Here is a 53135-nt window from a genome sequence, read left to right on the forward strand (position 1 = left end):
ATTTTAAAGTTCACAAGATTGCACAATATTCTTCTAAAGGCTCCAGAGAAACCTTTTTGCATAATGAATGTTTGAAGCACTGATGGAATGGAGCTTTGGATAAATTATTTGGTCACTGAAGGGAGTCAGATGGGGTTTGGGGAATATTCAGTTTGAGAGTCCCCCATGGACCAAAAGGAGTGCCAACAAGACTGAAACTGTCTTGTGTCATTTCCTAACAGGTCACTGTGTTGGTTTCCTTATCACCACTTAAAATAGATCCCAGAGAAGCTTTCTGGGGTTCTCCACACTTCCCCTCAGCCTGGGACAGCAAGGCAGGGAAAAGCTCTCAGTGAGAGCAAAGATCTCTCTCAGATCACATCATCACACAAGATTCCCCACTTCTGTCCTGATTAACTTGTCAGGAGGAGCATGCAGCCTTGTGAGAAACCCTGGAGCTCCCTGCAGCTGGTTTGGGGTGAGCCTGAGGCTTCTGAGGTGCACCAGGCTCATGACATTGATCCCCCAGCTGTTTGGAGCACAGTGGGAGCTCCCAGTGGGCACTGAGCTGCCCAGAGCTGCTGCTGTGCCATGGAGTGTCCCCAGCCCCAGACACCTCCTGGAGCACTCTGGCCAAGTACAGAAAAGTCTCTGATAACACCCAGGGCTCTGACAGGCAAAGGATAAAAGGGGAAGAAAAGACACATCTAGGAGAACTCAGACATACAGTGATTTTAAGTGGAACTCACATGACTTATATCACTAAAAATCACAGTTCTGCTGGGTCAGAGCTTCCCTGCAAACTCAAGCATCTCCATTTGGCTGCCTTGGAGAATTTGCATTTGTTATTGTCGCACAGCAAACAACGAGGCTGCAGATAAAAACCTGCTTATCAGGTCATCAGCCACAGCAGGGCCAAACAGAACTCTGATTTGTGTTCCTCAGGTCTCAAGCACTCAAGCTCAGCCACAATGACAGCACCTGGCTGCCCAGGCTGGTTTGAATACATTTATATATATATATTTGCTGGTTTGCAAGCTCAAACAGGATATTTATGCATGGAGTCCAGCGTGGTGCAGCACAGGATGTCACACAGCAGTGATCACAGCTCAGTTCCCTGCCTGCTGCCCAACAGCAAATCAATTCTGTGTTCTCATCTCTTGTCATCAATCACTCCTGGAGTGGCTGCCAAATGAGTGAGAGGGAATGCTAGAAAACACACAGGAGCTCTAAACAAATCTTCATTATAATCAGACTGAATTCCCTCAGCAGGGCTGCTCTTCCCATGCAAAGCAGTTTTCAAACCAAGGATTTCTTTAGATAGGGCAGCCCCAAAAAATTTAGCTCCTCCCAAAAAGAGTAAAGTTCCTAGGTTCTTGAATTGCTCTGGTATTTCACAACATTGGCAATTATTTAAAGAGCTCTTCCTGCCTCTGACACTAAATGTGGTCTTTCTCCCTTTCTGTCCCAAGTCAGCTTTTCCTGCTCCTGTATTTTCCAGGAAGAAGCCTCTGGAAAGAAACTCCTGCAGCTCTCCTTTTAAGCCTTGCCTTTGGCCCAAACACTCAGTTCTGATAATATTTAAATGGCATTGTTTGCTCAACACCAGTGTGATGCTCAGAGCTTACAAAGTCTGTGTCAGAGCAGCTCTTCATGGCTCTGGGAAAAAAAAAAAAAAAAGGAAAAAACTTGCTACCAAAAAAAAAATCAAATCTCTCAAAAATGTAAAATGAAATGATGCATTTAGGAATATATACACAAATCTTCTAACAGTTAAAGTGAAATTACTCCTCAAGCTCCAAGGTGAAAACAGATGGCAGATCCAGCACAGAGCTACAACTGCTTGTAAAGTGCTTGTAAACCCTGCTGGGGATGCTCCTCTCAGCAGCCCTGCAGACTGAAAACTCTCCCAGCTCAACCTCCTCAAGTTCTCATCACTCCTTTTCCCTGCTATTTCCTGGTCACGTTGAGGGTTTGTTTTCTTCCAGGACAGACATTCCCTGCTGTGCTTTTCCCGGTTTCAGACTATTTTTAATATTTATTTGAAGTTGCTGCAGCAACAGGGAATAACAGATGGTAAGAGTTAAAATTCTGCCACAGGAGACATTTATCATCGTGGCTCTGCATAATGTGAGCTCTTGTTCTCTGGGTTTTTCCCCAAGCTGGACACTCCCCTGGTTGTTTTATGATGGTTACACTAATGAATTCATGTGCCTAATGAATGGTGTAAACCTCTCAAATTGATCAGCACGTGTTTGATGGGGTTTGGTGATTGCATTAATGAGAAAGTGGCAATGTTTATTTCTTGCCATTTCTCACCACTGCTGAAGGAGCCAGACTGCTGAGAGCAGATTTCATGCTTACCTTGGTCCACAAATAAATCACAATTAATTTCTGTGGTGTCAAGTTTAAAAAGAAAAAAATATTTAATAAGTATTTAGTACCATTAAGGTAACTGAAATCCAGAATTGCTTCCAGAAGATACAGAAGAGCTCTTTATACAGCTCTGGTCCTTCAGGGGATCACAAACATCTCCAGTTATCTACTCACTCTAGGAAGAATTCAACAAAATATAAATATAACTACCACTAAATTAGAAAATGTGACCTGTGGGACCTGAATGTGGAAGGTGAGAAGCACTGAATTTGGGTTCCACACCTCAGACCATCAGGACAACTTTAATACTGACTCCAGAAAATATTTGCAAGTTTTATTCTGTTTTTCATGAGGCTTAGGCCAGCTGAACCAGTTGTACTTGTAGGAATGCTTGCCTAGCAATAACCCAGATATCTTCTCCCTATAAGTTTTAAAAATCTTCTTCTAATGGCAAGAATTTAGAAATCAATTTTCAGAGACTAAACAGCCAGGCAAGGTGGGGTTTGTCCCACTCTGCTCTGCACTGGGGTAACCTCACCTTGAATATTGAACACAGTTTTGGGTGTCAAAAGGTTGCTCTCCAAAATGTACACTAATGGCTCACAGTTCCTGAGCTAGAATGATACCCAATTGAGTATCAAATGCAGATTAAACTCTTTATAATCATGCTAAAATCCAGGGTGTGGGGATCAGTCCAGGCTGTGATTACTCTATGTACTGTTTTTCTTCAAGTTTGAATTCCTTTTCATAAAAGCTTTTCATTGCAAAGCTGGAAACAAATGATCTGGAACAGCAGGAATTGTTGTTCAAAGGTGATAGATATAGAATTAAAAAAAAAAAAAAAAAATCATCTCATACCCACAGAAAGGTAGTGCATCAACCACAGGCTGATTTCCAAAATAGATCATGATGGGCAATACCCACACTGCCTGCTGGGACCAGCCAGGGACAAGGGGAGGAAAGAAACATGTTGGGATCATTTAAAAAAAAAAAATTATTTTAATAAAGACGTGCTGTGTAATTTTTACTGCTGCAGATCCACAAAACAGAAAAAAAAAGTAACGTTGGTTTCCAAATTAAATGTTTGGTGTGTAAGATCAGTAAAGAAGTTTCTCTGTACAGTTAAAGCCACTAAAAAAGGAATTGCCATTTAAAAACTTGGGCACTCCTCAAAGTGGACCTGAGCAGCCTCTGTGTGTCAAGAGCAAAAACAGCTTTGGACCAAAAAGAGGAAACAAGTTTCACCCAGAGGAATTTCCCCCTTGCTGGTTTAGCTCCAAACCTGCTGTAGGACACTGAAAGGATCACACAGACTGTCACAGAACTGCAGTGGATCTCAGATCCTTTCAGATGATTTCCCAAAATCCAATTTATTCCTTCCCAAAGGGTTTCTATTTCTCTGGCTGTTCCTCTCCTGTGCCAACCTCCACAGAATCAAAGGAGTTAACTCAGGTTCTGCACCCAACAAGACTTTTGCCAACATTCATTCTGTTGCTTCATTCCTGCCCAGCCTACTGTGAGCATTTCCCTGACTTCCAATTCTCCAACAAAAATACAACCATCTGACTGTGGCAAAAGCACAGAAAATGCTGGGCAGGAGCTGATTTGGTGATTTTTGTGCAGAGGTATCTGTTGGGTCATGGCTCAGCCTGGGCATTCAGGCATTGGAGCAGCATGAGGTAATCCTCTGCTGAATGGTTTAATTGAGGCTTTCAAAAAGCCTTTCAGTCTGGCCAAAATCAGAAATGTGAGATGCTGGGCTGATTTTAAAACACAGTGATGTAAACCATGCGTGGTGTCCCTCTGTGGTTTATATTTACATAAATGTTTCATTCATGCATCTTTCCTGACCTTCCTCCTGCATTTATTTGTCACTGAGAATCTCAGCACAGGATGAGTGTTCCCACTTGCCAGCCATGTAAAAAATTAATTTTTAGGAAAAATTCAGCCTGTCTTGCCATATTTCTGTGAAACAGGAAAATACATTGATTACAGAGTTTACCAGCCCTGAATAGACAAAGAAAAAATGGGAATTTTGGCAGTCCATAGGCAACCTGAAGGATTTGGGTTTTCCTTTGGTTGCCATTCATCTCTTGAGAATTAAGAAGCCACTCCAAGCTTCCCAAGGCATTCCTTGCAGAAAAAGGGAGTGGAAGGAAGCTCATCTAGGATCTGCTTTTTGGAAGAAGTCAGCCAAGCAGGAGTGATGTTTTTCACACAGTTTGCTCCAAGTCTGCACACTGACAGATCCAACCCCAGCGTGTTCCCCTCTGCCAATCCCCTGGCAATTAACAGCTGGCAGAGCTAATTGCACTGCAGCTCTGCTGTGTCACAAGGGCTGCAGCCAGCTGAGGAACAGCTTCACCCCTCAGCAGGGAGGTGACAGAGATCATCCATCCCGGGCAGAGTGGGACCCAAGGAATTCATCCTAATGATCCTGCAGGAGCTCAGTCAGCCTGGCAGCCTGGAGACACTAAACCCTGTGCTGTGTTTATCCCAAACTCACAGAGATTGTCCTGAACAACAGCCAGAGCAATCCGGGATTTTAATTCACAAAGCTCTCCTCCTGAGAGGATTCTGTTAACACATCCACTTTGGGATATTTTCCCAGTTCAAGCAGGATGCTCACACTAGGAAGGAGCCAACAGGAACCAGCAGGCTGAAAATCCAGCCTGTGAGGCAATGATCCCCAAAAATCCCTCCATCCCAGGTATCCACAGGGATTCTGTGAGCCAGGCAGAGCCTTCAGCCTCAGCAGGTTCCATGGAAGAGCATCAATAACATCATTAATGAGTTTAATTTTATCATCACTGTCAGCCCTCTGACAGTGCTGCAGAAAATGAGTGAGACCACAATGGGGAACAAACACATCTCACAGAATGTTATTTAAAATAAATTAGTCCCTCTGCTACCCAAGGATTTCAAGGCAGTTCATACAGATTATCTCTTCCTCCAGGCAACAAGAATATTCATTTTACCTGAAGGACGCAGTGAGGAGGAATGATCTTTTGTGTTTTGTTGCACATGCCTAGTTTTGAGATTAAAAGTTCCAATTCCCTATCCACATGGACACCACGTGTGTAAGGAAATGCTTTAATTAAATTCATTGAACTCCAATGTGAGCCGTGATTTAAATAATAGAAAAATGAGGTATTGGATTTCCAAGGGTATTTTGTAATTGGAATGAGAGCAGCTGCCAAAAGACAAAAAAGCTGGAGGGCAAACAGTCTATGGGTTTGGGCAGCAGCAGGTAAGCAGAGCACTGAATCTGAGATTGATTACATGGGTTTGTCTAGTTGAAAAGAAAGAGAATGAAGAATTAGCAAAGTCCTCTGAAATAAAACTCATGTGTAAAAAGAATACCAGACCCTGAACACACTCTGTGCTAAACAAAAAATTTAAATATTCTTTTCTGCCCGAAGCCAAATCTCAAAATTAGGACAATACAATCAGGTATCAAACCTAACCCATCTCAGCTCTGCAGCAACTGCTTGCTCAGTAAGAACATAAATAGATGTATGAAATAAAAAATGTCTGAATGAAACTTTCAAACCCAAATCCCACAGGCTGCCCTAACATTCACTATAAATATTTTAACAGGTCCATTGTTCTAGCCTGAAGTCAGAAGGACTAATAACATTTTACTTCAAGTTTTTCAATAATTGGCAATATTTTGAGAGCACCTGGAGACAAAAGCTCCTGGGGGAATTACAGGGTTCATTGGAAACTGTGGTCTTACTGCTGCAGAGGGGAAAAACTGATAACTCAGTATTTCTCTAAGTCCCATTAATTTATATAAAATACAGAATTTGGGAGGAGTGTGACTCATGAGACTGGAATGATCAGTGCTGTCAATATTGACTAAACTCAGTGTCACACCTACCTGGACAGCAGAAGCAAGCACAGATGTAGATTTGGATTTTGAACCCAGAAATCCATCAATTATCAGATTTAATCATGTCACCCATGCAGTTATGAACCACCTCCAATGAAGAATGAAATCACCTTCATAAGTAAGCAACTACTGCAAAACCCATTACACACAGCATAAAGGATCCAATTGTTTTCATTTCAAATTAACCAGGTTTGTTTCAAGCCCAAACCATTGCCAAAATAAACCAGAATGCCTATAATTGCCTCACAGCACAAAAGGCAACCTAAATATCCCTTTCCAACAATGGCATCTCATCAATTTAAGTTCACATTATTAGTTGTGCAGCAATGGTAGAAGGAGAATATTGGGACATTAAATATTGAATGTCCTTACACAGCTTTGGAAATTCCCCACAGATGCCTCAAGACCAAACTCACAACCAAGGGCCAGAACAGAAAATGTGAAGCCACATATTTCTTATCTAGGCACACAGATATTTAAAATAAACCTCAGTTTAAACAAATGGGTTTTTTCTCAAGCCTCTTTCAGAGCTCTTCCCCTTCATTTTCCAGCTACAGCCAGACCTCTGTTTATGCAAATGGAGAGAAATTCCATTTCCCATTCAGCCAACGCCACAAAAATGACCTTCTTAATTAACTTCAGCTTCTTTTCCAGAAGGTTTACTGAGGGTCACAGGAGCAGTGAAGCCACAGAAGAAAAACTGTAGGAACAGCTTGGTCCTCAAAGCCATAACTCCACATGAGCAGCTCAGCCTTGCTGCATTGCCCTTTTCAAAAAGGTGTTTTCAGAGAAGCTTGCATTGCCTGCACACCTAGAGAGACTGCAGCACAGCTCATCTGGTGCTGCTGGAGCTTTGAGGCAGCTGAGAGCCCCATGCCATGTAAAATTAGATATTATATTATATTTATTATATTATAGCCATCCAATCAGCCACTAACTGTGGCACAAACAAAGGCAGAAGTGCAGATATTCTGTGTGCAAGAAGGAAACAGCAAACATCTTCAAAACACCATAAACATTAAACTATAGAGGAGGGGAAAAAAATCAAATCAGGCTCTGCTGATTCTATCATTAGCAGGTTAGTTTCAAGCTTATATTTTCAATTTAATAGCTAGACATTCTCCTCTTACCTTCAGCAGGCACTTGGGCAGAGCAGTGGATGCAGCAGCAGGTCAAACAGCCCCACAGGGCACAGAGCAGCACCAGGCACAGCAAACTGCAAACCAACCCCAAAATCCATCCAGGAATCCTCTGGGAGCAGCAGAAAACAGAGCCAAAAGGCTGGGAATGCACAGTGCACCCCAAAACCACCCAGGGAGCAGCAGTGCAGGAGGAGAAACAAGAGCAAGGCTGGAGATAACTCTCCATCAGTGCCTGAGGAGGGACAGCTGGGCTGAGCTGGAATGGAGCTCAGGTGAGCTGAGCAGGGACATCATTAGAGCTCACAAGGGACAGCTGCTGTCACCTTTCTGGAGCTTCATCTGTGTAAGCAGTATGGTAAAAAAAATATTTTTTTTTAAAAAAAAGGGAGCAATCACTATAATGCAATTCATTTGGAAGGAAATTGGAAGGAAATTCACTTGTTCTGAACAGTGAAGACACAGCTTTAGGATTTTCACTTTAAAGAAGAAAGAGGTGTTCACCTCCACGTCTTAGCCATGTTTTTTGTTCTGAGAGCCTTGTAATAAATATGGGATATCACACTTTTATAGCACTGATGTACAGATTTATTGCCAAATAAAGCATGTCAGGATATTTACTAAACAGATGAAATTAAGTCACACACATATCCTATCACAGCCAGGTCCTGCAGGATGATATAAGAGATTTCAAAGTGAGACTAGTGTGGCCATTTGGTGCAAATTCTGGAGGAAAGCTTTAACTGGGATCTCTCCTCAGCTGAGCCATCCTGACATTTGTCACTCTTTGCCAGTCTGGGCCAGGGAGTGTGACAGGAAGACAATCCAGTGAGAGGTTGGACCATGAGAACCTAAGGCAGAGAAAGTCCTAACAAGGTCAATTAAAGAAGAAAATGAAAGATTTCCCAACCAAGTCATTGGGATTTTGCATTTTAACTGAGCTGTCAGGCTGCAGTTTGAATTGTGCATTTCCTTGGTGCAAAGCAGAGTTCCAACCCAGCTGAGGCACAGGGTGAGGAGGCAGAGCTCTGAGCCTGGAACCCTCAGAGCTGCAGTGCTGACTGACCTCAGGCAGCTCACAAACAGCATTTTCTCTAGCTGGGAACTTCTCCAGCACTGCCAGCTCTGCTGCAGCTCCTGACCTTTTCCTGGATGTCAGATGGCAATGATTTTTGGTCTATCCGGTCTGGACTGAATTTGATCCCAAGCACAGGGCAAGGGAAGGGAAAAAAAAAAAAAAAGTTGATTCTCTAAAAGCTTTACATACTGCATGTTTAAAATTGAAACTCTCAGCCCCTCAGAGCTACATTCCCAGCTCAGGGCTGGTAAGAAGCAACATGTTTTTTGCTTTAATCCTTTCCAAAGACACATTCCATACATGGTTAGCATCCCTGCCAACCCCTCAGCCTCTCCGAGAGCACACATACCAGCTTTAAAGTAAGCTCTGCTAAAACCAGTGCAACAGTCCTGTGGGTTAAGTTTATATTATTTCCAGATCCATGTAGCTGCAGGCTCCTTTTTAAAGTTGCAAATGATAAGTCATCTCTTTGTTGCCAGTACTTTTTCTTTTTTTTTTTTTTTTTCTGTTTAACTTTGTTTAAACTGTTCACTGATGCACTTAGTGGAAAACAGACTGCTCTGGCTGTAACTTAGCAGTAAATGCTGTAGCAACAGCAACACAGCATGGATTTTGCAGCAGGAGGGGTGAAGAATCCCTGTTTGGACAATTTAGTATATTAATAACTCCAGTGCAGATATCAGCACTTAAAAACAAATTCAAGCAATAAAATAATTCAAGGAACATATTGCAGTGACACAGCACCTTCCACCTCAAAAGGCACCAGGGGCAAACTCTCAACAGCAGAACAGCGAGCTGAAAAAGAAACTACCCTAGAAAAATACCCTAAAAAATACAAGGGTGTTGGGGACTTCCCTGTAGTTTCATAGCAGCTAAGCACAGGAGAATAGAAACAGTCATAATCCAGTCACTTGGTCTTCTGGCCCACTGGGGTTGGGTGAATTCCTGATTTCTTGCTGATGCCTCCACGGCTGCCTGTCCTGTCAGCACAGAAAGCAGAGAACCAAGCACCAAACCCTTGGAGAACACTGCAGTGCTTGGTTGTTCTCTGTTTCCTGAGAGAACATGGAAAATTATGGAAAATTATCGTGAAAATGACACCACTCCCCAGCTAGACTTTAGAAACATAATGGTGTGAAATTCTCCCCTTTTCACCTTTTACTCTTTTTGCCCAGTTTTGTCTCCCACTGTTCCCTCAGTGAATCCTGCCAGGGCTCACCAAAACTCAAGCTGCAGTTGAGAAAGAATTTGCTTCACAGAGGAGTTAATTTCCTCCTCTATTTCCCCAGGGTTTGAGCACCAGGACCTTGCTGTGGTTTGTCTCAGGAGGCTGATGGCAGAGCAGAAGCACAGAGGAGAGAAAGCAGAGAGCTCCAGGGTGATGCTGCTCTGTCCCTTCAGCCCTCATTCCATGGATCTCTTCTGCTCAGCCAGAGCTGCTCCTTGGTAATTATCTCTGTTTGCCTAAAGCAGAATCTGCTTGGAGCTCCCAGCTGCCCGTGGATGTGCAGAGATGTGCAGTGCTGCCCAGGGAAGTCTGAAATGGCTTTTAAATTGCACATCCTGCAAACTCAGCAGCATCCAAGTTCACTTTGATAAACAACTGGGAATTGGTACTGAACACTCCAGTCAGGAGTGAGGCTAGCTGGATTTTTCTGTAAATACACTGCATTTATCAGGATACTGAGTTTGACCCTTTTTATGGATCAGCTGGGGAAGCAAAGCTCCCATGCCTGCCTGTGAACTCACACTCTGGTTCTGCAAACATTTATATAAACAACCTAATCCCACATACTTGACTGGGATCCTAATTGAATATTTGCAAGGCTCTGCCTTTGGTGTAAACTGATTTCACAGGAGACCATGCAGCATTTTCTATACTTTAAAAGCAAGACTGGCATTAAAATTGATTCTAAAAAAAAAATGGAATGCTTTTAGGATCAACCTTGGGCTGGAGCTGAGCTATTCCCCTGTCATTTCCCTTACATGGTGTGTCTGACACTATTTGGGGGACATGCCTTGGTCACTCCCTGCCTGTTTATCTAAATTCTAACCATGTGATGAAAATAACTGCTTTTTATCTCCCAAATCACAAGGATCCACATCCTGGGATCTCTGTGCTCATTCAAACCCTGAGGTTCAGCCCTGAGCTGCAGTGCAGAGAGCACAGGAAAGCCTGGGATGGCTTTGGGCTTCCAAGGGGAGCTTTTGGGCTACCAAGAGGATGAAAAGGTGGTCCTGTGAAGCTGAAGGAAAAACAGGCTCAGCCCTTTGTCCAAGCAGAACTCAGCAGGATGGTGCAGAAAACCCACCAGGACTCTCTCTGCTCCATTCCTCCAAGGGCAGAAGGTTGGAGACAAACAGAGATGAGCTGAGGTGTGTTTTCCTTGCCCTGCCCTGGCAGGCTGTGGTTTTCCCCATCAGCACCAATTTCCCTGCTGGGTCAGAAACCCAGAGGAGCTTTTTGCTGCAAGAACCATCCAAGTGTTGGCAGCCCTGGTGGCAGTGATGCCCCAGCCTGGGTGGATCAAGAGTCCAAAGAGCTTTTTACAGCTGAGAGATTGGGTTTCCCACAGCAGATAAAAGATGAGCTGAGGTCCATGAAAAGCTGCCCTTGGGAATTTTGCCACCAGAGGAATCTCTGTCCCAATTCCCATTCCCCAGGCTGACTCCAATCAGCACATCCAAACTAGTTCAAGGGAAATGAATGTCCTCCAACATAAAACTTCCAGAGATCTGAAAAACTCATCAGAGGGTTGGTTCGTTTGTACTCAGGAAACGATGGGATGTTTAAAAAGCTCAACAGTCTCTCTTGTCTTTGATAAATTACACACATTAGCCACCCCAAAATCTGCTCAGAGCTGCCACCCTGCTAGAACATCTTGCTTTCTCCTCCAGGGGAACTCTATAAATTCACTGTCCTGTCCTTGCAATCCATCTTCCTCATTTCTTCTGTCAAGGAACCACTTGAGCTTCTTTAACTCAACCCCATTTTCCCAGGAGCAGCTAAAAGCCTTTGCTTGTGCTCATGGCAGGAAATGCCTGGTTATCTGCTAGGTAAACTGATTAATTAAATGCAAAAGCTTCCAGGACAGTTTTTAGGTCTTTTAAAAGCAGTTCTCAGTCCAGTCCTGCTGTCCCATTTCCTTCACAGGGGATCTTTGCTTTGTCTGAACCCCACAGCAATATTTCAAGACCCAAGCAGGGCAGCAGTGATTCAGAGCAGCACAGATCTTCACAGGGTATCAACCAACTCCTGCACTTCATCAGAGGCCTCTGAGCTCAGATATTTCGGTTTCAAGGCTTCTCCTAGCTTTTTTTTTTTCACTGAAATGCATCCATTCCTCATCCATGGTGTAAAAACATCAGCACTCAGTCACTTTGTTTTATGCTGCCTTTTGCCCTTTGAATGCATTTAGCATTGCCCTAGAGGAAAAATAATCCTGGTTTGTCAGATTTCTACAATTTCCCCCTTCTGTATTCTTTCCCTGTGCCTGATCCAGTTGGAAAGAGCACTTTTCTTCCATATAGAAGTAAAGAAGTAACAGATGCAGTTAAACTGCTTAAACCAACCTTTTTTCATTTTATCTCTGCCCACCCCCAATTCTATTCACATAACAAGCAAATCCACCCACTGAATATAAACATAAATAGATTTCCATGGGAAAGTTCATTAAAAAAACCCCTCGAGTCTTTTTGAAAAAGAATTTAATAGATATGTCAATGAGCAGCTGTAAGCTAAAATCATTGTCATCCTTACTCCTCTCAGCAAATCAAACCTGGAATCTTCCTGGGTAATTCCCATCTTTGCATAGGTCAAACACATCAGTTAGGTTATTTTTCCCCAGGCCTCCTCCACAGCCAAAAGTGAGGCAGGATGAGCAATAAATTCACTCACTAGATGGAGCAAGAGTGTGTAGATAATAGAAGTTATTCCCAAGTGCTCTGATGGGAATCTCAGCGCTGGGAGAGCTCTGCTCAAGTTCTGAAAAATCAGAAAACCACAGAGCTCTTGTCTTTGAGACCCAGTGCTGAGCAATGCTCAGCAATCAGGGGGATTTATTCATTTAAATTTATGGCAAAGGTTTTCAGATGGAGAGCAATGCTGTTCTGAGCATCCTGAGCCTCCAGCTGCCTGGGGGGAGCTGCAGTTTGACAGAGATTTGCAGTTTTACAGAGATTTGCAGTTTGATAGAGAGATTTGCAGTTTGACATAGAGATTTGCAGTTTGACAGAGATTTGCAGTTTTACAGAGATTTGCAGTTTGATAGAGAGATTTGCAGTTTGACATAGAGATTTGCAGTTTGACAGAGATTTGCAGTTTGACACAGATTTGCAGTTTGACATAGATATTTGCAGTTTGACACAGAAGTTTGCAGTTTGACCAGAGATTTGCAGTTTGACAGAGATTTGAAGTTTGACCAGAGATTTGCAGTTTGACAGAGATTTGAAGTTTGACAGATTTGCAGTTTGACAGAGATTTGCAGTTTAACACAGAGATTTACAGTTTGACAGAGATTTGCAGTTTGACACAGATTTGCAGTTTGACACAGAAGTTTGCAGTTTGACACAGAGATTTGCAGTTTGACAGAGATTTGAAGTTTGACCCAGAGATTTGCAGTTTGACCAGAGATTTGCAGTTTGACACAGAGATTTGCAGTTTGACCCAGAGATTTGCAGTTTGACAGAGATTTGAAGTTTGACCCAGAGATTTGCAGTTTGACCAGAGATTTACAATTTCTCAGCACAGGGAGTGATGGATGTGAGAACAACCATTTGGCAAAATGACATCTCTGCTGTGCTTCTAAGCAAACTCCCAGCAGACATTCCTGCTGGGGTGAAATTCTTCTCCAGCACATTGATCTGCCCTGCAGGGAGCTGAACTGTGATTTTTCCCCCCAGGAATTCTGTCTTGAGACAGGAAATGTCCTTTTTGCCACCTTCCTCTGAGAGTGTGACGTGTTTCACAGAATGCCTGGGTAAATAATATTGCATCTTCAGAAGGCTAAATTACGACAAATAATAGGCAGAGCAAGCTGCAAACAAAGGCATAGAAATGTTTTTTAAAATGTCAACTATTTCTGTAGCAGATTACAATAGCTTTTTTCCCCCACTCCATTTTTTTTTTTTGTCCTCACAAAATATTTTCCTGTTGGACGAAGAAGCAAAGACTAAAAACTGTGTTTTCTCCTGTTTTCTTCGACTATTTTCTATTAAAAAGGAATCTTGAAGAATAAAAGGAAAAAAAAACCCACTTCCCAAAATAATTTCCAGTTTTTATAAACAAAATATTTGTCCCCCAAAGTTGTGGTTTCTCATTTCATTTTTTTGCAATACATAAAAAAAAAGAAAAAACCCCAAACTTTTGTCTTCTGAAATTTTTGTCTTTTTTTCCTCTAAGGAGAAAAAAAAACTCCATAACCAGCTCTTCTCAAAGCCCTATCCAGGCTGCCCAGAGGACACAACATCCACAGCTTCTCTGGGCACCCTATTCCAGCATCTCTGGGGTCACCATTCAGCTCTTAATTAATTATTAAATGCATCCAATTAAACTGACTGCAAGGTAATGACTGGATGCTGGCATGAGTACTGTAAAATATGCTTTACAGTTACAATTGCATCAGTGAAAACTGCAATACACTTATTTCCTGAGGCTGTTTTATTTACTTCAAGTGGTTTGAGCTTGAGAAATGTAACTGGGAAAGCGAAGCAAATTGATATTTCTTGGTGGTTTGCCTGGATTTGTTCTGAAGCTGAAATCTAGACTTTGGTCAAATGGTTCTTTATAGGTCTTTTCCTTTTTGCTTTAATTTCCTGTCACATTTCTATTTAGAATTTGAAATTGTCTGTCCTGAGAATTTCCCTTGTGGTTGCTCCACTTCAGTCAGAGAAATTCATGTGGGCATTTTCTGAAAGCTCAGAATGCAGCTCTGAACTTTAGCTCTGAACTTTAGCTCTGAACTTTAGCTCTGAACTTTTTCTCAACCGTTCGGATTGCAGCTTTCAACAGCAGAATTGTGCAAAATATTTAACACTCCAGTAATGAGAAAAGAGCTCAGCTCCCTCCAGCTTGACCCATCTCCCCAGCAGGACCTGCTGGAGACTACAGAAAATGAAAATTGAAGATCTGTGAAGCATTTGACTTTCTAAGAAAGAATGGGGATGTTTTTCTCTCCTGAGTCACACTGGATTGACCCTGATGGGATCAAAGCTTCTTGTTGTGCAATGCTGGCCTGGAAGCAGGAGGGGCTTTGGGTTTGGATATCCCCAGGATGGACCAGGAGGGGCTTTGGGTTTGGATATCCCCAGGATGGACCAGGAGGGGCTTTGGGTTTGGATATCCCCAGGATGAACCAGGAGGGTACTTGGCTCTGGATGTCCCCAGGATGCCTTTGCACACTGGATTTGGCTGTGCTGCAGCTGAGCAGCAAAGCCATCAGTGTCAGACATCCCCCAGGGTGGCTTTGGGCAGCAGGTGACACTCAAGGTGTGCCACAAGCTGCCCCATGGCCCTGGGTGGGCTGGGAGAGGAGCTGAGCTCATGCATGACACCAAGTTTGCTTGGGAATTTCATAGACAGCAAAATCCAGTTCTGGGGCAATGGCAAAATGGGTATAAACACAGCCAGCCATGGTTCTGTTGGCATGTGTTGTGTGTCATCTGTCAAAATCAGCTCTGCAGGTCAGACACCAATCCAGTCAGGTGTGGTGGTGTCTCTGGGCAGAGAGGCTGCTGTAAAACACATCCTGAATCACAGCTAGGCACACTGCAGAAAGGAGAAAATCCTGGAAGGCCACTGTTAATCTCACCTAAATGAAATGACTAAAATAGGTCTGGTGATTCACATCCTGAAAAGGACTGTTAGTCCTGCTGGTCAGTGAAGAGCCAAGGGAGAGCTTTGCTCAGGTGGGGATGTTTATCTTGCAGAGATGTTGAGGAGGTGAGGTGAAGTCTGTCCCACCAACCCCTCAGTAAAGAAATCAGAGTTATCAGAACATGCCTTGAGGTGCTTCATCAGCAGGGCAGCAACTCTTCCTCCACTGCTAACTCAGCTTCATGGTTGTTAAATGGAACTTGGAAAACTTCCTGGCCTTTGCAACAGCATTCCAGATTTGTGAGAATGATCTCTGTGCCTTTGCAGAGCTGGAGGTGATGGGAATGGTTTGGATGTTGATTTCCTTGCATGAATGAACTCCTGCAGAGATGTCCATGGCATGATTCTACCAGTGCAACGTGAATTGCCACTGAAGATTTCTCAGCTCTACTCTCTCTACAGTTTTTACATCATAAATGATTATTACAGTTCTTGTAGCATCAGTGAAGAGGCAGAGAAACTCCATTTTAAAAACAAAGGAACCTTTTAAGCAATGAACATTGCAAAGATAAAATGCACAAAGCTGTTGTAAACAGAAGGTAAGGTAGAAACCTCCAGCTTTCCCAGAACCCTCATTTTGTTACTCAGAGCTCCAAAAGGTTGATGACCAGGCTAGAATTGAGGATTATTCATGCTTTGCAATGTCTAATCCTCTTCCTGTCTGTCCACTGAGGCTGCTGTCCTTAAGGGCTCTCCCTGGAACCTCACAGGAAATAAGCTGACAAGATACAAAGGTTGCATTTCAAAGTCTCCTCTTTATTTCTGTGGGAAAAAAATAAAAGGAGGGAAATTGAGGGGGAAAAAAGGAGTTTGTAGGGAGTCTGGCCCTCTCCCTGTGCAGTCAGCAGGAGTACAGGCAAATCCCATATAGCACCCCCAGTATTTCTGTGATCCATTTTTCCATTCGTTTACTCAACTAATTCTTCTTCATTCCTTCCACACTACCCTTTGGACACTGCAGGAATTACCAACAAGCAGTCAATATGATTTTTTTGAGGGATATCATTGAAACTGCTCAGCATCCACTGCTGCTGGGGGCAGAGAGCCTCACTGGAGGAACAGAGAGAACAGAACAAGCAGATAAAAACCATTAAGAGGAAAACAGGTCACTTCACGTTTCCCTCACGTGGGTGGCTTTTTCCAGCTCAAATAGAAAAACCCTCATTTTCCCCTGTGTGTCGTAGGAATGCAGACAGGACTGTGAAACATCAAATGTGATCCAGCTGGAAATCCATCCCTCAGCACAGCAGCTCTGAGGCTTTTCAGATGGATCTGAAACAGCAAAAAAAGGATCATCCAGAGCCAAGAGATAACTAACTCTTCTCCCCAAACCAACGTGAAGAACCATGTGAGTTTTCAGCCAAATGGGATTTAATTCCTTGTTGTGTAGACAGCAGCTTTCTATGGAAACCACTTTGGCACTTGCCAGAGTTCACTGCTTTTCATTGTTCTGAATAAAGATGTCAGTTTTGCTGGTGGATTCTGACCAAATCTGATTCATGCTTTCCAAGCTGAGAAAACAGAACCAAAACCTGAGCTCCTGGGGAATTTGGGTTCTCAGGTATCAGAAGGGAAGGGCAGAGAAGCTAAATGAGGAACTAGAGGACAATAGGATATAAAGTTCTAATACTAGTTAAAAGGAGCTATTCCTGGCTGAGGAAAACCCTCGAGCCAAACACACAGAAGGGAAAGCACAGAATGTAAGATTTCCAGTACTGAAACAAAGTACTTTTCATTTCAGGAGGGTCTCCTAAAGTTTTCATCTGAGAAAATGAGGCCTGGGAAAATTTATTCTGCTTTGTTACTGCCCAACAGAAATTGAGTACCAGTTCCCACACTGTTTCATACAAATGAAATGTGCATGTGCACGTATTTAAAAAAAAATTTGGATTTTTTGGTGAAGTATACACCAAGTGCAGAAATTTCTCACATGAATGTGTTAGGGAAGGTTGCAGAACAAGACTGAGAATTGGCTTTGCAGGGATCTTTCTCTGTCAGCTACACCTACAGATTCACTTGGGTAACTCACATCAATCTGTATATTTCAAGATAGCTGTAAGCAGGGTCTGAATTGTCTTTCTCAAAGCTCAATTTGAAAGCATGCAAAATGCTTATAAATAACCACAAATTCTGATAGAGGAGATAAGAATAAGAGTCCTCGGGAAAAAATAGTACAAGAATATCAGAAATCAGGTCCCTGAAACCCAAGGCCAAGACCCTTCCAATTTATGTTCTTTTTTAATCTGGCACGTGCTGATCATGCCAAATCACTAGTCTGGGGATGCTGCTGATGCAAGACAAAAGCAGGACTGATCTGTCCAAGAGACCCTCGATGAGGATTGCAGTTTATTCCACAGCAGAATGACTCTGACAGCACTTGTGAAACCCCAGGGCAGTGCTGGCAGAGCTGCTGAGCACACCTGGCTGTCCCCATGGGCACCAGGAGGGTGGAACTGATCCTTTTGCTGCTCACACTTTACCAACAAGCCACTTGCTCCACCTGTTGTCCACTTGCTTTCCTACAAGTCCTTCTGCAGCTGGAATTGGTACAATTGCTTTGCCTTTAGGGATCTTTCTGCTTTCTCACTCCTGACACAGCCACTGTCACTGCCTCTCATACACACCCTGGGAAAACCAACCTGCAGCTCAGGAACAGCTGAAGAGCCACAGATGTGACTTAGAGATCCAACTCAGCTTTAATCACAGTTACTGAGAGCCTGACAAGTGCCTGTCAGGAAAGCAGAGTGCAGCAGGTAATGAATTCCTCAGCAAAGCATCCTCAATTTAGGTCATGGGATTAATAGCTCAAGCACATTGCTATTTTCCAGCACTTCTACTAGATTATCACCAGGAACAAGGAGAAATAAATTAATTTTTTTTAAATAAAAGTCGTCTATTGAAAGAAACAGGCACTTCCACTAATGAGCTCTGGCAGCAGAGTGCTCCATGTTGTGCTATTTGTTCCTAATGGCTAGAAATGACCAACCTGAAGGATAGCAGCAAAGCACAGCCTGGCTCCTCTGAGGCCAAAATGCAAGCATTTGCTGTGGTTGGATTCACACTGCTTTCCTAGGAGTGAGAGAGAGAGAGAGAGAATTTCTTTACCAAATTAATATCTCCTAACACGTTCGTGCAAGTGCCAGACAGAGGTGAGGAAATACTCACTGTGCTGAGGGGGAGCTGGAAGAGACCTGAGGAAAAGCAGTGCTGAATTGATGAGACATTAATGCCTGCAGACAGTGCTGGGAGTGCTTTGGGACCTCTTAGGGCCACAACTGCTTTCTGAAGCCTGGTAAGAGCAATTGCAGCATCACAGCAACAAGCAGAGAACAATCCGAGTTGGGAGGAACCCCCAAGGATCATCTGCATTGCCATCTGCAGCTGAGCTGTGGGTCAGTGTCCCTCCTGTCAAAAGAGCCATCAGAAGTCACCTCCAGGCACAGGGAGGGACAGCACAGCACAGCACCATCACAGTGTGGTATCTGCTGCCCTCCCCTGCTCTGTCAGCACAGGACAGCCAGCAGGGACTCTTCCCTGCAGCCTGGCTGGAAACTCTGCTGGAATAGCCCCAGAGGGTCTGGGTGCTGTCTGACAAGGAATAAGGCATCGAGAGAGAGGAATTCTATCAGGATGTTCATTGTTTAGGGCTTTTATCCTGCCTCCCATTATCCCAGCACACCCACCTTCCTGTGTGAGGGTCAGCAGTAACCCCTCAGCATTGCAGCTCCATGTGCTTTTGGCATTGGAGTCACAACCCTGCCTGGCATCACAGCACTCTGCAGGGTGAAGGGGTTGCCTTTGTCTCCAGAAGCCACAGTTTCAAACACCATCAAAAAGTAATGCTTCTTATTCAAAATAAAAGCCAGCATGGGAATCAGTCAGCATTTGTTTCGATTCAGTGCTCTGGAACTGAAGTTCATTTTTCCTAACAGCCCCCATAGATTTGAAGGGGATGTATTCCCTCCAACCCAATTTCTTTGCATGTAAACATGAGAAAGTGCTGGCACTAACACTGTTTTCACTCAACTGACTGCAGGATGTGTGATAAACAACTGCCTGAGGAGGTTTGGAATGCTGAAGGTCAGTTTTGTTTACTTATCAGCACCAAAAAGGAAACAAGGGATGTGGGAGTAGAAGGAGGAAAAAAACCAGACTGAAGCCAAATTAAATTCTACTTCAGGTGAATTTATTGAGTTACAAAGAACCTGCCAGCTCCACCATATTTACAAAGGTTGTCAAGAGGATCTAGAGCTAAAACTGCTAGTGAACCACAAGTTAAAAATGCTTAAACAAACCAAATCAACCACATCATTATGTGAACTGTAAAAACACCAGTTACCTTATAGGACTTTGAGGCACACTCAAACACAGGGAAAAGTGCTCCCAACCACTGATCTCTAAGGCAAGATTTTAATTTCTGCCTCTGATGTAGCTATGCCTGAAGATCAGGAATCCTCACGCCACTGTTGATGGAAGTTGGCTTCTGTTCTTCCATATCCATGGTTTATAAATCAGGATTTGAATTAAAAGGCTCCTCAGAACTGCAAGGTGTTAAAGTAACCTTAAAGAGCAATGAAATCCCCAGCTGGTTCCACTTGATACTTTTGCAAGGTGCTCATCTAAAATCCTGTCAGCACTCTGCAGTCAATCCAAGCAAACCAAGTCCAACTCCACAGGGCACTGTCACTATTCACACCTCCAGCAGCACTGTAGAAACAGTGAAAACATCACAGTGGTGTTCTCTTCTTCCTGTCCATGACTCTGAAAATATTATTGCAGTCAATTCCATCCACTCAGCTGCAAGAATAAATACCAATACTCCCAAAATTCCCTCATGCACCTTTCCATTCCCCTCTCCACCTGCAGAAGGGATCAGGGATTCTCTAAGACAAGGGAGGAGAGAGTCTATCTCCAAGTTCAGCTGGGCTTAATTCCAAGAATATTCCAGCTGTGTGTCAAGTCCTGGAGAAGTTCAACCTGGCAATTCCTGACAATTCCCCAGTGCCACAGGGACAGAGATGGCCTGTGGTGTCACACAGCTCCCACTGCCAGCAGCTGGCTCTGCTAGCCTTGCTTACAAGTCTGCATAACACTGACTTGGTACTAAACTTGACACATTAAATAATGTTTGGGGAAGAATTGATTCACTGGAGTGCCAGTGGCTCTTCTCAGGCTAGCACAGGTGAACCTTTGCTCATCAGCACTCTAATGCTGTAACACTCACTTGTAAACTAACTAAGATTCAGAGTTACTCTAAGCACAGAAAACTAAAACCCCAGAAACTAAGTCAGTATCAAATCAAACAGCAGAGGAGCTGATAGTAGCATTTCAGAGAAAAAAAAAAAAACTAAACAAACCAAACAAAAACACTGAAATATTTCTTGTACGAAGAAAGGGGAATCCTACCAGCTTGATGATTAAAAGAGAAACATGTAGTTTTGTTCCTACTGAACACATTGATCAAGACACCTTTGCAACTCAGGAGAGCTTAGAGGGGTTTTTCCTATATCTGAGGTGAGCAGGAATTATTCTAACTTCAATAAGAGATGATCAATACACATCACTGAAGTGTTGCAGAGGCATTCAGGTCCCTCACTAAGAGCTACATGGTAATTTAAATATTGAGCAAAAAAACCTTTGTGCTTTTGTGGACTAAAGTCTGACTTAAATCCTATTACTGCAAGCCAGCAAAATGCAGTCATGCTAGGCTTTGCAAAGATGGTGGAGGAAAAGGGATTCCATCTAGATTCCTTAAAAAGGGAACAGAGTGTAACAAAAGACAACTGTGATAACTCTAGTAGTCAGAACATCTCTACAAAATTCTCTGGACCACGAACTGTCCACAGAAGACTCAAAATAAAGGCAGAGAGCTGTCCAGCTGGAAGTGTTCTGAGAGACTGAAGGAAATCCATCCAGAACAAACTGGCTATTGACACAGAAGAATCGTAGCTGATAACAGAGTTGTTATTGCATTTTATCAGTGAGTTTTAGTGCCTCTAACAAGCTGGACTGCATTAGCCCAGTGAGCTGTGCTGTACTCCTTGACAGATCAGGACTGAGGCTTGGCAGATACCAATACCACATTGATTTCCCTCCTGGCCATCCTGGATGGTGCCTCTGGGCCAAACTGCCCTGCAAGCTCCCATTACCTGAATCACCTCTTCATCCTATTTCCAGTATCCATGACCTCGTGCTGCAATCTAAATTCCAGTTTTTGAGAAGGCAGAGGGTTAAACTACCAACCTGAGACTCAGCAATTGTCCCTTGCAATTATTTAGTGCTTGAAATTGAGACATTCACACAGTGCAACCTAGCAGTCAGACACACATCATCCCTTGTACCACCCTGAACAAGCTCTGCTGCACAGTGCCACTTCACTTCTCAGCAGATTTGACTTTCCCTTGATCTTCCACTTTTTTGATGGCAGCTTGGATGGCTTCTTGATCCCCCAGGAACTGGTGAGGGCCCAGAGGGTGCAAATCCTCATCCAGTTCAAGCAGGATGGGCACACCAGTGGGGAGGGTCAGGTTGATGATGTCCTCATCCGAGATACCTGCCAAGGAAAAATCAAAGAATTACACTAAAGCTTCCTCACTGCCTTATTTCTGAGATTATCTGGTCTGAAAACAGCCCAGGACACCTTCAGCCTCCATCAGCACCACCAGCTACTCCAGGGTCAATGCCCAGTGAGGCCACAGCTTGCTAAGTGCTTTAGGAACAGCCAAAGTCAGAATTCCCATTTCCTATCAAGGTACAGACAGCTCCTTCACTTTTTCAGCCCCACCTGCAATAAACAGGAAGAGATTGCCCTGGAGACAATGCCATTCCTTCAGCACAGGACATGGAGTACAATAGGTTCCCCTCCTTAACTCCCCAACTCACACATCACAAAGAGTCCACATGTGCTGCTCCAGCATGGAACAACCTCTGCTAAGCAGCTGGGTAAGCTTAGATAAGAAATGTAGGTAAGAAGTGAAAACACAACAGACTCTTTAAAAAGGCAGGGTAACAAGGGGAAGTTTTCCTCTTAATTTTTCTATGCAACTCTTCTCATACAAACAGCTTTAAAAAAAAAAAAATCAGTATTTAATTTTTCCAGTGTGAGAATGGCTCTTGGCCCACAGCTGATGTCTCATAAGCAAGTTTATAGCAGTGTCCACAGTACTGTTCTCAGAATAAAAATGTACAGGAAAATTACTACATCCACTTTCAAATGAGGGGAAGAAAAGGCAGGGAGAAGGTGAACTGATACAACTTAGAGCATTTTTCTTTTTTCCACTTCACTTAAGGAATGTTTACCTGAAAAAAAGTTTATTTTATGCAGATGTGTAATTAAAATATTCTGTGGCTCTCATTATCTATTAAATTATGGCTATTTTTCTATCAAACACACATCCCAAGCCTCCAAGTGAATTTCAAGACCAAACAGCCTAGTGGAGTTTCCACACAGGGTCTAAATAGCTGCATTAAAAGCAGTGACTGCAAAGATCTTATCCCTCAAAAAAGTCAGGCAAAAGAAAGCCAATGTCATTGGGAATCTCAAGATTTCTTTTTTCCTCCCCTTTTTAGAAGCGCTGAGATAGAGCAGCAGCCTGAAAATTTCCTGCCACTTGGAAAATGCCCACAAGGAAGGTTCTGGAGTGATGACACCACAAACTGGACCAAGGTGCACCAGGCAAACATCCTCCCGAGCAGCTGACAACACAGATGGGCCTCAGAGCACGTGGGTGTGAATTTGCCAGGGATTTTCACATTAAGGAGAAAAGCAGAGCCAACAGATTAACAGGAAAACACACACGAGTCGAGCAACTCAGCAACAGTGGGATGGCAACAGGTCAGAAAAAACAGAGCTGTTGGTGAGGTGAGGATCACCCAGCCCTGCCCAGAGACCACAGCAGCACCAGCAACCTGGTGTAGGAAACAATCAGAAAAAAAAACCTCAAAGAACATCTAAAATTTAAAAACAGCCCAGAAGTGAATAGGAAAAATACTGCAGCCATTCACCAGGCATAAGCAATGTTCTCAAGGATTTGGCAAAACAAGCAGCCAAGCTGCCTGAGCTCTTATTTAAAGGATTCCTAAACATTAGATTTTAACAACATCCACATCTCCATCTAAACCCCCAGAGAATCTGTGCCTAGGAAGTATTCTGCCCTCCTCCCAAATTCAGTCTCCCAGACTAAACCACTCAGATATACACAAAGCAGATGAAGTCATGCAGGAGGGTTTAGGCAAACCACAGAATGTGGTCAGGAGACATGATATTTAAAGGTTTCCTCTGGAGGTGGATTACACAAATCTAGCTGTAGCTACATGGATTCAGCAATGCATTTCGCTGGTTTTACACAACACAAAGTGACCACAATGTCAACTAGTATTGATTTACAAAGCAAAACACTGCAGTCTGGGATAAACACAGCAGCAAACACGATGGGTTTTCTCCTCAGGACTTCTCCTCATGCAGAAGTGTTGAAGCAGAAGTCAGGAAAAGCAAGCTGAAGTCAGATGAAAATCCTCAAGTGTCCTATTGCTCTGTATGATATTTCTGCTCTCCAGGAAGCAAGGGGCTGAGCAGGCTGGTCACAGCAGCTCTCCAGAGCTCACCAGGACACTGCCCAGCCAGGGGACAGCAGAGGGATCCCACCTTAGAGTGAGCTAACTGCTATCCAGTTACTCCATGTGCTGTAACCAGAGCCAGCTGACCTTTTCCTCCATTGCCAGCCCATCTCACGGGAAAGAAAAGTGAAATCAGGGCAAGGTCCCTGCTGCTGGCTGCAGGGTGCAATGGTAAATAAAACCTGAAGAAGCAACACTTCCCTCCAGTTTAACAGCACAGCTGAAGCAGTCTGTACCCCAAGAAGGTTTAAAACCCAAGTCCCACCTCCTCACAGCCATGAGAAGCCAGAGACATCACTGACACACTCAGCATGACTTCTCAGCACCCCAGATGTAATGCTGGCAGCCCCATTGCCAAAGGGGACATCTGCCATGCTCCCTGGGAACATTGTGCCTTAGCTGCACAGCAGGAAGCAGTTAGGTACATGGACACTAGAATAATTTGGGACAGCACTTAGTATAAAAAAGACCTTTCTAAATCACATTCAAAATTCTTCCCCAGCTCACTTATCCTCTGTTTAACTGAACTGGGCAATCCAGCAGACAAACTGGAAATACCTCCAGGCATGGTTAAGAATTCACCTTTACATGGTAGCCTATGGAGTATTTTGAAATATTTGCACCTTGCAAAGTCCTACAGAGACAAACCCCAGTGATTCTGAGCACTCTACAGGGGCTGAGCTCAGCTTCCCCTTCCCTCTCACCTACTCTTACCAACTTCCTCCCATCTATTTCCATGGTCAGAGGAACCCAAAACCCACAGGAGATATTGGGAGTAACTACAGCCCTCCTCCCCTGCATGCCAACTGCACTTGAGGCCAGGTGATTCACCCAATAAAACACACAAGATTATATGCATCAATTCAGCCACAATGGGCTTGTTTAGTTCTGGTGCTTTGTAATTGAGTTCCAAACCAGGTCAGAGCATCCTTCCCACGTGCTTGAGGGAAATACTAAAGCTTTAGCTTAGTAAGTTAATTATTCAGAGCTGCTTTCCTGAGACACATTCCTGATGCTGGGGGAGCACTGATCAGCAGTGGCCTAAACAAAGGCCAAGGTAATTTGTAATAAGGTCCAACAAGCTCACAAGAAATAAGCAACAGTTTAGTTTTAAACTAATGTTTTTAAACTAAGATGCTTTTAAACTAACTACTTAATAAAGTATTACCTGGGTGATCCACCACAGTTAACAGTCAAGAACATCTTCCACAAGTCAAGCTGTATTATTATTATTCTGCTGTGTTACAGCAATGCTTGTTTAATGATTATGATTATTTCAAACCTGACAAAGCAGCTGAAAAAAAAAAAACCCAAAAATAATTTGAGCCTGCAGAGCTTTTGTCTACCTAGACCAACCACCAAGTTAGTTTGACTACAGTAGTTTTAAATGAACAATGAGAAATAAGATGAAAGCATCAGGCCTTTTTCTTAACTACATTAACCTAGTTCTCTCCCCTTTTCACATCTCCCAGTTTGATTCCTGAGCAGCTTTTTACTTTCTGCTTGGAGACCACAGACATTATTACCTTTCCCAGGTAAGTAATATACACTACAGAAGTTACCCAGGTAAGTAATATACACTGCAGAAGTTACAAAGCTCTAAGCTGTTGAGTGAGGAGGAAGGGGAAAGCTAAAACAAAGCTAAAACAGAAACCCTTACCTTCCAAATGCTTCAGCAACGCCCTGCTGCTGTTGCCATGAGCAGAGATGAGAATCATTTTGCCACTTTTCAGTTCTGGCACTATCTTTTCATTCCAATAGGGAAGCAGCCTGTCCAGCACATCCTTGAGGCTTTCAGCCTTGGGGAGGTTATCCTGAGGGACATCACTGCACTTGTAGCGGCGATCATTGTAGATCTCCTCGTAGTAGGGGTGAGACTGGGAGATGGGCGGTGGGGTAACATCGTAGCTTCTCCTCCAGATCTTCACCTGCTCCTCGCCGTGGTTCAGAGCCATCTCTGCCCTGTTGAGGCCGATCAGAGCTCCGTAGTGGCGCTCGTTGAGGCGCCAGGAGCTCTGGATGGGCACCCACTCCTGCCCCATCTCCTCCAGGATCAGCCAGGCCGTCTGGATGGAGCGGCTCAGCACCGAGGTGAACACCAGGTCAAACTCGAAGCCCAGAGCTTTGAGGTGCTTGCCGCAGTTCTGAGCTTCCTTGATGCCATCACTGCTGAGCTTCTGGTCCACCCAGCTGCAGAAGCGGTTCTCCTTGGTCCAGGCTCCCTCCCCGTGTCTCAGCAGGACCAGCCTGTACTTTGCCATCGTGGTTGCAGCTCGGCACAGATGGCAGCAGGTCTGGCATCTAATAGTGACACATCTGGGCAGAGACACGAGACAGACACATCAAACACCCCACAGATAATGCAGCACAAGCAGCAGTGTGGCAGTGAAAAGTAAGTAACTATCAGAATCAAAACAACCCAAGCAACAAGTGTGTGCTGAGGATGATTTTACAATTGAGAGTGGGAGGAACTCCAAACCAGGAGACCTCATGTGGGAAGGGAAGCACCATCCTTCAGCCAGCTTGTTGTAACTAGCCCACTTCAAGGATTGATTAGGAGCAGATTTGTACAAGCTGTTCCAGCCTACAGGTTTCCCTCTGTGCTGAACCAGAGCCTCACTCACAGAGGCTCCCAGAGAACATCTCCCTCTCACTGGGGAATTTTGGGGTGCCACATGTATTCTGAGGTCCCACAAGGGCTGCCCAGAGCCTCACTGCTGCCAGGAATTCAGGCACAGACAGCAGCTGGGACCCCCAGACTGCAGAGTGGGACCACAGAGCTGGAACAGGAACACACAGAACCTTATCAGCTTTGCTCCAAGGAGGTGTCAACACAGTCATGCTCTGCATAATTTGTTTCCTCCCATGCCCATCCTGTCCTGCTAATTATGCCAGTCTGTGCTTGATTGTTTTTGCCCAGGCCACCTCCTCCATGCTCCAGTGTGACAACACAGATACTCTGGGATGCAATGCACAGCTAGTGAGTCCTTGTTTCACTGATCCCACAAGTGACCCCACAGATTATCCCATTCTGCTGTACATCAGCTGAACATGAAGTGCTCTCAAAAGCATGGACAGCAGGAGGCTGAGGGCTGAATTCTGCACACCCAACCTTGGGCTGGATTTTCATAACACACTTAAGGGAGCTCCCATCATCTCCAATCAGTTGGAGCTGCTTCAATCACACTCCCAGCATCTCAAATTCAGCCACACTGTGACCCTGAGCTAGGTCAGCAGGATGGGATAGGCCCATGCATTGTGGGTTTTGGGAAACACCCAGCATAATATCAGCATTCATTTGTCCAGACTTCCAAAAAAACAGTGTCTAGAAAAGTTGAATTCATTAACAGACTCAGTAATCTGATCAGACTTGCAACAGCAGCTTAGTTCCCCTCTAATCTCACGCTAAGGGAGTCTACCCCACACAAGGGCACTGTGCAAACCTCCCCAGCTCTAACTTCTGCCTAATGGCACAGCTCAGGATTGAAAAGCCTTTGAGCACTGAGATTTTTACAGAATGTCAAGAAGCATTGTTTGGCACACAATAGACAGTTGATAAATACAAAGGAGTCTTCTCAGTCATACACAGGCTGAAGTTTGTGTATGGCAAGGAATTTCTCAGACAAAATCCCCTGCATGATCCACTTTCTGCACTCCCAATGATCAGCTGCACATCATGCAAAGAAATCAGCTATTGCTAGGATTCAGGTGTCATGTCACATCGGATACAACACTCAACTACACCCTTTAAGATCCTAAGTTTATAACAAAAATAAGTATTTAATAGCATTTCCACCTACAGCAACTGATACCAACATACCACAGATACAATTTAAAAAATTGCAGTGTGTTCACAGCATGAACTGGTACACAAAAAATAGCTCCACGGAAAGGTCTATCTCTGCAGACACCTCATTATTTGGATTAATTGATTCTATTATCCACATGAATAGATTACATAATTTACAAAACAAAATTAAGGCCCAACAATAGGGGAGATACACCTCTTTGCAAAAGTATCATTGCTACTTTTAGCTAAAAACAATAAAAAAATTAGCTAGTATAAAAAATACACTTAGACAAAGACCAAATATCATCTGGGTGCCATAAACTCCAGTTTGGTTATAAAGAACATTAGGCAGAAGCACAATTCTCAAAGAAATTCAGAAAGAACTAGCAGTCATGGGGTCGTTTAAACATCAGTCCACTTCTGGAAGCATTTAAACCAGAAAGCCTTAGAGCAACACATGGAAATAATCCTAACTCACCTTTCCTATGGCAAAGGAACAACACAAATCCCAGCACAGCCTCAAGAGCTGCTCTACAGCGAGGCCACCACCACCCCTGGCTGGTTACCTGCAGGGAAAGAATAAACACCGAGTGCTCACAGGAAAAACCCACAAGTGCAAAAGGCTGTGCCAACCATTATTTTCTCTCAGAGCTGTTAAAAAACAGCACACACCCCTTGTCAGGGCTGGGAAAGAGACCAAATTCCTGCTCCCAAAAAGAGATGCCAACGCACAGCTCTGCGCTTCCAACAAGGGCAGTTTCTGGTCTCGCACACAGCCCGGGGTTTGCTCCTACGGTTTGTTTAGGCTGCGATTACCATAGCTCTGGGGGGCAGAAATCTACCAGAAAGAGCTCTGGGACACCATGGAGGGTACAGAGCAGAGCCGGGCTCAGCAGAGGCACCGAACAGGCTGTGCAGAGCTGGGGATGCCCCTTGGCAGAGGGGAGCGAGGCCAGGCTGGCTGGAATCCCCTGGTTTAGTGAAGCTGTCCCTGCCCACGCCATGGGGTGGGACTGAATGGTCTTTAAGGTCCTTTCCAGCCCAAACCGTTCTGTGCTTCACTCTATGACAGAGCAGAAACCCAGGGCCCAGCACGGTGCTCAGGGCAACATCCCACACCGGCAGAGCTCTCGGCCAAGCAGTGCTACGGTCTAACCCCAGCGGCGGTCACCGCAGGGCTCCGGCCGCAGCCAGGCCAGCTCCCCGCCTGGACAGGGCATTGTGCGCGGAGCAACGGCGGAGCGAGGACACAGCGAGGGCACGGCTAGGGCAGCGCCGGCGGACAGGCGCAAACACCGCGGATAAACACCGACACCGCCACACGCCGTGCCCCGCAGCCATCGCCCGCCCGGGAACAACACCACCATCCCTCCGGGGGAACTCCCCCCGAGCCCAGCGCCGCTCCACCCCTCCGCCGCCGCCTCGGCCCGCGCCAGTCCCCGTGCCGCGGCAATTCCCGGGCTGCAGCAATTACCGGGCTGCAGAATCCCCGTGCCGCGGCAATCACCGCGCTGCCGGCGCAGTCCCGCGGAGCCGGGCCGGGCCCAGCGCTCACCGCGCGTCTTATTGCGGCCGCGGCGCCTCCGCGCCAGCCAGAGCGGCACGCTCCGATTGGGCGGGCAGCGCGATGGGCGGCGGCGGCAGCCAATGGGCGCGGCGCGGGGCGGTGACGGGGCGGTGACGGGGCGGTGACGCACGCCGGGCGCTCCGCGGCCGTGCGGGAGCGACGATGGTGCGGCTGTGCGGCCCTGCTCCCGGCCAGCCCGGCCAGCCCGGCAATCCCGGTAATCCTGGCCTCCCGCAGCAATCCCGGCAATCCCGGCAATCCCGGCCTCCCGGGACACGCCGGCTGTCGCCAGGGATGGCGGCAGAGATGCTGGCAGGGATGCTGGCTCCTCCCGCGGGTCAGGGCGTTCTGTGTGGAACGGAGAAGCGCGGTCACAGAACGCGAGCGGAGCCATCCGAACCCCGGGCTTCTCCCCAGAGCACCCCGCACCGCCTGACTCGGATGGAGTTCCTCTCCTCCCGAGCCTCCGGCCGGCCCCGGAGCACCTCCTGCTCCTTGCCCCGCTGGTGGGCACTGCGGCGGCCGCAGGGATGGAGAGAGGGATGGAAGGATGGAGGGAAGGAGGGATGGATAGAAGGATCGCCCCTCGCCGCCTCCGGGAGGAGGAGAAGGAAGGCGCTGCCCGCAATAGTCAAAGCGATACTCAAGTTCACTGTATAGAAAAGTTTGATTTGCCGCCCATCAGCTCGAATGGGTGAAGAGAAATGCTCCGACACCCCACTGCCTGATCGCACAGCTGCAGTCACCCTGCCTCCAGGCAAACGGGCCAGTTGACTTTGTAAGGAAAAGAAGCAAAGTTCCTAGAGATAGAAGGAAGAATATCTATTCTTGAATATCAGCACTATGGGCATTGGCTGTATGCCAATCATTAAGAATACAATTAACAGAAAGAAATATTCTAGGTCAATATGCAGTCATAAATATAAGTGAGTGAGCAGACAGAATCCCGTGCCACAATCCAGGACCTCCATGGCCATCAAATACAGATTTTTGTCTCCTTCAGTCTTTAAGCAAGACCTATCAATAGCATAGCAAAAACAGCCTAATGACTTTGATTCACATTTCAAACTGTCCAAGGGCAGAAGAGGCAAAGCCACATCCCTGTGCGTGACTTCTTGCAGCCAGCTAGGCTCACTTGGCAGCTATTATCTCTCAGACCAGCTGGGCTGTGTTTTGCAGGGTCTCTGCTCTGGAGCCCTTCCAGGCTGCTGCATTTAGCTGGAATGTTTGTGGCAGAATTAGTCCAGGAAACTCCATTTCTCAACACATAAACTTCAGCTGGGGCACCACAACTGCACCACAGTGAATAAAGGCCTGGAGCCGAGCAAGGCAGGAACAGAAGGAAACAGAACAGGAATGAAGAAAGGCTGATTAATGATTGATTAAAACTGTGGCAAACAGGAGCGTTCTTCACTGACTATGCCCTTGGTACTCTTTCATAGAATAGTTACTTTGTTCCAAGGCAGATCCAGTGTTTGCCACAGAGCACTGGAGACATACCCAGTGTCATTTCCAGAAAACCCTGAGCTCTTTGTTTAGAACTATTTGATATATGATCTGTCTTCATTAACAATTTCATATTCAAAATAAAGTTCTGTAATCAAGTCCTTGCACTCTTCAGTCACTCTGAAACCCTCTCACTAAAACATCTCCTGTGTGTTTTCCTACTGCATGAATTTTTGTCTCTTTTTCTAGACTCTCCTCCTTTCCGTGCTGTTGCTGCCAGCAGCATAGCATGCCTGTTCTCCCTGCCAGCCAGATGAGTGCCCAGGGAATCCTCCCTCACCTTTCCCTTGGATGCAGGCCCAGTCAGGCTATTTTCAACACTTCACTTTGGTTTTGCCTACAAAAGACCTAGATCCTGTCCTTTCTCTGTCTGCTATCCACGCTATTGTCTCCCATTCCTCTGCAGTTATTCTGATGGCTCGTTTTCACCTGCAGACAAATTTGTGTGGAGAAATGTCTGGGAGAGCAACACACCATGCAGAGAAAAACATCCTTACTTCCTCCAGAGGATTCAGAACTACAGCATCCTAAAATGGCTCTGGCTAAATCCATCTCTTCATGTGTGTCTATCCACCTAAGCTTGGTCTGTAATGGAAAGGGAAATGATCTCTTTTCCACAGAGCCCAGGGAGCACAGAGCAGGCAAGGACGTGCCAGGCTCTCTCCTCTCTCAGAGCCACTCACCACGTCTTGCAGTGCCACACAAGTGGTTCTCAGCATCTCCTTGGCTCGAGCACACCCCTGCGTGGGTAATTTTCATCACACACCTACCCCTGCCTGTCAGCATATCACAGCAGCACATCTTAAACCAAGCCTGTCATTACCTGAAACTGGGGGTGCACCTGACAGAGCAGCGAGGCACACCTTGCACACCAGGCAGTCACCCAGATGGGATTTCAGCTCCTCAGCAAAGGGCCTTTTTCACCTTTTGGTTTACTGGTTTAGGCATTGTGCTCAATACAATGCTGTTTTCATGTGTTAATACAGTGGGGCTTTCACCCTGTTTGGGTATGGAGGCAATGTACAACTTCAGTATCTCAGTAGATTCTCTTTATATCAAAACCAGAAGTGTAAGTCCATGCAAAGAAAAAATAAAGTACTCTCCTTTTCTTTTTTTTCCCCCTCTCTCTCTAACTGCACTCTCTAACTGCATCACTTGGATAGAAAATCTGTTTAAAAAAATGAGTGTGCAAGCACTTAAACTAAGCCTGCATATGTCACCAGAATCAGAGCTTTAGTCTTTAAATAAATGCAGAAGTTTTTCTGAATCATTAATACCGAGAAAGAGGAAGAAAATACATAAAAGCCTTCATTATATGCAAAACAGATGGGGGGAAGTTGCTTTGTGAGGCACTGTATTCTAAACCTGAAATGGGAACTGAATTTTTTATGTAATCCCAATGGCTAGGCACTGGTAATGTTATTCTGAAGTAAAACAGGTGACTTCTGTCTGTTGTTCTGAAATCTTAACTAAAAAAAAAAAGTATTTTATTTCTACATATCCCAAGCTAAGAATATACACATGAGAAAAAAGCTTATATTCTCTATGCCCTCAAAACCATTACATTGTCATCTTCAAATAAACACCTTACCCACAACAGGTGCCTGGAAGATACAGAAGAGTGTTTGGAACACAATGCTCTAAAGGAATCCTCATGGATACAGTTCTAATCTCAAAAAATACCTATAAAAGAAATTTTACAAGGTGTCAATGGCTGGGAAAACAAAATTCTTTCTCACAATCAAAATTTTTCCCATTTCTAGAGCCAGAGACACAATTTGAAGATTTACAAGGTTCATTTTTAAATTTTGTAGGTTTGGAGGGGTTTACATTTCAGGTTCTGGTTTGGAGCATTTCACAGTTTTCTAGTCACAATATTGTACAAATTAACTTCTTGCAGCAGTACCAAAAGCAAAGAAAATCCCATGATGAATCTGCCTGTTTTCCCCCATGATAAACAAAGTGCTCTAGACAGCAGACGTCAGTAAGGAACTGTCTGGGAAGAGATGATTTAAAAGGGCCTTTGAAAAAAAGAAAGCAGCAGGGTGGTGTCTAGCCACGATAAGTTATTTTGAAAACAGACTGGATAGTGCTGATACTGGAGCATGATGACAGCACATAGCAATCTGGGCAAATACAGCCCAAAGGGTAAAATGGGAACTTCAGTGTCATTGCAGAGAATGGTGAGAGCAACAAACACAAACCACACATACCCAGTTCATGTGGATTCATGTCTTTCTACGAAAAATTAATGCTTCACCTCAAAAAAAAATAATAAAGCTGCTTTAAAGTTTTTTACTTCTGTGTTACAAAGAACCCTGGGCTAAGCAAGACCTTGTGGATGTGAGTGCAGAGTGATCTCTGCTGTGTTTATGAGGTTTGTTTTCTCACAAACGCTCTACAAATCACAAAGACATTTCTGGTGACTCTTCTGTTTCTGTCCATGGTATGTGGCTCTCTTGCATCATAGTAATTTACAAAACAAGACGGGCTGAGGTTCAGTTTGGTTTTGAATGGAGCACAAAAATGAGTTTCCTATATAAAAAGCCTGTCCTATGTGTCATGATTAGATAATATCAAGAGAAGGACTGAGTCACACTGTTCTTCTACTTTGCTGTAACTTCTCAGAATTCAGTGGGGTTGCTCCTGACCTTAAAAAGTAACAAAATCAGGCCTCTCTTTTACAGGATTGTTTCCCAGGAAACTTTAGGGATTAGATTGCTAAATAAATAGCTGTGTATCACAAGTTAATTCATGCTTCCTGCCCCTCCACCCTGCCTCATTTCTTTAACAAAAAAGGAGCATGAGTGGAAAGACAGACAGGACTAATAAATCATGCATGATGGGGAGTCAGAACATCCAACTTCCCAGAGTTTTTCAACACAAATTTTCATCTGTTTTACTTACATGGAAAACCATTCCCTTAAATAATTTTGTGCTTGACTTCCACTGTTTTTTATTCAGTCTATTCCTCTATTTTGTCATCAGATCCAGCTATCAACAGAAAGGCCTGGAAAAAAACATTTTGCCTGTAATTCAGTATCTCCTTTTAAACTTACAAAGAAGAGATTTTTCTGCATCTCAGAGACACAAGGCACTATCCAACATTCAGCATTTTGGATAGGTCAAGTACTTGTTTAAAATTCAGTATTGCTGTCCTTATTCTTCTCTGCACAACTCTGCATCTGTAATGTATCAAAGAAGAGACTGAGCCAAGATCAATTCAACATTTTTATGTGAGAAAAAAATTGGGCAGTATGGTCCTGCCCTTCTTAAGAAGGCATTTGCAGAAGTAGATATATCTAGTAACAAACTACCTCTCTTCTTTTTGGGGAAGTGTACAGAATGTCTAGAAAGGCACCACAAATAAGGCTCATGCTATTGGACTAAGGCCTCTTGCCCTTCTAAACATACAGAAGCTTTAGAAATTAAGAAGCCACTTTCTCTGGTCTTTATCTGGAAAATACTTTCAACACTTCTCAAAACTTTTGTTATTTTAAAAAAAGGAAAATGTATCTCTTCCTCCACTCTTAGGACATTCAAAGCATCCCTTCCCTTGTTAAAACTAGACATGGCTAACTGCTGAAACTTGAAAGGGAGCATGAAAATGTTTTTCCACAAGAACAACAGCCTCCACTTGGCAAGAAAAATAGTTGACTGTTTTCTAAAGTGATGAGCTTTGGAAAACCTGCAGTCTGCATAGATGAGAAAGGAAAATCTCATTCTTGAGATAACCATGCCTACCAGCAGAACTGGACAGGAATGTAGGTCTGGGATGGGCAAATTTTCCTTTTATAGATGAGATGGGTTTGGATGCTGGCCACAGTGCTCTTCCTATTGAACTGAAGTCACTTATCCCTCATTACAAAGCCCATTCTCCCACAGAAACAACGGAGAAGGTTTGGTCTTTGTTGATGCTTTGGTACCTGTTTCTTTTCCAGGGCTTGACCCAGAGAAAAATCAAGCAAAGTATTTGCCAGTCCCACATTAATCCACCTCTCCAATCTGTGATCAGAAGGTTTCTTTTTACTAGTTAAAGAAAAGACACAAAAGACACTGACATGTTTCTGCTTCCTCAGCAACCAGTCCTGGCCTGTGCAAGGAAGTTGCAGTTTAATTAAATCAAAAACTGATGCTGTTAAATTAATGTGAAGTCTGTGGGAGGATGGATGGTGTTTTGCTGAACTGCTTTCTACTGTTTTAACTGAAGTGGTAAGGAAGGGATTTAAGCTAAATCAATACACAACATACTTCAACTGATATGTGGCCAAAAAAGGCATTTGCATCAACATAATGAAACAGTGCAAGATTTTCATGTAGACAAGACTGAGAAGCAAATGTAACCATATTATTCTTTGGGAATGAAGTGAACATGCCTTGTTTTGCCCTTGTCTGCTGTCAGCACCTCCTCCTCTGCCTGCAGGGGTCTGCTCCCCACTGCCTGACACTTTTATTAACTCTCTCTCCCTGTCCTGTTTCCCCTCAGGTACCCACTAGTTGGCAAGGTACACTTCTCTTTATCGCCAAACCACCACCCCATTTGATGTAGTTCTCAAAAACTGTAGCTTCCTGCAGCTCTGCTCAGTTCAAAGGTTCCTCTTCAGGGTGGTTTCAACTTGATGTTCTTCAGCTTTTCCCCTTTTCTCTGTTTGTAACAGTAAAAGTTACCTTCAGAACCAGATTGGCTGGGTTTTTCTCAGAAATATATTCTCTAAATATATTGTTTCAGGGTTCTTGTGTGTTCAGTGCTGTGGAAATGTCAGACTGGGATTACTCCTTCTGGGAAGCCCATCTTGCTCCAGAAGTGACACACAGTGATTGAGCAAAAGTCTATTTATTTATTACAAATGTAAGCCACCTTCATTTTCTTTTTCTTCTTCTCCTTCTTTAGGAAAAGAGGCAGAGAGATTTCCACCTTCTCGTTATTACAAAATCCAAGGAATACAATACGCAATTCAACCTGCTGAGATGTTACCGAAGAAATGCAGAAGTTTCACTCTGCCCCCGTGTGTGCAAACATCAAAACACACCATCCAGCCCGGATCTTGCTCTGGTTTGTGCTAAACAGTGTGTTAATTTCTGGCAGTAATCACATTTGGCATCCACGATGACCGTGAAGTTACAGAACACCTTTTCTTGTCTTTTCTATACTCACGTCTTTGCGTTATGAATCTCCTTTGTGAATGCACTGGCTGCTAAAAAACCAGCCATAGAGATATGCCTGCTGTCCAAAATAATAAAATAAAGAGAAGGGAAAAAAAAAAAAAATAAAAGGCAGCTCTGGAATTTTACCAAAGGGATGATCCTGTTAAGACTGTGAAAAAACCAGGGACTTAATTGTACTTTTCACCTTCGGCACCCATGCCCTGTGCGAACTTCCCTGTTCCACAGTGTGCCCGAGCAGTGGATACCTACACTTTTGGGGGTGAAAACCAACCGCTTCTTCCTCTGCAAATGTACTGACACATGTCGGGACACCCCAGGCTTTAGAGTGACACTCCTGGGCCAAAGTGTCCCGAATGACACCGTGTCTGTGCCAGGGGTCCGATGGGGACCTGCAGCGGCTGTGAGAGCAGCCCGGGCCGTGGCAGCAGAGACACAGGGCCAGTCCCTGGCGCTCGGGCAGGCCCTGCAGGAGCTGATCGCCGCATGAACACCTTCTCCTTATCGCTCCCCAAGGAACTTCACCCTTGGGCGGGGGTACAGGTCGGGAAGCAGCCTGACTCCGCACACGCACCGTGCCCGTGCCGCATCACCCCACGGCCGCCGGGCGGGGAGACTGCCTGCCGCCTCCGCCGCTCATTGGCTGCAGTGCGGCCCTTTGAGCAGGGCGGTAACGCTGATTGGCTGCGGTGCGGCCCTTTGAGCAGGGCGGTAACGCTGATTGGCTGCGGTGCGGCCCCTCGCGCAGGGTGGGAGTTCTGATTGGCTACGGCGCGGGGCGGGCGTGTCCCGGGGCGGGGCGGGATTGCCTGGGGCGGAGCGGGAGCGCTGATTGGCTGCGGCTCGGCCACTCGCGCCGGGTGGGGGCGCTGATTGGCTGCGGGCGGGGGGCGTGTCCCGGGGCGGGGCGGAGCGGAGCGGAGTGTCCCTGCGCGGAGCGGCACTGTCCCTGCGCGGAGCGGATTGTCCCTGCGCGGAGCGGCACTGTCCGGTACATCCCGGCGGCCATGGCGGGCTACGTGCGGATCGGCGCCTCCGCCAGCGCGCCCCTGCTGGGGCTGGGCACATGGAAGGTAACGCGCGCACCGCACCGGCCGGGCCCGGGGAAGGGAGGGGAAGGCACGCTGAGACATGTCCTGCATTTGTTCCTTTAGTCCCCGCCGGGGAAGGTGACAGCGGCGGTGATGGCTGCCATCGATGCTGGCTATCGCCACTTCGACTGCGCCTATGTGTACCAGAACGAGAAGGAGGTTGGGGAAGGGATCCAGCAGAAAATCAAGGAAGGGGCTGTGAAGCGAGAGGATCTCTTCGTCGTCAGTAAGGTATGGCTCAGAGGGTCACGGGTTATGGACAAACTGGCTTTACCTGCGATGGTTTTACAGCAGGGACCTAAAGCAGTTCAATGCTGTAGCACTGGAGAAGCCTGTAATGTAGATGAGATCATTGCTGATGCTCTTTGCACGTTTCCTGCACTGCCACTGTCCATGCTGCACTGTGTCATGGCCATGCCATCCCACACCTCACCGCACCTGAGAGCACTGGGCTGGCCTCACTGCACAGCTCATCCCAAAATCCAGGCAGCGCTCCGTCCTGTGCAGCACAGCACCCCAGAGCTCTGACCCAGGAGGTCACAGTGTGCTCATTTTTTGTCCCCAGCTGTGGTGCACCTTTCATGAGAAGCCTCTGGTGAAGACAGCCTGCCAGAAGACTCTTGCAGACCTGAAGCTGGATTACCTGGACCTGTACCTTGTCCACTGGCCTTTCGGGTTCAAGGTACAGCAGCAGCAGTGCCCTTGGCTCTGTATCTTGTAGTTTTTAATGAGCTGTGTTGCTTACAGCCCAACAGTTGCTCTGGCTGACAAAGACAATTCCATGCCTGTTGTCTGTGCCAGCACTGCTCTGGTGCTCAGTTTGACCCTGGCCATGTGGCTCAGGCTCTTGCTCTGTGCCCTGAGACTGTTTGCTTGCTCCCTTGGTCCTGGCAATGACAGGGCAGCTCTCCCTTTTCCAAGCATGAGACAGGCTGCTTTCCCTTTCTGCTGCAAATCCAGTGTGTGTTCATCTCAAAATAACCCCTTGTGGGAAGGAGGGCTGCACTTGCTGCCTCTCTGAGATTTTCCTTTGTGTTTTACAGAATCAGAGAGCAAAAGAAAGCATTTCTGTTTTCCATTTCTCTCTTTAACCACCAATGCAGTACAGATTGAGCAGCCCTTGCATGTAGGCACCTTAGTGTTGTTCACTGAAACAATGATTTAAGAGGTGAAATTCCTGTGGGACAGTTTAGGCCCTGAAGATCAGTGGAGTTGATGTCTCAGTTTGGATATTTCTATTGCCTTCCTATCCTCCTGCAGTCTGATTCTTCCCCATTCTACCTGTTGCCTTTGAGATACTATTTTCTTCATGCTTTATTTTAACTTCATATTAACAGAGCCATGAAAATGAAACTGTCTCGTGGTGACAGCAGCAAACAGCTGCTAAACACAGTTCAGTCTTGGCATCTTTTCATAACTTGTACACAAAGGCTCTTCTAATTGTCCTAGTGGTGGTTGCTTTACAGTGAGCGTTGTCATGGAGCAACTTGTGGTTTTAGGTGAATTTCTCAAGAGATTTTCTAGCATTTTCTTTGTCACTGACAGGCAGGAGAGGACCTGTTCCCTGTGGATGACAAAGGCATGGCTATCCCCAGCAACACAGATCTTCTACAGACGTGGGAGGTAAGTTCTTCTCAAGAAGAGAGTCACATCTGCCCTCAAGCAGTAATGTTGGCTTCAGCAGTTGCAGAATGGTTCATGCATGCATGCAGAATTAGTTGGAAAGAATTCACAAAAGTACATGGTAGCTTTAAGAAATGTGCTTCCCATGAAGAAGAACAAGGCATGCCAGGAAGAATATGTTCAGTCATGTCTTGCCCACTGCATGCTGACCTGGCTGCACTTCTCTCAGGCCATGGAAGAGCTGGTGGATGCTGGTCTGGTGAAAGCCATTGGAATCTCCAACTTCAACCGTGAGCAGATTGAAAGAATCTTGAACAAGCCAGGACTGAAGCACAAGCCTGCAAATAACCAGGTGAGCTGCAAAGTGACTGCAGGGGAATACTTTTCAAGGATTATAAAGTTCTTATTACAGTTGAATGAGGAAGTAGAAAAAGGGAGAACAAAGTAGACACGGCATGTACTTTAAATCCCTCTCTTTGGATAATCCTTCATGCAAACAGAACCAGAATATTTCCTTTTTGTCTCATCTTGTTGAACCACTAACTCTGGAGTATTTTCCTAGGAACCATTCTCTCTGGAGGCATGAAGAATCCAGATATGAGAAATCATTCTGATATAATGATTGACTTTTAAAAAGCCTCTCAGAACAAAATCCAAAAAGCACATAAAGACTCAATATAAAAGCTGGTGCCCTATAGAATTACAGTCTTGTATTGTCACACAAGCCACCTGCAGGGTTGGGTGAAGGCAACCTGTAATTAGGAAATTAGGATTCAGAAAAACCTCTGGAGCAAGGGAAAAACTACAGTAGTTCTACAGCTCTCACTCTCTGCTTCTGTGTTGGCAGGTTGAGTGTCATCCATACCTTACCCAGGAGAAGCTGATCAACTACTGCCACTCCAAAGGGATCACTGTGACAGCTTACTGTCCCCTTGGACGTCCTGATGGGTAATTTCCAAGTGGGGTAGTGTGACTTAAGTCTGAAATGTTCAGACTAATAGAGTAGTGGTGCAGATATTTTTTTAATATTTAATTATTTTAATTTTTTTTCCATTTTTTTTAATTGATGGGCTGTGTAGAATCTTTCTGAAGTGATTCTTTGCTGTTTCATCTTTTTCTCCCCCACTTTGTCTAGTTCCAGGCCAGAGGCACCTTCCCTTCTGGATGACCCCAAGATCAAAGCGATGGCAGCCAAGCACAACAAAACCCCAGCACAGGTGGGTCAGTGCCACACTGTGGGTGACCCTGCCTGTCACTCAGCCACTGAGGAAACTATATCTGAAGAGAGGGAACAGCCCCATGGTGTTACCTGTGAACAGTGCTGCTTCTTTGTGGTCTCAACAAGCAACACAGGTTGTTCATCCTGTGGCCTACAAGATATGCTATGACTATGGCCAGCAGTCAAGAAAATGTTCTTGACCCATCTTCAATTGTGACTTCCCCTCTCAAGTATTCTTGCAGAGAATGAAAGCTTTGCACAGACTGCTAAAATTCTGGGTGCAGAGAAAAGGAATGGACTGGCCCAAAACTGGATGGGAAAGGAGGCTTTCCACGGAGGCTTCCACTCACTTCCCTCTTTGCTCTCCAGGCAATGCTAGCTGGACTGCAGGGACAGGGATTTGAAATGCAGCTCTGCAGCAGTGGGTACAGCTTAGGGATAACAGCTGTGCTTCCTCCAGAGCAGGAGGAATTAATCAGTTCTCTGTCCTTGCAGATTCTCCTTCGCTTCCAGGTCCAGAGAAATGTGATTGCTGTTCCCAAGTCTGTCACCCCCCAGCGCATTGTGGAGAACTTCCAGGTGAGGGATGAGCAGAGATCAGCTGTCCTTCAGGGCTGGCTTGGCTTCTCCCTGCAGAGCAAGCAGTGATCTTCTCTCAGCCTTGCCATGTTCTCCTGCAGCAGAGCACTGGGCTCTTCCTCTCTGTCTGGAAGTTAGGGCTACAGTGAAAACTGCAGCTGAAGAATAGGCAGAGCTCCTGGAAGCAGTGTGCTGATAACCTTACCAGGAGCTCTACATGATGGCTTCTGTTCTTCTGTTTCTTCCCTCTGCCAGTAGAGTCTGGAAAATCCAAAGATATTTCTTTTCCTTCCCCTGTTTCATGAAGCCATCGCTTGTAACCAGCATCCTTTCTCATTCTTCTTTTGTTTTTTCATCTTGTGAATCTTGCTTCTGGTTTGATTTGTTCTAAGAAGTGATTTCCAGCTGGTTTTCTCTTTTTAGGTGTTTGACTTTGAACTGACTAAGGAGGAGATGGCAACCCTTCTCAGCTTAAACAGGAACTGGAGGATCTGTGAAATGGTGACGTAAGTGACAGTTGGTTTGCTTCCATGTCTTACATTTACAAAAACCTTTTTTCTGATCTCACAGGAACTTTTACATCTGTTTAAATCAGATATATTTTGAAATCTGAAATAATTTGGGGGATTAAGCATCTTTTGTTATACTTTATTGACTAAAAGATAAGTCATGCTGTGTATTCACTGTAAATCCATTCTCCAGGAAACTTTGTATGCCTGGAATTCCAAAATGAGGGTTTCAGTTGGTAACTTTGGCTGTGTCCATAGGGGAGAAATTAAGTAGTTATAAATAACTTATGGTAACTATGGTCCTTATGCTATTCCTATACTATTAAGTCTCTTAAATTTCACTCTGCAGTTACTCAGTTCAGAGCCTCTCTTGAAGGCTGCTCTGTACACCCACTGCTCTATATAGCAATTATTTTAGCCTTGACTAATCTTTCCTCTGATTTCCTCCAGGTGCAAAAACCACAAGGAGTACCCTTTCAATGCAGAATACTGAAGATGGTTTTTCCTGCCTCCAGAGTCCAGTGAGCTTCTACCATTGCCTCCAGTTGTGCACGATGTAGTTTACACACTGTATCTCTCCTGCCAGCAAAGGCACAGGATATGTGTTCAGTGACTTTGGGCTTTTTTCTGTGGTGGAAGGAAATAGTACAATTGCTCTGAAGAACAAAGTATGGGCCATGATAGTTCTCATTCCATGAGTGTCTCTGCATGGCTGAAATAGCAAAGGAGAAAACAGAAGAATGAGCTAACAACTGATTTTATCTTCTGTCTTGCATCAACACCGTGTAATGCTGCAGGGTTGAAAATACGTGAGTGCAGGAGAAAGATCCATCCTGAAACTACATCATTGCTGCCTGAAGACAACAATTAACTTCTAGAGCACAGCCCAAAGCTTTCTGGGAAAGAAGAATAAACGAGAGAAGTGTCCAGACCTACAGATGCAAACCAACTCCTACTGGGCCTTATTTCAATCACATTTTTTTACAGGCTGAAGCTGGACAGAGATTAGTGTTCAATTTCAGTCTTAAACAAAATAAAAATGTTTTGATTACTGCTGATTTGGAAGTTCTATTCTGATGCTAAAATCAACAAGCCAAGAAACTTGCATCAACAATGTCACTGGAAATAAACATCCCTGTTCAGTTTTAAATGATGTCACAAGAGCATCAAGATCTTGTCTTGATCAAAAGTTGAATAATTTGGTACGAGAAGCATTGCCAGAGCAATGCTGACAAGAACATTTGAGCATGACAAACCTTAGTATGGACTGTGGGTCAACAAGCAACAGGAGACCAACATCTGAACCTGCTGGAAAACGAAATTGGGATCAGTGTGGACTACAGTGGCTGCCAGGCTGTGCTGACATTGACCTAGCTTTACAAGCCTCAATAAAACAGACTGTGGGGAAACATGACTACACCCATGAGATATCCCAGATGATGGGGACACGAGGTGTAGGAGCATGTGTTAGTGCTGAGCCACTGCCCAGAGCCTCACACAGCTCATTTTAATTTATGAGGAGCACACACTGTGCTACGTTGTGAGTATTTCCAGATACCATTCTCCTGTTGCTTTATCATCCATAGTTCATACATACCAAGAGTCCATAGTACTGTCCCTGACAGGCTCTTCCTCTATTGATGCACTTTGTCAACCCAGTTTAGCAATATCACATTGTCTGGGTCTTCCAATGCAAAAAGAGCTTGGCCTTTTTATGTGATTAAAAATAAAGCTTTTGTTCTCAAATGAGGTGTGAACAAAACGTGTGGTTTTGGCTTGAGTGTACTGATTATAAGAGACAGGACAATGAACCTCAGATACACTACAGCAAATGCAAACCTGCCCAAAATGATTTTTAAAAGACAGACATCCCTCACTCAAGAAACCATTGGGGAAAATCAAGCCCTGACTTTGACAGGCCACAGAGAAAGCAGTGTAAAAATCTGATCGATTCTGGCAGTTCCTACAATGAGACCTTCTACAGCTGGAGTCAAAGCACTGTGTTGAGCATGCAGGAAATACAAAGGAGAGCAGAAGCAAACTGGTGCTTTATCTGCCTTGTAAAAGCAAATCACAGGCATGACTCAGCATTTGATTTTGAAAAAAAAAACCTGTGAGGTGCATATTCTATTGATCTCGCTGTCCCCTAAACCAAACCCCGACAGTGAGCATGCTCAGAGCTGATTTACACAGAAGGAATCCATGAAAAAAAAGTAAAAGGCAAACACTGTGTTACATAACTATTTTGTGATGTTGACTGAAACGTCACGTCCTGCTGAGGATGGCTGATAGTGCTGACAAAATACAGGAGGAGGATTACAAACTAGTGTCTGCTCTCAGGTAAGCAGGGCAAAAAAAGCTACAAAGCAGCTGGACATCAGCTGTGGGAAAAGCATACAGAGAAAAGTGTACCATTATACTCCCAACTGATGCCCAGCAGATGTCGTGGGTGCATTTGGCCAGGGTCAAACCACGACGTGAATAAATGCTCCAAGCACGAGCTTGCAGCAAAATTTCTCAGGTGGCCTCACCGTAACATCTATTATTCCTCTGCAACATTCAAAAAACATTAAAAGAAACCTCTGCCAACACTAAAAACAACATTCTTTAAAATCACTTTCTAATTTACTCGTCCAAAGGAGGTCACTTCTCCTCTCCTATTGTCGCAAGCATCGTCCCGCCTTGGTAGGGAGCAGCAGCGCGGTGTCCCGGGGCTGTCGCTGTGGCTGTCGCTGTGGCTGTCGCTGTCCCGGGCGGGCCCGGCGGGGCGGGCACAGCCCCGCCGCTATTAAAGGCTGGGCGGGCGGTGCCAGCGGGCAGCATTCCCGGCTGCAGCCATGGCCACCTCCGTGCAGCTCAGCAGCGGCGCCAGGATGCCCCTCGTGGGGCTGGGCACATGGAAGGTAAGGGCTGCGGTCCGAGAGGCTGGGCAGGGAGCGGGGACAGCTGGCCTCGGGGACACATCCCTGCCGCTATGCCCGACATCCCGCCCGGGACACTCTCTCCCTCCGGCCGTCTCTGGAGCCCCGCGCTGCTTTTAAAGCCACTTTCCCCAGCGTGTCCCAGGGGGAGATATTCTCCTCCTCCTTCCGCAAGGGACAAGTGACCCTTGGGTCTCGGTGACACGTCCCCGCCGCTATCCCCGACATCCCGCCCGGGACACTCTCTGGCTCCGGCGGTCTCCGGAACCCCGCGCTGCTTTTAAAGCCACTTTCCCCCTGTCCCTGCTGTCCCTCTCCTTCCGCAAGGGAGAGGTGACCCTTGGGTCTCCCCGGTCCGCCCGTTCCCGCCAGGGATGCTCAGATCCTACCCCTGCAATCCCGACCGGGCTCTCAAAGCTGCAGCAGCCACCCTGTCCCTGTCCCTTCCCGTGCCACTGCACTGGAGCACTGCCCTGCGGCCTCAGTGCTGAGTAACTAATCCTGGGCGAGGTCACCAGGAATCATCTGCTAACAAGACATGGCTTCAGAAGACAATTCATGCGTTTCAAGCAAGTTCTGACAAAGAGGTTTGCGCTGCTGTTACGATGACTACAAAATCATTGATCTAGACAATGCCAAAAAACAAACATTGCTGGATTGGTAGGAACAAGATATGCCAACATTTCTTTGTGCATGGCTCTTCCATGGCCTTTCAGGGTATAGAAACACATAGAAATGCCCATCTCTGAAGGAAGCAGCTGACATAAACTTCCAATTACAGGTGGGGTGTACCCCAGGATGAGCTGGGCTAGATCACAGCACAGCACTCCAAAGTGATGTGGATGACTCAGGTGTAGACCACTGCCCTCCCCACAGAACTAAAATTCTCCCAGCTGGGCAGTTTGATTGTTTCTCTTCTTTGACACATCACTGGGAAGCGAGGAGTGCTGGCAAGAGGGCAAGAGGCACTGCAGAGTCCTCTGGCACAAAATTTGGTTCCCTTGGTCCATCTCTGGCGAGCTGCTCTGGTGTTTGACGGCTCTGCTCTACATGGCTGTTGGCTGAGCCTGCATGGGACTGGAGCTATGGATAAATGGTTGGCTTCAAACCCAGCAGCCTGCATTTGAAAGATGAAGAGAGCTTTAAGAACACGGCATGGAAAAAATCTGCTTAAAACCCCATAGTATGTGTTTCTTTAGTGGCTAGATAACTAGGAAATGGTCTGTATGCTTTGATTTGGGATCTTAACCTTCTTTTTGCAGTCTGCAGCTGGGCAAGTAAAAGCTGCAGTGATGGCTGCCATCGATGCTGGCTATCGGCACTTTGACTGTGCCTACGTGTACCAGAATGAGACTGAAATTGGGGAAGGGATCCAGCAGAAAATCCAGGAAGGGGTTGTGAAAAGAGAAGACCTCTTCATCGTCAGTAAGGTAAGGTAACCTAGGATCCAGGGGAAAGCCTGCTTTGTGACAAGATGTGCAGAGAGGGAAATTCAGAGCAGTGGGGAAAGGCTGTGTTCTACAGTGTGGAGTAATTAGGAGAATAGTTCAGGCCCATACTGATAGAAACTTCTTTTTGTCCTGTATTTTGTTATTTGTGACCCACATTATCCATTTCCATGGGATTGCTTAAAATAGGCATTAAGCAGAAATGGTCCCAGAAAGCATGCTAGTTTTTTGTCCTTCTTCAGGAAAGAGATTTAACCCAGGAAGTCACAGACTGCCTTGTTTTTGTCTCCAGCTGTGGTCCACATTTCACGAGAAGCCTCTGGTGAAGGGAGCCTGCCAGAAGACTCTTGCTGACCTGAAATTGGATTACCTGGATCTGTACCTCATGCACTGGCCTCTTGGTTTCAAGGTACAGTAGCAGCAGTGCCCTTGGTTTTCACTCCAGGGAGAGCTCCTCAGCACTGCCAGGAGCACTGGCAGCACCACTGCTGCTCCAGAAGAGCCCATGCCTGTTGTGCCAGCCCTGCTCTGGTGCTGCCCATCCTGCTTTCCTCTGCCCACATCAGCCAGGCCTCTGATCTCTGCCCCAGACGCTGCCTGCACAGCGTCCTCTGCCCTCTTGATAGCAGGGAGGCAGAGCCAGCACTCAGATTGACTCATGCTGCTTAACTCTTGGCTAAATCACCCTTTCCTGCTTTGGGGGAAGGAAGGCTGTACTTTGCTGCCTGACAGAAGTTCTTTCCTCTGCATGTTACAGAATCACAGAACAAGAAAATGTTTCTGTCTTCCATTTCTTTCTTTAATCACTTAACACAGCACAGACTGAGCTGACTTTTGCTGTAGGAGCCTTAAAGTTGTTCCACAGACCCTGGATTTCAAAAGGTGAGACTTTCTGACATCCCTGTCAGAAGTGCATGAGATACATCTCATACTTCATGTGCTTCAAAGGAGCTGATGTCTCAGTCTGTGTGTAGTCTTGGCTTTCTCTTTCTGCTGCACACAGGTCATGACTTCCATCCTATCTGTTGTTTTTGAGTTTGTCAGCTGTGTGTCACACTTGCAAAGCTGTCATGGCTAGTTTTATGTGAAGAAAGACCTCGAGTCTTTATAAATAAATAAATAAATAAATTTTTTTTTTTTTAAAAACCCATCAGTTTTGTCTTGAAGGAATAATAGACGAGTACAGGAAGTTTGTTTGTTCCACAAGTGGTGGTACCTGTTTATCTGTATGTGTTTTAGTGAGTCACCACTTAGCTGGATCCAGGACATACACCTGTCCCTCCTACTAGGAATAGTTGCTGGCAAAATGCCATAAACCTGAAAGAATGATGTACACAAATATTAGTGTTTTCTGTACTAGTAGTTCAAGCTATCATGGTCTTCAGTTGTCTTGGTATTAACTTGCCAATAAAAAGAATGCTTCAATCATTTTCTGTCTCACTGACAGGCAGGAGAGGAGCTGTTTCCTGCAGATGACAAAGGCATGGCTATCCCCAGCAACACGGATTTTCTAGATACATGGGAGGTAAGTTCAGCCACAGTGGGAAATCATGTTTTCTGTACTGGCAGTCTTTTCCATGCTTTCATTACCTTCAGCAGTCACAAAGTTAGGTATTTATTGAACTGCATACAACGTAGCTTTTCAAAACATATATGCTCAGTCAAGCTGACAGTCTTGTTAGAGGAGCTGCAGACTGCTTGATCATAACAGAAACAGAACTGTCCTCACCACTGTTCTTAAACTGCTCAAATACACTCTGCTGAAATAAATTATGTTGTGATCCTGCCCACAGCCTGTACCATAACCCTCTGGTGCTGGCTTAAGGAAACATTCTTGATTATCATTATTTCCCATGTGAACATAACTTAAGAAAGGAGCTTCCTTAAGAAAGGAGCATCTCAAGAAAGGAGCCCTTGGGTTTGGGTGAGATGGAAGACATCTAATGATGGCACAAATACACAAATACATCAGTGTGCACTTTCCCCCAGGAGACAATCTCTGCAGCTCCAAACAGTTGTCTTTCCTTGCTCATGAAGGGAAACAAAGCCACACCAGGAAGAATTCCTTCTGGGCCTGTCTTGTATACTGGATGCTGACTGTGCTCCTCTTTCTGTCAGGCCATGGAAGAGCTGGTGGACTGTGGACTGGTAAAAGCCATTGGTGTCTCCAATTTTAACCATGAGCAGATTGAAAGAATCTTAAACAAGCCAGGACTGAAGCACAAGCCTGCAAATGTCCAGGTGAGATGCAAAGTGACTGCAGGTGTCTGGTTTTCTGGGATTATAAATATCTGATTACATGCTAAAAGGAAAAAAAAAAATGCAAATCTGTCCAAAACTATAGCTATCTATGGAATCCATTCACACACATTCATGAGAAAGGAGCTTTCATGTCTAGAACAGACAAGGGGGGAGAACAGAGCAGATGCAGCATGTCCTTCTAATCCCACTCCACATAACTGCTGAACCTACAAGGCATTGGGATTTTCAATATTTGCTAAGCTACTGCAAAGAAATCTGAGAAGCACCTCAGAACATACCTTCTCAGGGCCAAAGAACCCAGAGATGAGCCCCACGAAATGCTCTTTCCCCAGAGCAAAGACCCAGAGGTACAAAAAATCTCACTGGAGAAGTAGATGCTGCAGAAAACTAAAGCTGAATAATACCATGCAAAGGCTGGCAGATGAGGACAAATACCAGCCTTTAAGTGCATTAGGAGATAATCCCTGGAGTGAGTTACAGCTGTATTCTATCCATCTCTGTACTCTTGTGTTGGCAGATCGAATGTAATCCATACCTTACCCAGGAGAAGCTGGTGAACTACTGCCAATCCAAAGGGATCACTGTGACAGCATACAGCCCCCTTGGCTCTCCTGACAGGCCTTGGTAAGATTGCTTTGCAGTTGGTGAAGGAGCTGCCATGGATAGCCCTTGGAGTACTGAGACAGTAAGTGAATTATTAGCCATTATCTCAAAACAGATTTCTGGTGCTCTCTCTCCTCTGTGTAGGGCTAAGCCAGAGGATCCTTCCCTTCTGGATGACCCCAAGATCAAGGAAATTGCAGCCAAGCACAACAAATCCACAGCCCAGGTACAGAGATGCCAGACTGTGGGTATTCCTTCCAGCAGCACAGGACAGCTCATGACAATGCAGAGGACAGGCTGGCTCTGCATCCCCAGTCACCTCTGGTGAGAGGCAGCAGGGCAGCCTGTTTTCTGTGTGGCCTGCAATGCACACTCCCAAGTGTGCTCTGACTGTCATCATGAAACATCTTCTTGACCCATCTTCAAATGCTGTAATGCTTCAGTCTTCTTCTCAAGTCCTCTTGCAGAGAACGAAATCTTGATACAAGTCTGGGTGAGCAGGAAGACTTGAGTGGCCCAAAACTGAAGGGAAAGCCTTTCACGTGAGGCTGTACCACTTCCCTCTTTGCTCTCCAGGCAGGGCAACCAGGGCTGCAGGGACAGGGATGGTTTCAAACAGGGATAACAGCTGTTGAACAGCCTCTGCTTCCTCCAGAGCAGGAGGAACGATTCAGTTCTCTGTTCTTGCAGGTTCTCCTTCGATTCCAGATCCAGAGAAATGTGGTTGTGATTCCCAAGTCTGTCACCCCCCAGCGCATTGCAGACAACTTCAAGGTGAGGGATCAGGAGTGAGCTGGCTGCTGCTCTTCAGGGCTGGCTTGGCTTCTGATCACCTCCCCTCCCACTGTTCTTTAATTTTGCCTGCAGTCTGGGGTGCGTTCAAAGAGGTGATTTCCAGCTGTTTCTCTTGTTAGGTGTTTGACTTCAAACTGACTAAAGAGGAGATGGCAACTATTTTCAGCTTTAACAGAAACTGGAGAGTCTATACAATGAGCATGTAAGTGGTAGCATTCAGTATTTGGTTTTTTCAAACCCTAAATTATGAATACTATATACACAGAGGTTTTACATACAAATACCTCCTAGAATGCCAAGAGCCTGCATGATGAAGTAATTTGGATGTTTGGAGTGTACAAAAACCACACACTAGAGAGGCAAACAAATCTGGAACAAACCTATCCTACAATGATATAGTTCAGATCCCACACTGGTGCTTCTCTAAGCGCTGCAAGAGCTTGATAAATTAGAAAAAGAATTATGGCTAAAATGAAGTCTTCTGTTTCCTTCAGGGGCAAAACTCACAAGGACTACCCGTTCAATGCAGAATACTGAAGATGGTCATATCCTGCCCTCCTTGAGATCTTGGTCTGATATTCTTCATATTGGTTTATCTGGCTTTCTTATTGCATCTCCTCTCCTGCAGCCAGTGGATTCACAGCACATATATTCAGTGATTATCTTTTGTTTGTTCTTTTTGAAAGATACAGTAAAATTGTTCCAAAAGAATAAAATGGGGGCTGTGATATTTTTCTGCCAAAATATGAAATTATTAAGAAGGAAACGGTAGAGAGACTTTGAACTACACCTTTATAATTTATGTTGCTTCAACGTTACAGGCTGAGGAGGATAGTCAGCAGTTATGCTAGAAAACCTGAGAAATGTGAACTAAAGACACTTCCTCAGGAAGAGTGAGACAACCAGTATTATTATTCCAGAACTAAATGAAAAAGGAATTTTTACTACTTATCCTTTAGAAAATAAAAAACCAACCATAAGCAGAAAACACACAGCTGCATGGTTGGCAGTATTTTCCCCCAGGTTTTCTCCTGAGCATTTGGATTTTCCCAGGCCCAGGGCACATTCCCCTGCAGGCAGCAGAGGGCAGCCAGCCCTCAGCCACCCGCGCTGTCACCTCCCCTGCTGTCACACAGCCCGGGGCTCTGGCTGCTGGCACGGGGAGCTCAGTCCCCAGAGTGCCACCATCCCCTCTAGCCCTGTCAGAGCTCTGTCAAACTCTCCTGGCCCCTAATGCCCCTCCAGCTCCATCCACCTCCCCATGCAGCCCTTGGCCCCACAGCCCCAGTGAGATGAGGAGGTATTTGCTTTGGGGCTGTGTCACCCTTCTGCTTCCCACATCTGGGCAGATGACCAAACACAATCATAAAGATGCACACTGGGTTTCAAGGGAAAGAGTAAAACCTTTGCTCGAGAAAACAAGCACCTTAGGAATTCTTTCAAAAACTTCCACTTTCAATTCATGAAAATGCAACCCAAGAGCATTTGCTTTGTGGCTTCCTAATGGAAGCAATCTATAAAACCTTCTGCAATCCCCAGGCTGAGGTGAGACAGCTCTGCTGAGATCAAATACACATTTTTATTGAACAACAAATGTGTAATGTTACTATGATGCAAAGGTTTAGACCACTGTCTTTTTAGTGGAACTTGGAATTAAGTCCTTTCAGCATGGACCTTCTTCAAAAAGTGCACCTGTGTCTCCACCAGTGTTCCTGAGTGACAGCACTGTGAGCTTAAATTCTGGCATGAGGCAGGGTCTTTTAATCTGTTTCAGTGGTCTCCACACAGGTCATGACTGCCATCCCTTGATACCATCTCCAACTTATGTTCTTTACATTCCTCCCTTCACTTAATTGAAAGATATATTAAGAATTGTTTCAAACTCCATCTTTAACATAACCATAATCTTACTGTATATTCATTATAAACTCCACCCCTTGCCCCTGCAGACCAGTGTAGTTAACACCTCACCAGTGTGAACATAAAACACATCCCAAACTCACCCCTTATCCAGCAGACAAAATTATCAGGATCAACACTGCAACAGTCAACTGCTTCTAAAATGTTTCCAAAGCTGAACTCCCAGCATTATTCTTGGTCATGTCACTAATCTACCCACTTTCTGGCATGCACCATTGTCCCGGGTTAATGATAAGACTCTCTCCTCCGAGAGCGAAGGGCCCCGACACCCCCTCCCCCACCCACAACAGAACCTCTCAGATGAAAGTGAAGAAAAAACTATTTATTTAACAAAACCACGCAGAGTGCCCTACAAGGCACAGGGGAAGGGGAAAACAAGGTGAAAGGCAGTTATTCAACCTGAATAAAAAGTCCTTTTCTCAGACGCAGTCCCTCTCCTCCTCGCCCCCCACCCGGGGCCGGGTGGAGCTCCCTGGAGAGCTCTGCTGTCCTCTGGCCCTCCTGGGTCTCCGGGTGGCAAAGCAGATCGAAGAGAAGGGGTCCAAACGAGGAAAAAAGAAGAAGAATGGAAAAAACGGGAACAGAGCTCACTCCGACCCCCGTCCAGCACGCAGTCTCTGCCGAGCGACGAATCCTCCCCCGGAGCGAGGCTTGGGAAAATGTTTTCAAAAAAAACCCGCGTTTCTCTCTGCGGCTGGGTGCAGTTAAAGAGACAGGACCACACATTTTTTTTCTTTCTTGGGCATATAAGCCAACGATAGGGGATAAAGGATTATCATATCATCAATCCAAGACAACCATCCAGTACAACACATATAAGTTACTCCTTGATGTCCCAACAGCTTACCAAGTGATAGCAGTAGTAACTGTGCTCAGACCTTGGAGGTTTCAGGCCACAGCACCAGTGATCACCACTTTTTTAGGGTCCTTTCCCCCTTGCCTACAAATACAACCCAGCAGTCCAAGCAACAGCAGTCCCTCTGTGGGGAGTCTCATGTGTGGGATCAGCAGGATCAGAGCATTGCTCCCCACAGCCCTTCACTGGCAGACCCTAAACCCTTCCTCCCTTGTGAAGGCCAGTGCTTGCTAGTAACACAGAGCCCAAAGTTCCCAGAACTCTGCTCCTACAGAGCAAAACTGTATCCAGTCTGGTCATTTCCCAGCCTCTGCAGGGACAGGGCTCTCTGTGAAGACATGGCCATGTCACCAAGGACACAGGGCACAAGGTTTGGCAGGCTGGCTGTCACGGGGTGACACGTGCAGCACTTCTTCCTCCCCCACGGCCATATGATGGCCCCACCAGACCCTCAGGAGAAGGAAACAGTGGAAAGCTGACTGGCTCTGAGGGGAAAGGCTCCAAGTCACGAGAGCAAACAGCAAAAACAAAATACAGAACTTCTGCCTGAAACCTCTTGTGACAAGATGGAGGCATCTGTCTGACTTGAAACCATGAGGGAAAACTCAACCCAAGCGGTGAGAGATAAGCACCAAGTGGTGTGCTGGCTGTGTGATCCAAGTGGAAGCATATCACATCCTGCCAGGGATGCCTGACGGTGCTGACACAAAACAGGAGGAGCATTAAAGAAGAAAACCAATTACCTTGCTATCCTTAGCTAAATGGAGCAAAAAATAGGAAGCTGCAGAGAGCAGGGAGAGGCACCGGAGCAAATGCCCACATTCACCTGAAGAAACTCTTCACATGTGAGTAAGCAAAGCCTCCTCGGCAAGTCTGGGATTTTCCATTGCGCTGTGACGTCTCCAGCAGAACAGCAAAGGCTTGTCTGCAACAGCATCAACGCCAGTTCTGGTGTGACACTGCTGGCCACTGCCAGTGGGATTACAATCGTGCATTTTATCCTGCAATGTCCTCAGCACTTCCTTAAAGACGGAGGGACAACGTGATCATTATGTCACTCATTAAAAAGTCACTGTTCCTCTTCTGCGACTTTCAAAACACCTTAAAAAAACACTTCCCAATATTCTTTTTTCTTTTTTAAACTCGCTGTATCCTAAAATACTCCTAAACCACAGCTATGTGGTTAAATGTAGTGGGACTACGTTTGTCCAACTTGGCGCAGGGAATGGCTTCTCCTGGCTCCCGCAGGCCAGCCGTACAGGGTTGCTTTCAGTCGTGTGGCTGTACGAGCGCACAGGGCCACAAGATCCCCACACGGGGACCAGC

At 45.5% G+C, this 53135-nt stretch overlaps 3 protein-coding genes across 3 annotated transcripts; 2 read left to right on the forward strand and 1 right to left on the reverse strand.

Annotated features, from left to right (window-relative positions):
• Nucleotides 1-19505: 19505 nt before the first annotated feature.
• Nucleotides 19506-29322, reverse strand: BPGM (bisphosphoglycerate mutase). The gene is made up of 4 exons (XM_085049266.1): nucleotides 29222-29322; nucleotides 28226-28313; nucleotides 25618-26273; nucleotides 19506-21894 (listed from the first exon to the last, which is right to left on the reverse strand). The coding sequence occupies exons 3-4, from the start codon at nucleotides 26216-26218 to the stop codon at nucleotides 21716-21718; spliced, it is 780 nt and encodes a 259-aa protein (XP_084905392.1). The 5' UTR covers nucleotides 26219-26273; nucleotides 28226-28313; nucleotides 29222-29322; the 3' UTR covers nucleotides 19506-21715.
• Nucleotides 29323-36933: 7611 nt separating this feature from the next.
• On the forward strand, nucleotides 36934-42062 carry LOC146442715 (aldo-keto reductase family 1 member B1-like). Its single transcript, XM_085049283.1, has 10 exons — nucleotides 36934-37056; nucleotides 37138-37305; nucleotides 37640-37756; nucleotides 38620-38697; nucleotides 38927-39049; nucleotides 39545-39645; nucleotides 39833-39914; nucleotides 40412-40495; nucleotides 40919-41001; nucleotides 41455-42062. The coding sequence occupies exons 1-10, from the start codon at nucleotides 36991-36993 to the stop codon at nucleotides 41495-41497; spliced, it is 945 nt and encodes a 314-aa protein (XP_084905409.1). The 5' UTR covers nucleotides 36934-36990; the 3' UTR covers nucleotides 41498-42062.
• Nucleotides 42063-43778: 1716 nt separating this feature from the next.
• Nucleotides 43779-49749, forward strand: LOC146442716 (aldo-keto reductase family 1 member B1-like). The gene is made up of 10 exons (XM_085049282.1): nucleotides 43779-43907; nucleotides 45188-45355; nucleotides 45666-45782; nucleotides 46821-46898; nucleotides 47492-47614; nucleotides 48153-48259; nucleotides 48383-48464; nucleotides 48929-49012; nucleotides 49153-49235; nucleotides 49528-49749. Exons 1-10 carry the CDS (start codon nucleotides 43842-43844, stop codon nucleotides 49568-49570), a joined length of 951 nt encoding a protein of 316 aa, XP_084905408.1. The 5' UTR covers nucleotides 43779-43841; the 3' UTR covers nucleotides 49571-49749.
• The last annotated feature ends 3386 nt before the right edge of the window (nucleotides 49750-53135 follow it).

Source organism: Lichenostomus cassidix, chromosome 1Ab (genome assembly GCF_008360975.1).
Source record: "Lichenostomus cassidix isolate B80296 chromosome 1Ab, HeHo_3.0, whole genome shotgun sequence".
NCBI lineage: Eukaryota > Metazoa > Chordata > Aves > Passeriformes > Meliphagidae > Lichenostomus > Lichenostomus cassidix.

Bases quoted from the DNA above. Each gene is read 5' to 3' on its own strand.
- BPGM (XM_085049266.1), bottom strand. From the start codon at position 26,218: ATGGCAAAGTACAGGCTGGTCCTGCTGAGACACGGGGAGGGAGCCTGG. The intron at 21,895-25,617 runs GTAAGGGTTTCT...TTTCCTTGGCAG, and splicing joins GTTGCTGAAGCATTTGGAAG to GTATCTCGGATGAGGACATC.
- LOC146442715 (XM_085049283.1), top strand. From the start codon at position 36,991: ATGGCGGGCTACGTGCGGATCGGCGCCTCCGCCAGCGCGCCCCTGCTG. The intron at 37,057-37,137 runs GTAACGCGCGCA...TTGTTCCTTTAG, and splicing joins TGGGGCTGGGCACATGGAAG to TCCCCGCCGGGGAAGGTGAC. The intron at 38,698-38,926 runs GTAAGTTCTTCT...CACTTCTCTCAG, and splicing joins ATCTTCTACAGACGTGGGAG to GCCATGGAAGAGCTGGTGGA.
- LOC146442716 (XM_085049282.1), top strand. From the start codon at position 43,842: ATGGCCACCTCCGTGCAGCTCAGCAGCGGCGCCAGGATGCCCCTCGTG. The intron at 45,356-45,665 runs GTAAGGTAACCT...TTTTGTCTCCAG, and splicing joins ACCTCTTCATCGTCAGTAAG to CTGTGGTCCACATTTCACGA. The intron at 49,013-49,152 runs GTGAGGGATCAG...TTCTCTTGTTAG, and splicing joins GCATTGCAGACAACTTCAAG to GTGTTTGACTTCAAACTGAC.